Genomic DNA, 72,089 nt, shown 5'->3' with positions numbered 1-72,089 from the left:
AGGTCCAAGGCGACTGGACGCATTGTGACTTCTCGCCGCGGCAAACTAAAGAGGTAAGGAAGACCTTTCAAAACTTCCATATTGACTACATGTAAATTGAGGAAGTCACCATGCTGTCTGGTGCCGCCTGTGGTTAAATTTAGCAAACTGACCATATTAAAATAGCATTTTAGGGACAGAAGGGCCACAGGGTAACTGGTAAATTACAGGTGTAATATTATCACGGGGTTAAAGTCTCTTACAAAAAAATAAAAAATAAATAAATACAAAATTAAAAATAAATTTAAAAAAAGTTTCAAGCTTCAGGTTCAAGTCCTGATACTAAGACAGGTTCGAGTCCTGTGACCCACCGTGGACTGGTGTAGTGGGCAGACGTGTCCCTACGTAGCTGGGTGCGTACAGCGCTTCCCTGGGGAGTTTTGGGTCCCCCAAAAATAATAAGGGTACAGGGTTCGAGTCCCTGGTGAAGGGTTAGAGTCCCTCACGGAAAAAGGTTAACGGCCGAGCTTCAGGTTCAAGTCCTGATAGTAATACATGGTTCGAGTCCCTAGTGAAGGATTAAAGTCCCTCACGAAAAAATATAAAGAAAAAATAAATAAATAAATAAAAAGAAGGAAAAATAAATAAAATAAGCAAAAGAAACAGAACTATGGATGAAGAGTGTACAGGAGGGTGTGAAGAGTTTGGTGGATGTCCGCAACTAGAGGGCGGCAAGGACTTGCTGGATGGAGAATGGTTAGACATGTGGCAAAAAGTGGAGGAGCAAGTGCTGTCAGGCATAGAGAAAAGGAAAAGGCCAAAGGAAAAGAAAGGAATGAATAATGAATGGATTTGCGCACAGGTAACTATGCCCAAAGACATGAGGACAGATCCATGCTGGGAAAATATGTGTAAGTTGTGGGTAGGACGAGAGGAGGAAGCACAGTATGTGATGGGGCAGACCACAAAGGAGAGACGAAGGGCAAGTATATTTCAGAAAAAGGCACTGAGTAAAAAAGTGGAAGCATGCGAGGAGATACGACGTGTGGCACATAGCTGTGCTGTGGTGTGCTTAGCACTCAACAAGGCAAGTAAGCCCACACCTAGACCTAAACCTGACACATAGAAGCAAGTGACTAAAAAGCTGCACTGGAGAGAGGAGGACCAACTAAAACAGACAAATTCTGTGTATCCTGCAATTCCTCCTCCTCCTTTGAATCCAGACCAGACACAGGTAATGGCCCCGGTAATGAAATTTTCAGGTAATATAAAACTGAGTTACAGAGTGAGGAAGACTTGGTAACATTAGCAGAGTGTGGTAAACGAAGGAAAGAGAAAGAGTTACGCAGACATGGGTCACTATCAGACCTGACCTTGGGGGTAGGAGCAGCAGCGCTTCATGGCCCAACTATATCTGTAGCACAAAACACAGGGCAAGATAAACAGAAAGAGGAAGCTAAAATTAGAACAGAACAGTTGTTAAGAGAATTACAAGTGAGTCAAGACAGGGTGAGAGCATTGGGAATAAAAAAGGCAGAATTAGACATTGACAATGCAGAGTTACAGGCAACACTGGATTCGAAGAGAGCTAGCACAACAAAGGGGGCAGATAGTCTCATCCGATGTAGATAGTGTGAAGAGCCAAACCACAATAAAACCCTTTGAACTTTATGATTACAGAAATACTAAAAACAGTGACTCAGAGGACAGTGAGGAGGAACAACAGATAGACAAAGAAGTGACAGAAAGTGCAGCAATGACAAAATTATTACATAAAGCAGCTGAAAAAGGAAGGAAGAGAGGAGGAAAGAGCTGCATCCCCAAACGGTCTCCCATTGGGACACGGAGTACACTACAGAGTAAGACACAGTAAGCATCTAGGTAACTATACATTGAGAGTAACTGCACAAGGCCAACTGGGTGGCTATGAACCATTCCAATACAGAGATTTACAGGCGATGGGTGGCAGGCTCCCGCCACTGATTAAAGGAGGCTCCTTCTGGGTGAGTGAGTTTGTGAAACTAATGACAGGTCAACAGGCTGCCATGGGCGATGTAAGAGCTCTTCTCTCCGCAGCATGCTCACAACACGAATTGGCAACAATTGAACGCACTGCAGACACAGATGGGGTGGGAGATGAGGCTGCCTTGGGACCACACGCAAAAGAGTATTTTGACGCGATATGTGACGTATTTCCAGACCCACAGACTACGGCCCCGAGTGTTCCAAAATGGGCTTTTGACCAGGACCCTGCTGAGTGGTATAGAAAAGCCATGACTGGCTGGCTTGACAAGACCAACAGACACCCATTTAGAAGCGACAGCACTAGTGCCATCTTTAAAGGCGTTATACTGACTGACTTACCTGGACCTGTGAAAGAAGAGTTGAACAAAAACCCAGAATTGGCTATATGGGACGAAGACTGCTTTAAATTACATGTAGTGCATTTATTAAAATTACACAAAGACAAATTAGACAAAGACGGAGATGAACTGAAAGACATGTCTACTCAATTACTGAAATTGCAATTAAAACAGGCTCGAGACACTGATAATAACAAAAAAAGATAAAAAGAAAGCTGAAAAAACAGAGAAACAGATGGTTGTTTACCAAGGTGGCAGGGGACAGGGGAGTGGATTCAGAGGTGGCCGTAGGGGCTTTGGGAAACCTAAAGGTGGAAGGGGGCGCGGTTTTGGTGAGGACTCATGCTTCATTTATGGCCAGAATGGACATTGGCGCAGAGAGTGTCCACAACACCCTGGTAACCCCATCCAAGGTCATTTCCAGGCTCCAGGCCCAAGGGGAGGAGCTGGAGGCGGCCGCAGACAAGGACAAGGTTACGGGCCCCCACCAAACAGAGGCCCGGTACCATGGCAGCAAGGAGCAGGCCAGTATTATCAAAACGGTGATACTGGCGACCAATATGAGGAAGGCTACTATTAGAGGTGCCCAGGTGAGTCCCGGCCTGGGGCAGGGGCAGACCCCATGCTAAAACTCAAAGTGGCAGGTAGAGTTGTCAACATGCTTGTTGATACTGGAGCCACTATGTCATCAATAAATCAGCCTGTACCACATTCTCTTGTTTCACAGAGAACTGTGTCACTAGTGGGATTCGCTGGGACACCACAAAATCTGCCGCTCACTAAACCCCTAAAAACTGAACTTGCAAAACAAACCGCGTACCATTCTTTTGTTGTGGCACCACAAACACCTGTTTCATTGTTGGGAAGAGACTTATAAATGAAAATGAATGCAAAAATTTTGTGCACAAAGGATGGACAGTGACTTTTCCTGGTGGCTATGTTAAAAATTATTTTGTTTCAGGAGGCAATGGACAGTATCTAATGGGAGAAACTAGTCCACCTGAACCTGCTGCGGACATGTATTGGACTAGATTACATTGCCCTAATTCTCTCACTTATTTTTTATTTTTTTTTATTTAGAAAAGGGACAGTGCATATTAATGAACATAAGATACATATGTAAATATGCCAGATTTTAGCCACAGGCTAGTTTCCATCTGTTGTCCCTGGACAGGTTGATAGTCACATTTAACATAAAATACCACATACACAAAATACAGTCAAATACAGAAAAAGGACAGAAGCCAAGTCAAAAACATAAACTCAGGAGGGTTACTACAACTTTTAAAGTGCTGTGTGTATTGCACAAGTCCTAAAGTGCTGTGTGTATTGCACGAGTTCTAAAGTGCTAAGTGTATTGCACGAGTTCTAAAGTGCTAAGTGTATTGCACGAGTTCTAAAGTGCTAAGTGTACTGCACGAGTTCTAAAGTGCTAAGTGTATTGCACGAGTTCTAAAGTGCTAAGTGTATTGCACAAGTTCTAAAGTGCTAAGTGTATTGCACGAGTTCTAAAGTGCTAAGTGTACTGCACGAGTTCTAAAGTGCTAAGTGTACTGCACGAGTTCTAAAGTGCTAAGTGTATTGCACAAGTTCTAAAGTGCAAAGTGTATTGCACATAACCTAAAGTGCAAGGTGTATTGTACAAGTCCTATAAGTCGAGTATTTTATGTAAAGCTAAAACTAAGTAACTATGAATTGGGTTCACACGTTTGTGTTGATCTAAGCCACTCCTTTAAATACCTTTTAAATGTAGTAAAAGTGGGTGCCTCCCTTACAAAAGTGGGAAGACTGTTCCACTGTACACAACCTTTAAATGACAGAACATTTTGACCAAAAGTAGTTCTTCTCACAGGAACCTCACAGTCACCCCTGCTTGTGGCTCTGGTTGTTCGTGATGCAGTTTTGTATTTAATGTGTTCTTTTAGAGGCGGTGGTGCCAGCCCATGTAAGCACTTGTATATTAGACAGGCATTTTTAAATTTAATAAAATTTTCAAAATTCAACAAGTTATACTTTGAAAGGATATTACAATGATGGTAGGTGAAAGGTTTTTTGTCTAGAATTTTCAAAGTTTTTTTATATAAAGCTTCTATTGGTTTTAGGATTGTCACACCTGTAAGAGACCAGCTTGTTATGCAATAGCTTACATGGGAAAAGATCATACAGTGCAGAAACATCATAGCAGCTTCATCAGTCAGAGCTCTTCTTATTTGATTAAAATTAGAGATGTTAAAATTAAGTCTTTGAGATATCATTTTAACATGTTTTTTAAAGGACAGTGTGGAATCCAACAGCACACCCAGATATTTAAATTCTGTTACTAGTTTAAGTTCATGATCTCCAAAAAAAACATTAGAACGACTGATGTTCATAACTTTTTTGGAAAAGATCATGCAGACTGTTTTCTGCGTATTTAGGAGAAGGCAGGATCTGGTAAGCCAACTCTGAATATGTCTTAGTGCTGATGAGAGAGTTTGAGCTGCTTCTTCTGGCGATTTTGCACTTGTATAGATCACTGCATCATCAGCATATAACTGTATGTCCACATCCTCACAAACATCTGGCAAATCATTAATGAAAAGAGAAAATAAAATGGGCCCCAGAATCGATCCCTGGGGGACCCCTAGTGGACAGTCTACAAAAGACGATTTCACTCCATTGACCACAGTACACTGTTTCCTATTAGACAAGTATGAAGCCATCCATTTTATGGCAGAGTCAGAAAAATTAAAATAGTACAACTTTGACAGAAGTACAGTATGATTCACAACATCAAATGCTTTTCTCAGGTCTAAAAATACTGCTCCTACGTAATTAATTTTATCCAATTTACTTTTGACTTTTTCTTGAAACGTTATTATTGCAGACTCAGTAGAATGATGTTGACGAAAGCCAAATTGCATGGGATGCAAAGGAGTTGAGCCACTGTTGAGATGTTCAATTAACTGCTTTGCAACCCATTTTTCAAGTACTTTGGAAAACACTGGCAATATACTGATTGGCCTATAGTTATTTATATTATTTTTATCACCAGCTTTAAAAATCGGTGTTACAATAGTCATCTTCCAGGTCTGTGGTACAATGGAATGTTTCACAGATAAATTAATTAGATGTGCGATTGGACGTGCTAGAGCCATTTTGTGTGATTTCAAGAATCCAGCATCAAAAGCCAGGTGATCCTTGGCTTTGGAGTTTTTCATAGCGCTAATAATATTTATAACTTCAGTCTCTGATATTTGCTTTAATTGAAATATTTCTTGGTTTGTTGTAGAGACACATAATAAATCAGGTGTAGAAAAACATGCTGCTACTTCTTCCACAGACCGTATAAAGAAAGAGTTAAGCTCTTCTGCTAATAGAGCAGGATCTTTAACAAGCTCACCCCTGATCTTTAATTCTAAATCACAATTTTTCCCTTTCTGCTTCACTAGAAGTTTATTAATATTCTGCCAGATTAGTGTTCCATTACCATTAGCGTTTTCCATAATTGCAATAAAAAATTTGCTTTTAATAATAATAATAATAATAATACATTTTATTTGTTAGGCGCCTTTCAAGGCTCTCAAGGTCGCCGTACACATATACACACATACACAATACAAATAGAACAATGTAAAATGATTAAAAATACATTTAAAAATAAATATAGATTAAAAGACAGAGCAGTTATGGTCAGAGTGGTCAGGATGAGAAGGCCATTCTAAACAGATGAGTTTTGAGTTTAGATTTGAAGTGTGGGAGTGAGTGTGTGTTGCGGAGGTCATGGGGGAGGGAGTTCCAGAGCTGGGGAGCAGAGCAGCTGAAGGCTCTGCTCCCCATAGTGACAAGACGGGCAGGAGGGACAGTGAGGTGCAGGGAAGAGGAGGAGCGGAGGGAGCGGGTGGGTGTGGAGATGTGAATGAGGTCAGACAAGTATGGAGGGGCCAGGTTGTGGAGAGCTTTGTATGTGAGGAGTATGATTTTGTAGTGTATGTTTTGCCCTTCTCATTTCTATTATTACCCTATTTATCATTGTTGTATAGATTAATCTGTCTGTGGTCAATTTAGATTGGATAAACTTTTTTAACAATTGGTCTCTGCTCTTCACAAGCTTAAGGCAATTTGAATTTAACCAAGGGACAGGTTGAGATTTTTTCCCTCTATGCTTTAATATTTTTGAAAAAAACATGTATATATCCTGTATTTCTTTAAGAAAAAACCCAGAACATATTTCAGTATCATTACATGATATTAGGTTTTCCCAGTTTAAGTCATTTAGAGCATTTTCAACATTTTGTTGTTGGTTTTTTGGGATTCCCCTTTCTGTCGGCCGTTTGCCCCTTTGATTAGAGGAGGCATTATTAAATCGTTGCTTGGTTAATTTTCTTGCACAAAAAATGACATTGTGGTCTGAGAGACCCGTCAGTAGATTATAAGATTTTGTTATTCTTTCAGGCTTATTAGAGAAAAGCAAGTCAATTGTGGACGCAGAATGATTTGTAATTCTGATCGGCTTGTCAATTAACTGAGTAAAATTATACTGATCAGTTAATAGTTTTAGATTTTTCCTGTCCTTTTTGTCATTCCAATTTATGTTAAAATCTCCAAATAATAATATTTCTTTTTTGTGATTGCACGTTTTAAGGAGATTTTTAAGTTGGTCATAAAAATCACATTTGGCTGAAGGTTTACGATAAAGACAAATTACGGTTAGTGACATTTCCAAAGAAAGAGAGATGTTTACACCAACACATTCTAATGTGTTACTGGGCCATATTATAGGATTACATTTATATTTATCTCTGACATATAACAATACACCCCCTCCTTTTCCTTGGGCTCTGTCCTTTCTAAAAACATTAAAACCTGGTAGAGGTATTGCCGATTCAGGGGAGGCACTGGTTAACCACGTCTCAGACAACCCAAAAAAATCTATATTTGAATTACAGATCAAGTGTTCCAATTGTTCTCGTTTTGATAACATACTACGAATGTTCAGGTGCCCGCCAAGTAACCCTTTCTTCTTGTAAATTGGGTCCCATATTAATCTAGCATGGTTAAGCGTGTTGAATATTCTCAGACGCCTATGTTTTTGGATTACTGGATTTCTGCACTTTATTGCTTTTATAACTGGATGGGCATCTGTGCCTGTGCTGTGAGAGAGTTCATTCACTCGCCCGCTATCCGGACCCATTGAGTGCGCCCCCGCCAAGCCCGAATTAGACCCCGGTAGAGGCTCCGCCGGGCACACCGCCGCCGCGCCACCGCTGGAAGAGGAGGACGCCACGCAGACACCGCCACTTCCTGGTGGCAAACCTGGAAGCCCTGGGTGGAACAACTAGCTCCTTACCACCCGCCCACTGATCCACTCCACTGTACTTTATTCTATGACAGAGAAGGTGATTTGGTGTATAGAGAAGAATTTGATGCTCAGATTTATCAAACAGATTGGACTTTTGTCATCACAAAATTATTCATAGCTCAAGAAGGTGTGGCCGCATCATGTGACCTCACCCCCAGCCAGTTGCTGTGGTACAGGTTGCCTGACGTGGTCCCACATGTGTCTCTTGCACTGTCTCCCAGGCACCAAGCCAAAGATTTAGGTCCCATGGTCAAGCGACTATTGACTGTTGATGATTGGAAACCCACTGAGAACGCAAACGTTTTTTTTCTCAGTCTCAGAATGCTTTTCAAATAACACCTGACTCTCTTCTCACTGTTACAGGACTGTGTGAAAGATGTGCACTATCTCGTGATCATGGACGTGAGATGGAAGACCATGAAATGACTGACATTGAACTAAAAAGGTCCCTGACTCTGTTTGGTCACAAGGCCCTCATGACGTAGGACATTGCTCCACAACACCAGAGGTGACATTTAAGTATGATCACAACACACATGTTTATATTCCACAATATAGACACAAATCTCAAGCAGCTGCAGAAGGAATTGATGACACTCTCACAGGCTTGTGGGAGGCAGGAGTATTGGAGGTGTCTGATTCTTCCTATAACACCCCTCTACTTCCTGTGCCAAAGAAAGAACCTGGCAAATTCAGAGCAGCTCATGATCTTAGAGCTATCAATGACATTGTAGTGGACCCATGTCCTCCTGTACCTGACCCATACAGAATGCTTCAAAACCTAACACCGCGTCACCAGTGGTTTACAGTGATTGATTTGGCTAATGCTTTCTTTTGCCTACCTCTGCATCCAGAGGTGAGACACCTGTTTGTGTTTACACACAAAGGATGTAAACTGCAGTACACAAGACTGCCACAAGGCTTCAAATTAAGTCCAGGAATTTTTAATCAATGTCTAAAAGTTGTGTTGTCACAGGTCACTCTCCCAGATGGTGTAGTTGTTATGCAATATATTGATGATATTCTCATTGCTGCCTCAACTCCAGAGCTGTGCCTAAAAGCCACTGTGCTGATACTACAGTGTATAGAACAAAATGGGCTCAAGGCCTCCAGAAAGAAACTTCAATGTTGCAGGAAAAGAGTTGAGTTTTTGGGTAGGGTTATCACAGGGAAAGGTAGTCAGATGTCCCCTAAACATCAACAAGACATTCTACAACACCCAAAGCCAGTGACAGTGAAACATATGCTCACATTTTTAGGCCTCTGTGGCTACAGCAGATCTTTTGTACCGGACTACGCTCTGACCACACAATCACTCAGAGCTATGATAAGACAACAAGGCATGCACAATCTGACTGCTACATTAGAATGGACTGAGGAGACAAACAAAGACTTTATTAGACTGAAACAGGAGCTGGCCAAGGCAGCCGCTTTGGCTACTCCAGACTTTTCTCAACCCTTTTGGCTTGATTGTTCTGTTTCCAGAGGCACGGCAAGTGGTGTGTTGTATCAGAAGTCCAGCGCTGGCAGATGTGTGTTGTTGTATGTTAACACATTGCTTGAATCAATTGAAACTAAACAACCTTTTTGTGTTCAGATGGCGGCAGGAGTCGCGTCTCTGATCCAGAAGACAGATCATATTGTCATGTCTCATCCTTTGCACGTGGTTACAAATCACACAGTTGTATCATTGGTTCAATCTTCTTCTTCTACTATGTCTTCACTTAGACAGACGCGCCTACTTAAGGTTCTGGAACAACCCCATCTTGTTTGGGAAACTTCTCTACATAATATTGCTGACTCATGGGGCACTGAAGGCACCCCCCATGACTGTTCTGCCGCTGTCCTGACCCATGGCTTGGCCAGACCCGATTTAAAGGTCAAGCCTCTCAACACTGGACGTGTTCTTTTCTCTGATAGCTGTTACTTCAGAAAAACTCTCTGCTGCTGCTGCAGTAGTCGAGTACTTTCCCGAGTCAAGGGAGTACAAAACTTTGGTAACTGAACTCTTGACAGAACAGCCCTCTGCTCAACGTCCTGAGCTCCTAGCCATGTGTTTGGCCTTGGAGACTGCTGCTGGACAACAGGTAACTATATATTGCGATTCAGCTTATGCAGTCAGTTTTCTGTGTTGCGATTTAGCCTCATGTACACGAAATGGTTTCAAAACTACTAAAGGCTCACCTGTTAAGCATTTAGATGTTGTACAAAGATTGGCTCGAGCTGTGATTTTGCCCTGTAAATTGGCTATTCTCAAATGTCCTGGCCATTCTAAATCTGACTCTGTTATAGCTCAAGGAAATAATGCCGCTGATTTGGCTGCCAAACAAGCCGCGGGATATGTTTCTCAATACATGCTATCTTCCCAGCCACTGCCACAAACCCAATTGGAACTTACTCCACATTTTATTATTTCTGTTCAAAACACAGCTTATCCAGAAGAAAAACAAACATGGATTGAAAAACAGTGCTTTGTGGACGAGACAGGACTGTGGCGAGGCCCTAATGGTAACCCAGTCCTGCCTATGTCACTCAAAGTAATGTGTTTGGAAGAGGCCCATGGTCCTCAACATGCCTATAAAACCTATTCTGGCTAAAATTATGTCTACCACAGGTCTCAATTGGCTCCAGGCCCTGCCTATTGCTCTTCTTCACACTAGACAATCTGTTCACAGAACCACGGGTTATTCACCATGAACTTTTGACTGGCAGGGTGATGCCTGGCCCTGGCAGCACGGCGTCACCTTATTTACCTGTGTCTAACTCACGTTCTGTTCCCTATAAAGCATATTGGGATCAGCTGCATGCTCTTGCCTCCAGTCTTTCTGTTCAGGTCACCTCTCAGGCTGCTCCTGTTGAAGATACTGATCTTGCTGCTCCTTCACGTGTGTATCTGAAAGTACTGCGCAGAAAATGGTCTGCTCCACGTTGGGAAGGCCCGTATGACGTGACTGCTCGCACCTCTCAGCGTGTTTGAGTGGCAGGGAAACGAGATCAGTGGTTTCACCTGTCCTGCTCCACAGGACCCCTCATCTTCCTCTTAATTAATTTTTACCTTAATTATTTTTAGTTTAATTATTTTCGCTTATGCTGAACAATTTTTCTGTGCCTTCCAGGTTGAACACAATTGTGCTCTGGTCGGTCGGTACGGGTGGCTACCCTGCATCCCTGTCAAAAGGCTTGTACACGCACATTTACACACGCAATGGTTTTTAGTGGACCGGGTCCTACCCCGCACAAAAGGGGGATTTCATTATTAACAGTGTTATGCTTTAGTGTAACATTATGGGCATGTGCAGGTGGGGCCTCCAGTACCTCAGATAACTTAATTTCAGTAACAGGTCAGAAGTGTTCAAACAAAACCAGTCACGCGATATTACCTCAAATGTGTACTCCCACTGGAGAATCCAGAGTTTTTCGTATACCATTCCACTTATTTAAACATTGGGGGACTCAGTTAACTTCTTTGGTAAACCCTAGCTCTTATCACTGGTATGTTATGCCCGGACAAATTGATAATTCATGGGGAAACGTAGCTGCATACTCAGGTAATGACTGGACTCCATGGTCCTCCACAGAACTAGCTAGTAAATGGAAAAACATGTTAACTTTAACCAGGACCGCAACCCATTTAGTAGTAACAATAGATTTCTCACAACAAGCAAATGCTTCTGAATGCACAATATTTAGATTTTATGTATATGTGCCTGGACCATCCTGTGATTATTATGCCGATGCAATTATATGTCAGGATCCAATCAGAATTAACAAGACTAGTCCCTATACTTCTATTGGTAGATTAGACCAAAATACAAAATACATTCAAGTTCTGGACCCATCACGATTTACTTCAGCATAATTTGTTTATTCAGCTTCTGGCACTAAATTACAATCTAACATTTGGCTCCAATCCGCACAAAATGTTGCTTTAGGTATAGGAGAGGATTGTGTGGTCTGCCTTAATGCAAGGTCACAGCTGCAGTTGGTCCCGGGAATTATGAAAACACATCATGTGCATTGGAGCTCTCCTCAAGGAACAATTCAAATCTATCCCCACCATTTAAACTACTAGGCCCTATCTTCCCTATCCTAAAAGCTCATAGCCAACCTCCAATTTTTTACACTCCCAAAGTGGGTAATTTCACCTGTGTTTCCAGTACCTGTCCTGAAAATTGTACAGATTGTAAGGCATGTAGGCTCTATTGACCCTAACATGTGTTCTGAAAATCTAACCAAAAACAAATATTTTAGTCTCTTAAAGCAATGTGTTGATGTATGGTGGTGGGGCGGAAGTGACACTCTCAGAGGACACATGCCAGGTAATTGAACTGGTGTGTGTTCATTGGTTTCTCTTATCTATCCCGCTACCATTATTGTTAAATCAGGTTCACATACCACACACACCAGATATCAACGTGACACTATGTCTGATGTAAATCATGCTCTAGGCCCTAACCCAACATATGTAGATGATATAGGTGTACCACGTGGTGTTCCAGATGAATATAATCTAGTCGATCAACTTGCTGCAGGGTTTGAAAATCTCCCATTCATTAGTGCTATATTTCCTATCACTCCTAACAAAAATGTAGATCGTATAAATTATCTCCATTACAACTTGTTGCGTTTGACCAATCTGACCACATCCTTAGGCATAGCTATGGCTGAACAATTAGACACGGTATCCAGAACTACCTTTCAAAATAGAATGGCCCTAGATATGTTATTAGCTGAACGGGGTTCTTTGTTCCGGTAACAGTGTTGTACATTTATTCCTAATAATACTGCTCCGGATGGCTCCGTAACCAGAACTCTTAAAGGACTCCAAATGTTCTCGGACACGATGCATTTTCACTCAGGTGTTAACAATCCCCTAGATGAGTGGTTCTCCAAAATGTTTGGCTCTTGGAAACAAGTAGCAATGTCAATGGCTACCACAGTAGTAATGGTGATTCCTTTATTTATCTTTGGTGGTTGTTGTTGTATTCCATTAATTAGATCTTTAATTGAACGTGTCATTCAACGCGCTGTAGGTGGTCAGCTAAGAGGTCAATATACAATGCTTAAACAGGAGGAGGTAAAACCCACATTACCGGTATTGGCCCCACGGTATGAACTTTAAGAAAACATATAAATGGTGATCTATAAAAATAGATCAAAAGGGGGAATGAAGGACGTAAACGTCATTGCTCATAATATCAAAGATTAGACTAAAAGGAGGTTTAGGACTTTCACGCAACACTGCACAAAACACATTCCATTCTTGCCCTATCGCATAGAAAAGAACGTACTGTGACAATAGATAGATTGTGTAGCATGTCCTCCAAGGTCAAGCTGTTACAGGATAACGCTGCGCCAGTGGGGCGCCTGGAGGGTAGAGGAGTGCCAGAAGGAAGAAGAAGATGTCCACGTATCCGCGATCTCGTCCTTAGACTAGACTTTACTTTATTGTCCCCGAGGGGAGGTTCTTTTCCACATACACAGAGCTCGTTTGACATATACGCAGATAAACACCACACTACACAGTCACACAAACAAATTACAAAATAGACATCATGCCTCAGCGGGGCCTGTTGTTTAAGAAGGCAATGGCTGCTGGGATCAGGCTTCTATCAAACCGTGCCCTCCTGCACCTGATTGCCCTATACCTCCGTCCTGAAGGCAGAGGGATTAGGTGGTCCTGGAGGGGGTGAGTGGAGTCCTGTATTATGGAGAGTGCAAAGCATCCAATAGCCCGATTATTTAGATCTGTGAGATTGGGTGTGGGGAGTCCTATGATTGAGCATGTTATAGAAGCAGGTGGAATAGTACAGTAGGATGGGCTGAATGATAGATTTATACAGCAGTAATAACAGGTGTGGAGAAACATAGAGTCCTTTGAGTTTACTTATTACTGATAGTTTTTGTTGACTTCTTTTATGAGTGTCCGTGATGTGATGTTCAAATGTGAGTGAGTTGTCAATTGTAACCCCAAGGTACTTGGGGGAGGGTTGAAGATCAGTTCCTTTGTTTTACTGACATTGAGGTGCAGATGGTTATCAGCGCACCACTGGGTGAAGTGAGTGTGTCCATGTAATCTAAGACAGAGGTGTTGTCACTGAGCAGGGCCAGAACAGCAGTGTCATCAGAGTATTTGAGATATTTGATGTTTGTCCTTTCAGTCATTACCCAGAGCTCATTACCATAGGTGAGGGTAGGAGATTGACCGGTAAATTGAGAGCATTGCCTTTCGACTCAGCTCCTTCTTCACCACAACGGACTGATACAGCGAGTCCAACATGCACCAGGAACAGGTCTGACATACTGCAAGCAATGTGAACACAGCTCCTTTACCTTTTTTGTCTAAAGTTACAGAAAAAGTGGTCGCTGCCCGACTTCACAGTCCTCTCCTTGCTCACAATCTGTATGAGAAGTTTCAGTCCGGGTTCCGGTCAGCATACAGTACAGAGACAGCCCTGGTCCGAGTCATGAATGATCTACTTATGAGTATGGACCAGGGCTCACCATCTCTCCTCATTCTGCTTGACTTGTCAGTCGCCTTTACTGTGGACCACAATATTCTGCTCAATCGACTCCAGACTATAATTGGACTGTCAGATATCCCCCTTGGCTGGTTTCAGTCATATCTCTCTGGGAGAACAGAGTATGTGGCCTTGGGGCAGGCCAAATCACTCCCCCACACCATCACCTGTGGAGTTCCGCAAGGGTCGGTTCTTGGCCCAACACTCTTTACAATTTACATGCTCCCACTCGGTCAGATCATCAATAAATATAAAGTTTCATTTCACTGTTACGCAGACGATACTCAGCTTTACATGAAAATGGACACCACATCCCCCTCAGCCCTGCCATCACCTCTACACGCTTACCTGGAGGAGATAAAGGCATGGATGGTAGACAATTTTCTCCAGTTAAACAGCAGCAAAACTGAGGCCATACTCATCGGAACTCCCCACCAGATCCAGTCAACCTCCATTTCAAGTATTCTTGTCTTTGACCACAACATTCCCCTGTCCTCCTCTGTCACAAACTTAGGAGTCAAATATGACTCACACTTATCCTTTGAAAACCACATATGCCACCTTTCCAAAGTCTCCTTCCTTCACCTCAAAAACATCGCCAAACTCTGCCCCTCCCTCTCCCAGTCAGATGCTGAAAAGCTGATCCATGCCTTTGTCTCCTCTAGGCTTGACTATTGTAATGCCCTCCTCGTCGGGATCCCCGGCAGGAGCCTGCAGAAGCTCCAGCACATCCAGAATTGTGCTGCCAGGATGCTGACGAGGAGGCGCAAATATGACCACATAACCCCTGTTCTCCATTCACTTCATTGGCTGCCTATCCAGTCTAGGATACACTTCAAAATCTGCCTCCTCACCTACCAGTGCATCTGTGAAACTGCCCCTGCCTATCTCACAGAGCTCCTCACCCCACATATGACCTCACGCAATCTCCGCTCATCCACCACTCACTGCCTCCACCAGCCTAGGACCAGACTGTCCACTATGGGAGACAGGGCCTTTTAGGCTGCTGCCCCTCGATTGTGGAATGCCCTTCCAGAGTCTCTGAGGGCACCACAAAGTGTCGAGGCCTTTAAAAAAAGGCCTTAAGGCATTTTTAAAAAAAAGTCTTATCAAGTTTTATGACTTTTAACTGTTATTACTACTGCTATTAATTATTTAATGTTTGCAAATGTAAATTGTAATGTCTTTTTATATGCTTATTACCTTTTCTGATTTATAATGTTTTTATGTGTTTCTTCTGTGTCTGTAGCACTCTGAGATTTCTCTGAAATGTAAAGTGCAATACAAATAAAATTTATTATTATCTCCTGCTCCGGTCATACAGGGACTGGACAGCCCTTAGCAAAGGGCCCCGGACCCCATACTCCCGGAGTACCCCAAAAGGACACCACGAGGGATGCGGACGAATGCTTTCTCCAGATCCACAAAACACATGTGGACTGATTGGGCAATCTCCCATGAACCCTCGAGGATGCGATAAAGAGTATAGAGCTGGTCCAGTGTTCCACGACCGGGATGAAAACCACTGCTCCTCCTGGATCTGAGGTTCGACTGTCAGTCGGATTCTCCTCTCCAGTACCCTGGAATAGACCTTACCGGGAAGGCTGAGGAGTGTAATTCCCCTATAATTGGAATACACCCTCTGGTCCCCGTTCTTATACAGAGGGACTACAACCCCGGTCTGCCAGTCTAGCAGTACCGTCCCTGACTGTTGTAGAGACAACAAGACAAGACAGTCCTACAACATTCAAAGACTTGCGGTACTCGGGACAGCTCTCATCCATCCCCGGTTTATATTTTTACTAATTAAAAAGTGCAAATATTCAAAAATGAATTTAGAACACGGATCTTACAATGATCCATGTTCTAAACTTGGGTAAATACACCATATGAGTCAAGATATGGCCTTACTCTGAGGTTAGACTGCTCTAGTCCGGTGGCCGCGATTATTCTGAATAATTCAAAGTAGCAAGGGAAGCTCACACGCCACTCAGAGGTGGTGCGGGAGAAGGTGCTGCAGTGTTCCAGATTCTTTCCGTTAGAAGTTTTTTTATTTTTTTATTTTTCGCCTGACAAGTGGCCGACTTCAGTCTTTTCCCTTAATAAATCAACAGTTATCATGCACACATGGTCTTACACATGCAGCTTCAAAGACGGTGGCATTGGGAAAATGAAATATACAATTTGTGTGCAAAGGTTTGCAAATTTGGAAATATAAACTTATAATATAAACTAAATATTAGCTTACCAAACAGCATTCAAATGTTTTTAGAACTGTGATCACTCTTCACTATATACCCCATTTTCGCCTCTCTTTTTAATTGGTTAAGTACATCCAAAGTTAACAGATAGAGTGAGCCATCATCATGACAAACTGCCAGCAGCCTGTAGATGTATTGCTTTTTAAGTTTAAGAAATGTTGAAGTATTTAGTGCACCGTGGCTCTGAATATGCGCTATGAGTTTACAATGCATAAGCCGGTGGCCATTTGTTAGCGATTTGTCGCTGCTGTCCGATGGTGACTCTGCTGCTAATGAGGAGATTCTTCACACACTGGGAGGGGGAGGACTACTTTGTGGGAGTGTAGGAATATGCGTGTGTTTGGAAGGGAAAAGACAGAATCCCAAGAGCACTAAAAGTTACCCGGAATAAAAAAACCCAAAATATAATAGATACTTTAACTCCTTTTAATTAGCGGCTAATGAGATGACATTAAGGTTGACCATGGATGGACAGTGGTGCAGGAGAGATGTTAATGGGGTTATTCTCTCATGGGGACAAAATAAATGCCAAGTGTTTTGAAACTGGTCAGTGTAGCTGTTTCCATTGTTTGTCTGTAAAACTGATTGAAATATCACATAGATGGATGTATAGTAATAATATGTATAGAATGTATAGTATAATACAGGAATTTCCCCACTGTGGGACTAATAAAGGCATATCTTATAGATGGATAGATAGATAGATAGATAGATAGATAGATAGATAGATAGATAGATAGATAGATAGATAGATAGATAGATAGATAGATAGATAGATAGATACTTTACCATATTTAGTCGCATCACAGCAATAGTTTATATTTGAAAAGTGTTCAGTTTTATAGTATCCAAAACTGCTTTTTATATGGACAATTTCTTGCTATGACCATGAGCTGCGTGGAGGAGTCTCTCTCTCTCCTCGCTTCTTCACTAAAGAGTGCTCTGTGAAAGAGTGTCTCTCTCTCTGCCTCTCTCATCCCTTCTTCTCACTACTGTGTGGAGGAGTGTGTGCTGAGGTCTCACCCGCCCTGGTGTTTGGACCAGATTATCTTGGCACCCAATTCGGTTAGAGCCCCACTGACTTCTGCTGTGCTCACCCCTCAGGGGCCTTGAATGAGGACAGATGGATGCCATCAAATAGAGTGAAGAGAAGATGAGAAATGAAAATTTGAACTGAAGTTCAGCTTTGTTACACATGCGGGGCTAAAAAAACTGCCAGTATATTGTGAAATATAGGAAATTTGTGTTCTTGGTCTTCGCTATAAAGTTGTTGTCCTTTTACTTGTTGACAGCACCTATATAAATATATTATCACTTTTATTTTCAGCACCATGGACAATACAATTAAGAAATTTGTTACCCTGTGGCATTGAAGGATGGGTTAAAACCAGACTGTCATGATCCGCACTGTCCACTCCTGGTTTTACTCCTGTCCTGCTCTTTCCCTCCCTCACCTGCCAGATCTGGGCTGGGCTGGGCTCCTGGCTCCTCCTGCGCGCACCTGCAGCCCATCAGTGCAATCAACACACCTGCTGCGCATAAAAGGAGCTGGGAGAAGAGACTCAGCGCGGGATCATTGTCGTGTCACTTCTTTCCTGCCTGCGTTCCTGTCGTCCCTGTGTTTTTGTCGTGCTCCGGTCCTGGATGTCTCCTACCTGCTCTGCCGTACGCCTGTCTGGTCTGCCTGTCGTCCTGTGGTCCCTTCAGTTCCCCGGTCCCTGTGTTTCCTGTGTTCCTGCTCACCTGCTCACCTCCGGATCACCCGCTGTTTGTACTTGTCCTATCCTTACAATAAATCCTGTAAATATTCCCCGAGTCTGCATCCCTTGGTCCGCTACACTCACCCGTTACGACACAGACACATACAGGAACACCTGTATCCTGTGTCCTTGTCGTAACCAGAGTGACGTAGAGACCAAAGGTGCAGACTCGTAAAGTTTAACAATGTCTTTATTCACAGTGATCGTGAGCACAAAGGTAATAGTCTGTAGTATAGTTTGTGTTCATAGACAAAGCTAGAGTCCAAAATCATGGAAGCTGGGGAGCGTGGTTGCGAAGCCGTGGACGTGGAGGGACCGAGGTGTACGGGGAGCAGAGCGAGACAGGATCCTACCAGGGTCGAGGTGCACGAGCAGGGGAGGTCCGGAGCTGGTTCCCGGCGGATTCCTGGAGGAAAAGGGGACAAGGTTCCGGTAAGCCAGAGCAGACTGGATTCCAAATCGGTGTAAAGCCAAGAGCATAATCACGTGAGTACGCGGACGTTCCGGCGGCGAGTGACTCGTCCGGACCCCTCTTATCCGCGGCAGGTGGTGTTGATTGCGCTGATGGGGAGCAGGTGCGCGTGGGAGGAGTCCGGATTCCGCCTAGCTCCGGAGACAGACAGGTGAGGGAGGGGGAAGACGAGGACGCAGGGAGAGCAGAACAGGAACCGTGACAGTCCTACACCTTCACTAAAAGCATCACTAAACTATAATCCGTTGCTAACAAGATTGAGACTTTAAAATTTCATTTTACATTTTGCCAATTGTAAACCACAATTTTGATCTAAAACAACAGTTGATTTTTTTCAAAAAAGAGTAAATTCAAGATTACTTAAACATGCAAAAAAAAAAACAAAAAAAAAAAACAACAAAAAACAACACAAAATACAACCATTATATATGGTTAAGTCTGCATTTCCATGCATAGTTACTGGTGTCATTATGACCTCCATTCTACCATGTAAATATGTGGACATTAGTTATTCTGATGAAAAGAAAAAAAACTAAACAAAAGCAACTACATCGCTTCTTACTATAATGAGTGTCTAAGCACTCACATAGGAGTCTCATTTTGACTTTTACATTATATCTGTATCAAAACAAATTTGACCATATTATAAATACTTTAAATCCAAATGCCACGGATTATTACCTTGTTCTGCAAAATTTTACAATACTGACACACCACAGCTGTCACATAATCTTCTTATTTTGTTTATCAGCATCTACATGGCAACACAAATATTAAACTGTAACGGTTCAGGTTAGGACCAAAGTATGCGGACTCAGAGCGGGTTCACAGTGTTTATTTTACAAGTCTTAGTGAATCACAGTCTTAAACAGTTCAGATAACAAACACGAGGATCCAGGAAGCAGGAGGCAGACAAGACGGACGGAGAGCGGGTCGGGAACGGGAAGCCGGGACTGGAGTGAAGATGGAGGCGGGGACGAGACCAGGACAAACAGGGCCAGCGTAGTCCAAGGAGCGGGACCCAGGATAAGAGGCAGGCGGAACGCCAGAGACCAAGACAGGCAGAGCGGAGGGAGATGACTGTACCGGAGCGTAGAGGCAGGTGCAGGAGCGGGCGAAGGCAGGAGTCTGGAAAGGTGGCAAAATCCAAAATGAGAACAAGCAAGCGGGTAACAGGAAGGCAAAAAACAGAGCTGGAACATTCACGTTTTACACGCGGACGGTCTGGCGCCGAGTGTAGTCTGCCGAGCCCTCAAGTACTCAGCAGCAGGTGGCGGTGATTACTCTGATGCGCTCCAGGTGCGTGCGGGAGAAGTCTCGAACTCTGCCCAGCTCCGGGCAGACAGGTCGGGGAGGGGTAGAGAGCACGGGAGGACAGGAACAAACGGGCGTCATGACATAAACACATACAAGATGATGGACCCATGTGCGCAATGAAGCCATTTCCCTATCATCACACAATCTAACAAGCTATCAGCAGGGAGCTCTTAGCAGCTGCTGTGAACACATCGAGACTGGGGTTTAACCCTAGAATCTAACATGCTCTAAGATAACTGCTTTTTCTCGTTCTATAGTCACAGAGAGGAATTCTGTGTCTGGATATAAGTGGAAATTGGTTTAAAAAGGCTTAAGTAGTAATAAGCTAATTAGAGATTTGTTTAATCAAATTTACTCTTGGAATATAGACCATTTAGTGGATAAATAAGTCAGTGAAAATTATGTGTTTAAACTGTTAATAAGCAAAAACAGAGCAGAGCTGGTTTAAGTTTGACTGCATTAAAATGGATGATTTTGATGATTCTGGTCAAATAAGTAAGTTAGTTTTCTTTCTATTTCCAACCATAATCTTGAAATTGCCAGACTTTGATATGAATATATTTAAGCTTAGCAATATGTGTGGCAACAACAGGCAGAACACAAACCAGTTCAATCAAAAGGTGCCAAATTGGGCAATGACAGTGAGCACCAGGGATAGAGGGGTGTCATTTTTGTTTAGAAAATATTAATAAGATGTTAAAAGCTTTAGTTTTGTTTTTGATGCTCTGAGTCCTCCCTCCCCTTCCTCTCCACGCTAACTCACTCCCTCCTTCAGAGTGCTATCACCACACAATCAAGGTGCATCCCACTAATAAAACTACCGCACATCCACATCAGGCTCGTGAAATTGTATTTTATGGTTTGAATCCTGCTTTTGTTTATTTATTGTAACAAATTGCCATGTGGAAGGATGGGTGATGTATACGTAGTGGGCTAAGCATTGGACAGAACTGTACTACTAACTGTAATGAGAGTTTGAATAGGGCCTGAGATAGATCACAAGACTACACACACACACTCATGGAAGACATATAAAACCATGCGTTTCTTATTGTTTCATTATAGACCTCAGCTGTGAACCATAAGTAAAAGTGCATACATCTAAACTCATTGTCCCAAACACATTTATCAGACATTAGACTGATGACAGCGCATTTATCTTTGGACCTGGGTTTTTGTCCATGTGATTAATCGCCTTTGGGATAGGATGGATGAAAAACAAGAGATTTTTAACTGAGATCATTCATTCCTTTTCTAATCAAAAACTTTTTGACCTCACCACCTAGAGTTATACGCTGAAATCTATCTTTGTAACACACCCCAACAAACTTTTGAGTAAAGAATTTTTAATGGTCTTTAAAACTTAAACTGTGCACATTTTCTGATGTAAAGCATGTCATTTGCTTGCCTCCATGGAGCTGTAGTTGCTTTGCCTGAAACCTTCTGGAGTATGACATTTCTATGTATCTGTCTAACATTTGAAACATCCATTCTTTTTCATCATTTGAAACATCCATCTTTCTTTTTCATTGTAATCAGGCTTGCCTCTCCACAGATCTCACCTACAAATAACTTGGTGTAGTTGTGTTACCTGCATGGAGAAAAAATTACTTTAATACCATACTGAGAGTGTTTTATTTCATGTTGCTTTGTCTGTCATTGCTTTATCTGCTTTGTCTGCCTACCAAGTCAGGTCAGGGGCTACATTTATAAAAGAATTGAGAAATTGTATGGACAAAACTCACATTTTATGTAAAAAAAATATTCAGATTCATAAAACCCTCCATATGTACTCCCTCACACTTTTTCCTCTTCATAGATCAGACCTGTAACAGAAATCTGCACACATGATCCCACCTCAGGTCATGGCCCTTTAACGCCCCCATTTCACCATGAAAGGACAATGCAAAATGAGTTCTGAATGAGATTTACCTAAACATGAGCCGATAATGAGCAGGTTTGATTGACACACAGGGGCAAAGAGGGCACAGGTGCTGTTTAATTCTCATAGTGCTTTGTGGACCCTTGTGTATGCAGAGCTTCAAGTGCATATGTTTAACTTCAGTGTCTTGTGTTGCTCATGTCAGCCTGATCGGCCCCAGGCTGTGATGTCCCCTGACCTTGAGAGGAGCAGCACTGTCCCCCGGGGGCCACACAATAAGGGCCCCCCACACTCATACATATTATACACGCACATATTACACACACAACACACAGATACATACTACACACACACATACCCAAGCACACACACGTGCATACACACTCTCACACACATGAAACAATTGTGGACAGGGGAGCTGAGTGGACAGTGGCGGTGGATCTGCAGCATCTCCTGGACAAATGGAGCTGGGTCAGGAAACACCTCTTCAAAGAACAGCTCCAGGATGTCGTCAACATAATCTGCATTAATGGACAAATATCTGTTCCTTTTTCTGTTTATTGAAAGTTTAAATATTCTATTTAAAATTATAATTATTTATTTTTTGTATTTTCTTTGTTTTTATGTTTGGAGTTGAGATAATAGAGGTTAATTGTATTTATGGTATAGAGACTGTTTATTACTACTTTTTAAGTTATTTGTGATGTTTATTTGTTGTTTTGCAAATACAGCAGATATGGGAGATTAGTAGATATTTGTTTGTGATGTAAATTTTTTGCATGTAAAATATTTTCTTAACGGTGCGATTACTTACAAAAGGTAGCCTCAGTTTTGATGGGCTACATGTATGTATGTATGTATGTATGTGTATATATATATATATATATATATACATACAATGTCAGGGGGTGTCTCATTTCATTGTTTTATGTGTAGTGTTGCATGTTTTTCCAATTTGTAGTTGTTTTTTGCATGTTTTGGGCGTGCCCCCACCCTTGCCAGACATCGAAGGTGGGACATTGGTGCTGCGCACCTGTTCCATATTGATGGCAGGTGTGGCGCTAATGAGGGCTGATAAATGGTCCAGAGCCAGACAAAGGCAGACAGAGAGGGAAAGTTGATCTTGTTGCAGCATTTCACTTTCACATCCAGGAGTGGTACAATAGCTTTACCCAAATATTCACTGATGGAACAAAAAAAAACAGATACAGATGTGACAGGCTTTGGAGTAGCTGTCCCTTCCAAAAACATTGGGATTAACAGGTGGACCTCAGATGCCCTGGGAGTTTACACTGTGGAGATGGTGGCTGTGTTGGTGGCACTAAAGTGGGTAGAGATGGCGAAGGTGAAACAGGTGCTAGTGTGCTCTGACTCCTCTTCAGTTCTCTCTAGTATTCAGTCTCTTCAGTCAAATACTAGACCAGACAAATTGTCTGATATATTGACGTGTATAACCAGACTTAATCATCATGAATGTCTTGTTAAGTTTTTATGGGTGCCAGCTCACGTAGGTATTGGAGGAAATGAAAAAGTAGATAAACTGTCTAAAGGATCCCTAAGCAAAATGAGTATTGAGATGACTATCAAGAGCAGCAAATCGGAGGCAAAGAGTCTGATCTGGAGACAGATCACTAAAGAGTGGCAGAGGCATTGGGATACTGGAGTAAAGGGCAGACATCTGTATCTGTCGTAACGGTGTGGGTCAGGACCAAAGTATGCGGACTCAGAGCAGGTTGACAGTGTTTATTTACAAGTCTTGTGAATCAAAGTCTTAAACAGTTCAAATAACACACACGAGGACCCAGGAAGCAGGAGGCAGGCAGGACGGACGGAGAGCGGGTCGGGAACGGGAAGCCGGGGCTGGAGTGAAGACGGGAGCGGGGACGAGACCAGGACAGACAGTCCAAGGACAGACAGATAGTCCAAGGAGCGGGACCCAGGGTAAGAGGCAGGCGGGACGCCAGAGACCAAGACAGGCAGTGCAGAGTGAGATGACTGTACCGGAGCGTAGAGGCAGGAGTAGGAGCGGGCAAAGGCAGGAGTCTGGAAAGGTGGCAAAAATCCAAAATGAGAACCAGTAGGCGGGTAACAGGAAGGCAAAAACAGAGCTGGAACATTCACGTTTTACACGCGGACGGTCTGGCTCCGAGTGTAGTCTGCCAAGTCTTCTTATGCGCCACCACAGGTGAGGGTGATTGCGCTAATGCGCTCCAGGTGTGAGCAGAAGGAGTCAGAGACTCCGCCAAGCTCCAGACAGACAGGTGAGGGAGGGGGAGAGAGAGTATAGGCGGGCAGCAACAGACATCATGACAGTATCAAATTAAAAAAGAGGTGACAGGGCTCAGTGTGCAAGGGGGGTGCAGGAGGAATGAAATGGTGATCACAAGACTGAGGCTGGGACATTGTGCACTTAACAGGACATTACACATGATAGGTAAGCACAGGACTGGGCTGTGTGAGGTGTGTCAAGAAGAGGAAGAGACAGTGGAGCATGTATTTCTAAGGTGTAGGGGCTACAATGTAGAACGGGAATCACTGAAGGAGAGCCTGGAAAAACAGGGACATCAAGCATTTTCACTGAGGAGTGTTCTGAGCTGTGGTAGTAAGGGCCAACTAGGAGCAGTGGTAGCCTTTTTAAAGGAGACCGGTGTTTATTATAGGATCTTGAAATATTTCTTTTCTTTTCTTTTCGCATCAGATTGTGAGCCTATTCTGTCCCATACTCCGGAACAGTAGGTGGCGGTAATGCTCCTATACAATGGTTGCCAACCGCCGTAAAACAACAAAAAGAAGAAGAAGGCAGACAGAGAGAAGAGGGGGAAGAGACAAACGGGGGAGAAGAGAGGACAGAAGGGTGCAGGCAGGAGAGCCCAAGTAAGGAGTGAGTAGCATGGGGAGAACACAGGAGACACCGGACAAAGAAACAGGTGCAACAGGGGAAAGGAAAGATGTACGGGGGACGAGACGCAGCGCTGAAGCGCGGACGAGGACGGCCTGGGCACAGCGCGAGTCGTGGGATTGAAGCCGGGCCCTGTGGAGACAGCATCGGGGCAATCCGGAGGAGCCCGGAGCGCAGAACTGGAGTGACGCCGTGTGGCGGCCGGAGGAGGCGGGGGACCGGAGGACAGGCTGACCTACGGCGAATACTAGTACTGGACGGCTCTTAAAAGCCAGGTTCCGGCCTGGAGGAGCCAGAAGCGTAACCCAGGGCGACGCAGCGCGGCGGCTGGATGAGGCGCAGACCCAGAGGCGGATCGATACAACTATGGCGTGCACAACTAACACTGGACGGCTTGTTGCCATCCAGCGCGGGTCCACGTGGTGGTGTAGCCTGGAGGCCCAGGAGTAAGAGGGGGACCCCGCTGCTGTCGTGGGCGTCTGGGTCATAGCGGTTTGCCCCGTTCCCTTGTGAACATTTTTATAGAAACATTGTTGTGCTCTTCCAGAAATTCAACTTTTCCCTGTGGACATTTTATAGAAACATTTTATGGTTTGTAATCCTTGTCTGAATAAATGGTTATAAAATGATATTGTGGTTTTTAACTCATTGCTCACCCCTGTGACCTGCCGGAAATTTAGAACGGAGCCCTAGACTCCTTAACTCTAGGTGGCGTTGCTGAATAAAATTCATAATAGTATAATGGACTATTAATTCTTCACCCCACTCGCCTCGGCCGACATATATATATATATATATATATATATATATATATATATACACACACACACACATATTTACCTTTTTCCTTGCTACATAACTCCATATATCTTACTTCATATATTCATATATGTTTTCTGTGAGTATAGGCATTTTCTTTCAATAAAATCATATGTAACATGTAAATTCCAGATAGATAAATGTAATGCTATTCTATGGAACATTACAAATAAAGGAATATAAAAACAGGTGGGTGCACCCCTCACCAGAAAGTTACACCTTTAAACAAGCATTTCTTTATATATTCTGGTCCTCGTTCAGTTTTGGTTCAGTCCTGGCTCAGTGTCTGAGTTGGCTGTTGCAGCATAGTACAGGTTGTAAACTTGTGGAGTCACTGTTCCTATGGTGTTTCTGCTAGTCCTGGCTTAGTCCAAGTTTAGTCCTGACACAATATCCTCTGTAGTCTTGGTATATAAAGTCTGGTTCTGGTTCTGGTTCTGGTTCGGTCTGGTTTGGTCTGGTTTTGGTTTGGTCTGGGTCTGGTTTGGTGTGGTTCTGGTTTCTGGCTTAGTCCTTGTTTAGACATTCTGTTGCAGTCCTGGTTAACTGTGGTTCAGGCATGGTTTAGTCCTGGTTCATCGTAAATGTCAAATTTTTAAATAGAGCTTTTCCACCTTCAAGGCTCAGAGTGCTTTACATCAAGGAACCACTCACCCATTCACACACAGATTTATACACTGGTGTAAACAGACAAGGTGGGTGTCTTGCCCAAGGACACAACAACAGCATTCATCTGTGGGAGCTGGAATGGATCTGACCATGTTACCAATGATGAATTCTGCTATAGACATAGCAAAATTCAAACCTGTTGCAGTGCACGATCAGTGGGCAAGTACTTTAACAATTGAGCTACTGTCGCCCTGTCATAATACTGGGTAATTTGGACCAAAAAGTGCAGTACTCTGGGATGTTTTACAATGTTTATTTACAATAAGTGAAATATCATTCAAAAGTGGGGGTAGATCTGGCGGGGATCAGGAAGCTGGGTGCGGGCGGTGCGATGGGGCAGACAAGGTGGACAGAACCGGGACCGGGAGCAGAGCGTGAGCCGGAGTCCAGGAACGGGGAGTGCTGAGACGGAGACAGGGCGAACTGAGCCAAGACAGGGAGCAAGGTGCGGAGCGGGGTCCAGAGACGTGAGAGGCAGGGAACAAGATGAGACAAGACAATACCAGGACAGGAACGAAGCCGAGAGTGCATGAGCTGGGAGGAACCAGGGAATGGGACGTTTACACGCGGACAATCTGGCCCCGAGTGTCTGGTCCTGGCTCCTCTTATCCACGGCAGGTGGCGTTGATTGCGCTGATGAGCTGCAGGTGCGCGCGGGAGGAGCCAGAGCTCAGCCCAGCTCCGGCTCCGGCAGGTGGGGGAGGTAGGAAGCAAGACCAGGACCGGAAAAAGTGCGGATTGTGACACGCCCCATTCCCGGTTTAGTCCTGGTTTAGTTCTGGTTCATTCCTAGTTTACTCCCAGTTCTTTCCTGGTTTAGTTCTCGTTCAGTTTTTGTTTAATCATGGCTTAGTGCTGGTTTACTTTCGGTCTTGATGTGGTCTGGATCCTCGGACTATTCTTCGAACCATTCTCAGTCCAATCCTGATGACAGTTGCCATGATGACCAGAAGGAAGTTGGCAACGTCCAGACTGTAATACTGGATCCAGCTGAGCTCATAGGAGGCCAGCCGCAGGTGAGACACGCCATTCCTCAGGACAATTGCCACCCAGAACGTCGCCTCCTGCAGGGCAGAGAGGGGGGGCAGTTCCTGTGCACCACCGACGCCCTGAGTATGCATTCTTTGTAGCTGAGGATCATAAGAGATGGAGTCATTAGAGGAAGAAGATCAAACACATTCAAGGACAGCTTTAGACAGTGCTACTAAGTTGCTTTTTAGGTTCTATATTACGCAAAACTGACTCATGAGCTTTAATTCTTGTTTATGCTAATGCATAACAGACCTGCAGTTGTGTTTTGTTTCATTCACACATGTTTGAGTAACCCTTTATTATTAGTCTGTCTACATCTCCAAAGGTCAAAATGCTCTGTTCCACCTTGTTATGTCATGAAGTGGTAGTTTTCAAGTTAACAACTACCTTTTACTTTTAGCTTAGTAGAGACTGAAAATTGCAGGGCTGAAATCATTCAAATGATTCTAGTGAAGGTGTATGAACTTTAAAAAGACAATGGAGCACATCCTGTATCACCACATGACATCACAAGGTGGATTTGTGTTTGAGAGAAGAACTCATTCTAAATATGCAGGGTGTTAAACATGTGTGAGTGAAACAAAACACAACTCCAAGCATGTTTGTAATGAGGAAACATTGTTATTATTATTATCATTATTATTATTATTAACATAGATAAGACAATAGCATAATATGAGCCCTTAAAGAATATTATGTCCGCTCAATAAAAAATGTAATAATAATAATAATAATAATAATAATAATAATAATAATAATAATAAACTGCTGATATAAAAAAAAATTAAATGTTTTGCAATTGTTACACTTTTGCAAGTCTAATTTTTATTTTGCAGAGGGGTCTTGAGGCGGTTACTATGAGGGTCCCGGCCTTGTGAAAATCTGAATGAAAAGTAAACTAAGGATCTTATTGTGTGAGCAATAATAACAAGTGTCAATAAAGTAAAAGTAAAAGTATCACATGAAAAAAAATCTATATCCTGTGTTCCACCTCTGATAACGATTTGTAATAAAACTATTATATCATTCCCATGTATGTGTAAATTCAAATAATGAAAAACTAAAGACAGAAGATGCTAATATGGTGTTAACACTCAACTAACACATGGCTCACCTGGGATTGCTGATGACCTCATTGATGGCTGATGTCACTTCCTGTGATGTCATGGAGTTGAAGTTGAGCACAATGGCGCCCCCTCTGCGGCTCAGATGGGCCAGGTTATCTGACTGGTCACTGAATTAAAAACATTTGGTATAATTACAAAATAGACTGCATAAAGAAGTGGACAAAGTGAGTGTGACGTCATCCACAGCGTTCGGCTCCAAATGAAGCTCATCGAGGCTAGATCAATTATAAGGGCCAATTTGGAGCCAAGTTTCATATTTGGAATTCCAGCCAAAGATTAAATCCAAAGCAAGACTGTTAAAGGTATCACCCCTTCCCCAAACTCTATTTAACGTTTATGCATCGCTTGTAGTATCTATAAACTGTAGTATCTACAGTATAAACTATTTCATATCAAAATATAAAAATGTTCTTTTGTAATGTCTGCACTCTATGGGTCCTCTGTCTGCACTCTATGGGTCCTCTTTATTTGAGGAAGTTACTGCAGCCCTATACTCCAACCAGAGCCGTGAGGTCAGAGATCAGCTGATCAGCTCCTGCTGCTGTGCCCAAATCCAGGCTCCAGACCAGAGGTGACAGAGCCTTTTCTGTGGCAGTGCCCAGACTATGGAACAGTGCCCTCTGCCGGTCAGATCCTCTCAGTCTTTAATACATTTAAGACAAGACTTAAACCCACCTCTTCTCCCTGGTATTTAACAATAGACAGGATATACAAGTGTTTGATAGTTACTATGTGTTGTGTTATCTGTACATTTGTCTGTATAGTTTATATGAAGCTTTTTGTTTAGCTAAAGATGTTTTAAATGTGCTATAGAAATAGAATAGAGAGAGAGAGAAGAGAGAGAGAGGGAAAGAGAGAGAAACAGAGAGAGGGAGAGAGGTACCAAGGAGGTCACTCTGAGGAATCCAGGGGAGCAGTTTGGTGTTTGTTCCCAGAGAGCGAGGGGTAGGTCCACTGTACCTCCAGATTACCTAAACACATATGACCTGGTTTAGACGTGATGTAGTCCTGGTGTAGTTCTGGTGTAGTCTTTGTTTAGTCCTGGTTAAGTCCTGGTGTAGTCCTGGTGTAGTCCTGATGTAGTCCTTGTTTAGACCTTTTGTGGGATCTGGGCCAGTGCAGTAGCGATGACCTCAGCACGCTCCATTGTCAGGTTGGTTACCATGGAGCCAAACGTGACGACCACAATCCCAGAATTGACTGAGTTCACAAACTCCTCAAGATCCAAAACAGGGAAAAAGTCAAATCCACTTTTCTCACTCATCTAACAGTGTCAGGTCGTGTCTGTGTGACTGGCGGCTCACCTTTGGCAGCGGATTGGCCGGAGTGCAGTGGAAACCAGCTACATAGCGAAAGTTTGGGGGGGAGGGACCTGGGACTCTCGATGTCCCAGTAAGTCCTGATCAGCCACATGTCTGTTTGCCCCATAGTTTCACACACAGTGGTTGACTGCCCTGCACATAGTTTACACAACAAGGTTTGATCTATTTAAGGTTTATATTAAATATTAAGACCTCAGTTATATCCCACACTTCATCACTCCATCATGTGAGATTTAAAACATGATTTTAGAGGTGCTGTATATGTAAGATTCAGGTCCTTTTCACACAGCCACGAGTCAGGTCAATGTCACAGAACCCAACGGTCACATTCTGGACCATAGTAAAAGCCCAAGAGAACAGGCGGCCTCAAAGCCATGGACCCTTAGCTGACCCCAATCCCGGGTTTCAATGTATTCCTAGATTTTAGGAAAGTAACTTGTACAACCACTGTACAGATACTGGAGATGTGTATTCTTGATGTTCAACTCGGTGTTCAACTCACTATAAACTTTAATCTGGTGCAGAATGTTCCTTCAAATAAAGACTAAACTAAACTCAAACATTCTGGGTAATTACAGTATCTCCATAGATACAGGCAGGTGGTGAACCCATTTTACGTTTTATTATTTTATTATTTACATTATTCCTCTTTGGCTGTGGGCTGACAGAATGTTTTGTATTGTATCATTTTGGGTTTTTTTTCTTTACCCAGAATGTCTGACTAGAATCTGTCCAGGGAGAGTTTCCAGAAGAGGACGGACACTGTGGAGCTCAGCAGGTTGGTCAGCAGACTGGTCACTCTCTCACTAAAGGTCATGATGTCACTGTACGGCAGAGGGGAGGAGGGGACGTAGCTCGGAGGTAAGAGGGCGTCCTGGTTTAATTCAGATGTAGTTGTGGTTTAGTCCTGACCTCAAATACTATAAACGTAAAGCTGTTGTGCATCTGTGTGTTGTTGTATGGAACGGAGGGGCTGCTGATGGAGTGTTTTTTTCAGCTCTTGGATCAAACTCTTCATATTCAACCAATGACTGAATTTTCCTGGAAACTCAAGGATGCTGCTCCCCCAGGCTGGACCAACCAGGAACCCGATCAAAACTAGGACCAATACCTGGACCGAGACCGAAGACAGGAGCAGGGACCCCATCGTAACACACAGGGTTAGCACATAGAGATCAGATCAGATATAAGTTAGGACATTGCAAAAATCTTACTTACAAATAGCTTATTATTGTCAATACTACTACTACTACTATTACTACAGCAGATACATCAGTCAAGTTATTACAAAGCACAAACCAGAGTTGGAATCTGTTTCAAGCGCTGTCCAAGTGTTTTATTGCTTGTTTTTTGGTCCTCGGCTCCATTAGTTCTTCCTCTGCGGTCCTCACCTTAAGTTTCCCGGAAGAGAGAGCCAGACTCCAGCCAACCAGTGCATGTGCGTAATGACTTCCACAAATACGATGAACTTTTGAGAAATGAGTCAACCAATGTTGAGCCATTTCAATTGACTTTTGGGAAATGATTCATCCAATGTCAGACAGTGACACTGCCACAATGTTGTGTCAGACTTACAACTCTTTACTGCCCATTTTTATTATTATTGAAATAAGCACGCATGAAAAGAAGGAATGAGAAAAAATCATCTTGTTGACAACACCCATGCAACTCCAAGACGAAAGTACGTTAAAACAAGCCTATACGTGTCATCATATGTAAACACAAGCCAACAATGTGTCGCTGTTTGCCAAAGAACAGCGAATGAAGGAGTGAACCAAGTCTAAACAAAGCATCATCATGGCATCGGCTTGTGCCCATGGAGAAGTTACTTGTTGCTTTGCCTGGAATGTCCCACAGTATGGCATTAAACTTATCATCCTCTATTGGAACAAGCAGGTGATTCCACATCTTACAGCCAGCTCTGTGGAGAGGCGATCCCACTCTCAGAATAAATTTGACAAGGTCTTTTTAAGCTATTAATGCCTGTAATAGAATAAACGCAAGATAGATAGAATGTTTAACGTCATACTGTTTAACTGCTGTGGTGTAATTTCCCATGGAGACAAGTGAGTGCCAGAAAAGTTACAGTACATCGTGCACTTTTAAAGGTCCTATATTACACAAAACTGACTCTTCTGAGCTTTAAGCCATGTTATAATGCTGTTACCTCCTCAAAAACATACCTGGAGTTGTGTTTAGTTTCATTCACACGTTTGAGTAACCTTGTATTATTAGTCTGTCTACATCAAAATGCTCAAATGCTCAAAATGCTCTGTTCCACCTTGTGATGTCATCAAGTTAACAGTTAATTTTAGCCTCAATTGAACAGCTTTACTCACTAGGAAATCTTATGTTTTTGCCTTAAAAAACAAACAAAACAAAAAAAAAACTACAACTACAACTTTACTAAAGTAAAGTTGTATTATTACTTGATGACATCACAAGGTGGAAGAGAGCCTAAATATGCAGGGGTTGTGTGTTAAATATGTGTGAATCAATATTGGCACCACACAGTCCCTTTAAAGGCATGGAGTAGCATTGATGGGACAAACAGTCTTACCAGTTTATTCCGAGCGCTGGACAATGACTGGACAGAAACAACATCCAGGGAGGAAGCTAATCATGTGTCCAAAACAGAGGTCACTCTGATACAGAGGTGACCAAACTTTTTGGGCCACATCTCAAAATATATTCGAAGCTGAGGACCACAGACTGGTGATCAATGCAGTGCGGTGCTTTATACACGGCTTTGACAAAGCTGCTGTATATTAATAAGGCTTAAAACACATTCATTTCAGGTCTGTATCACAATGAAATGTGATGTTTGATGTTATAGTGGTATAAATAGTTTAATTTGCTGTTAAAGTACTGCCTATGATCAATTGGGTCGGTTCAGCAGGAGGCCTGAGGGCCAATAAAAACTGGTCTGAGGGCCGCATTTGGCCCCCTGTCCATTGTTTGGACACCCCTGCTCTAATACATCCAACCTTCTAAAAAACACTGTGATCTTCCAACCAACCAGAGCCCTTATCTGCGCTGAACAATCATCTATCAGATCTTATTTCCTGGACTTTCCTGGAAGAGTAGGTAAGAAATGGGTGACTAAAGGTTGTGTTCATTTTATGAATATAATGTCATGTATTTTATAGTATATGTTATAGTATGTCATGATTTCAGGTGGAGCATAGCAATGGTGGAAAGTAAAAGTAGTAAAATTATGTATGGAAGTAAAGTGCAGATACATACATACATACATACATACATACATACATTATATATATATATAATATATCTTCCCCCGCTTCCTCTGTGGCGGCGCCCCGCCCTCGCACATCCACTAGAAGGGTCTCGCCAAGAGTGGTTGTGACTGGACCACTGCCCGTGCCACGACCACAACCACCCCCTTCTGAGTTTATTAAGGTTGTGCGAGGCAGAAAGGTGAGAGATTGTTATTTTTTTAGTTTCAAGCCCAAGTGGTTTATTCTGTTTCTTAATGTATATTTTCGTTACAGAACCAGCCTAGGGACTCAGCCTCCCCTGTGGGTCCCAAGGGGCGCCTGGTTCAGCGGGAGGTTAGTAAATGTCTTTAAATATTGACGTTGACATTATTGTTGTATTGTGATTTATATATTTTTTTAAATTTCTGTTGTAAGGTGGAGACCGTCTTCTCCATCCCCCTGTCGCCCGTCCTCTTCAGCCCTGCTATGCTGGTCGAGATGGATGCGAGGTTTCCATTTGGCCTGACCAGCTCTGTGGAGGACGTGGCCACCTTTCCTTCGGGAAAGAAGGTAAGCGTCTTGTGTTATTTTCTCATTGCTAAAAGTTAACAATTGCCTGGTGTGAGATTGAGTAACTTATGTATCCTTTTTTGTTTTAGACGTCTCGGGCGAGGCGTCGCAAGGCTGCTTCCTCAAAGAAACGCCGGCCCAAGCGGCAGGTGAGTGTTACACATTTTCAGACATGTTTTGTTGAATTTGTGCTTTTTTAAAAATATATTAATATTATTACATTTTATGAAGGCGGGGGCAGCGCCTGAGGTTGTGGAGGTGAGACCCGGCTCACCATCCAGCTTCGTGCCTGCAGTGGAGGAGGGCCAGGTTTGTGTCATTTTGAATATGTTGATTGTTTTTGACACATTGTTGCCTGTACTTGTTTTTAATTATATATGGTTTTGTAGGCGGAGGCAGTTGTGGTAGAGGTGACACCAGGAACGTCCCCTACCAGCGTGGCCATCCTGGATTCGTTCCTGGAGGACCAGGTTTGTGTCATTTTGAATATGTTGATTGTCTTCTACACATTGTTGCCTGTACTTGTTTTTAATTATATATGGTTTTGTAGGCGGAGGCAGTTGTGGTAGAGGTGACACCAGGAACGTCCCCTACCAGCGTCGTCATCCTGGATACTTTCCTGGAGGACGAGGTTTGTTTTGTTTCTTGTGTTTTGTTTTTATTCTCCAATATGTTTATCATTTAAACAGAATATGTGCTAATGTAGACATGTTTTTGCAGTCCGGAGATGTGGAAGTGACTCCAGGAACGTCACTTGCCAGTTCCAGGGACCAAATGCAGATGTTGATGGACGAGGTGAGTTTATTTTTAAGGTTATTATTATTGTAGTAGTATTAGTATTATATTGCAGAAAAATTAAGTGTACAGCAACAGCCTGATTAGATTAGTTTAATAATATATTTTCTTTGCATCTTTAAGGCCATGGACATCAGCCCTCCTGTGACCCCGCCGCTGCCGCCTCTGACCTGTCCTCTTCTGACCTGTCAGCCTTCTTCTTCTGTGACCAGTCAGCCTTCTCTTCTCAGCCCTCCACCAGCTGTCCAAGAGGAGAGAGCTTCTGACAAAGATAAGTCTTGTTGTGCACATGTTGTACACGTCGGTGTTCCTTCTGTCGTGAGGGGTAGTTTTCATCAGGGTGATTTTAGGTTCGAGTATGCAGGTGTACAGTGTATGGCGATAGCTTTGGTAGCTTTAGCTAAGCACTCGGTGTGTAATGTGTTTTCATGGGATCAGAGGCAGTTAGATTTGGTTTTGAATCTTGGGGATGCACTGTACACAGACCGTCGGAATCGGGGCTTGACTCATGGGCGTGACTTGTTAATTGCTTCAGACCTGCCACGTGAGTCGGTTATAGATGGGCAGCAGTTCAGCTTTTCTTTCAGTCAGCCAGTTAATGGGGCTGCAAATGTTGTCGAACATGAGTTTATTGAAGCGGGCTCGTGGGTAACCTTAGATGGTGGTTTAGAACAGATGTTGGCACAGTACGACCATGTCTTATGACACTCTGTGGTGCTGCTTGTGCCGTTATTAAAGACAATGGGCGGTATGCTGTAGTCGATTCTCACTCGCGTAGTGCTGAAGGGTTGGTAGATCCTGATGGTAAAAGTGTGGTTATGTATTTTAGTCATATTGATGAGCTGTATAGTTTTTTTTGCACATTGGCTGCATGCTATGGTGATGATTCAGATGAGTCTTTCAAAGAGTTTGAATTGACTGGTGTTGATGTTGTTGTTGCAGCTGATAGTGTGAGGGGCTTAAAGTGCCAAGAGGCCGCAGAAGTTTCTTCTTCTGTACTCCCTGACAAAAACCCAAAACAGGACATTGAAGTTGTTTCTGATAGTGTGAGGGGCTTAAAGCGCCAAGAGGCCACAGAAGTTTCTTCTTCTGTACCCCTAAACAAAACGACAGAAGACACTGTGGTTGATGTAGATGTGCTGTGCACCAGTGTTCAAGACAGTGCCCTGTCCTTCAATCCCCTCAGTGAATGTGTTTGTAAGGATTTATGTAAACACATTAAGGCCGAGTTTCAGAAGCCCAGTGTAGCAGATCCTAAAACTGTAGGGCCATTGGGTGTGCCATGTCAAAATGAAAAAATAGTTGCGGATGGTAATTGTTTCTTTCGGGCAGTTTCACAGGCCATTAGTGGCACTCAAAAATACCATAGAAAAATTAGACTTGCGATTGTGAAACAGCTTGAAAAAAATCCTTCTAAATACAACCCCCTTTTGCGCGATGGCCACTCTTCTGTGGACCAATATATCAGCAAGTCAAACATGCGTAAAGTTGGTACATGGGCCACAGAGGTAGAAATCCATGCGGCCGCAGATTTTTTAGGCGTCGACATACTTACATTTTTTAATGGACATTGGCTGAAATACGGTTGTACTACCGAGCCTCTGTCAAACAATGGCATTTACATAGAGAATATTAACAGCCATTATGAAAATGTAATTTGTGTGAAATTACCAAATGCTAATGCTTGTTATGAATGCTGCAGGGTCTATACATTTTCAATGGGGAGCTACAATATTAGGTCTAAAACAGTAGCTCTCAAATCTCAGGTTAATGTAGATGATGATATTCATATAAAACCTATAGTATCGAAGTATATTCAAAAGAAAAAACTGAAGCATTTGAAAAGCAGCTACAACGCACATCGTGACATAGTAATGAAAAAACGGAGGACACATTATATCACACACCACACACATGTTCAAGATGCCTCCAAAAAAAGAGGTAAACAAAAATATAGAGATGATTCAGAGTATAGAGAGAGAAAAAAGGCAGCAATTAATGTAGCAAATAAACAGAAATACAGAACCAGCATGGAGTTTAGAGAGCATCTTAAATCAACATATAAAAGTAAATACAGTGTTGATTTAGAATATCAGAATAGACTAAATGCCGCAAGCATCCGCAAGTACAAAGTTGATTTAAATCATCAAAATAAACTTAAAGCAGCTGGTATCAGCAAATATAAACTTAATGTAAATTATCAAAATAAACTGAAAGCTGCTGGTATTAACAAATATAAAGTTAATTTGAATTATCAAAATAAACTGAAAGCTGCTGGTATCAACAAATATAAAGTTAATTTGAATTATCAAAGTAAACTGAAAGCTGCTGGTATCAACAAATATAAAGTTAATTTGAATTATCAAAATAAACTTAAAGCTGCCAGCATCCAAAAGTATAAAGTTAATCTACAACATAAACAAAATGTTAAGGCATCCAGTAAACTTAAGTACAAAGCAAATCCCCAACATCAACAAAAAGTGAAGGCATTTGGCAAACAAAAATATCACAATAATGAACACTTTAAAAACAAAACTCGGGCAGCATTCAGGAACAATCAAAAGCAATTGAAACAAAAACGGGAAAATTTTACTTTTGTTTTGGATCAGTTTTTAAAGGAAGATCAAGATGGTCCAGAATATATTTGCTGCGTGTGTTTAAAGCTGTTATTTAGAAACCAGGTCTTACCTTGTAGAAAGGATGACTTTATGGTTAAACCAAAATGTGCGGATGTAGCTAATGCCTGTATCTCTGAGGCCTATTTACATACATGCGATAATGATTGTCCATCTCCGTGCCCGCTCTCCGATTGTAGAGGTAGTTTATGGATTTGCTACACTTGCAACACAAAACTTTGTAAAGGTCAAATGCCATCAGAATGTTCAATAAATAATTTACAATTGGATGACATTCCCCCTGAGCTAGCCTGCTTGAACACTGTTGAACAGCACATAGTTGCTCTTAACATTAATTTTATGCAAGTTTTAGCATTGCCAAAGGGGGGTCAGAGAGGGATCCATGGTCCGGTGACATGTGTACCATCAAGGGTTAGTGAGTCAGTTAAGCTATTGCCGCGTAGTAACATGGATGGTTGTTTATTGCCTGTAAAACTTAAGCGTAAACTTACATATAAAGGACATTATGAGTATCAGTATGTAGATACAGAGCGCGTACGGAGGGCCATTGCATTTCTTAAACAGAACAACCAGTACTATCTAGACATTGATTTTAATGAAGAGTGGGTAAATGAGTTTGTGAGGCAGGAAGAGGAAGCTATGGATACGGGTGTTGACGTTAATGTAGAAGAAGTTATTGATACGGGTGCGGATGCTAATGTTAAAGAAACTGTTAAGGACACAAGCGTGGATGTTGGTGTCGTCAGTGAAAATCAGGAGCAGGCAGAAGATTTAGATGATGAGCTTCTCCATGATAGACAGCGTCATTGTATGTATCAGGATACATTTTTTATGCCGGTCGATATTGCGCAGGAAGCTCTTGATCACTATTTTGAGGGTATTTTAAATTTGGCTCCAGCTGAGGGGAACAGTCCGGTTAGTTTGTTGTCAGATAGAGAGAATGAGGCTAAATGTTTTCCAAAGGAGTTCCCATTAGGTCGTAATACATTCCATAGTCCTCGGCCTGTTCCTTTGACCATGTGCAGATATTTTATTAACAGACTGCTGCATGTGGATGGTAGATTTGCTCAAAATTTTAAGTTTCTGTTTTTGGCTTTGTATATGTTGGAAGTTCAGCAGGTCGTATCTAAAGTGTCAATTGCTTTGCAAAAGGGACATTCCGGTCAGGCTAATGCTGCTGCAGGCGAAGGAACTTTAGAAAATTTGTTACAATATGATAATGGTTATCGTTTTATGCAGCCTATTAGAGGTACCCCGCCCTTCTGGCAGTCCGCACAAAAAGATTTATTTGCATGCATTCGTCAGCTTGGTATTCCAACATGGTTTTGTTCATTTAGTTCCGCAGATCTCCGCTGGCCAAGCCTCCTTAAAACGCTCTTAAAGCAGGAAGGTAGTACCCGGAGGGTTGAAGATTTAGATTGGGCAGAGAGGTGTGACCTTTTACGTCGTCACCCTGTAACTGCGGCTCGCATGTTTGATTCCCGCTGGCGCCGTTTCTTACGTAAAGTTATTCTTTCCCCTGCTCAGCCAATCGGTAAAGTCATAGATTATTTTATCGCGTAGAATTCCAACAGCGCGGGTCTCCCCACGTCCATTGTTTATTTTGGATTGAAAATGCTCCAAAGCTTGGAGTAAATACGGATGAGGAGGTAGTTCAGTTTGTTGATAAATATGTTACGTGTGAACTACCCTCTGACCCGGATTTACTGGAAAAAGTTACTTCGGTGCAGCAGCATTCTAAGCGTCACTCAAAAACATGCAAAAAAAACAACAAAGTCTGTCGTTTTAATTTTCCACGTCCGGTATCAGCACGCACGTTTATCAAACAAAAGGATCCTGAATCAGAGCCTCTTGTTACAAAAGAGGAAGCGGAGTTTATTATGAGTGTGCTGAAGAATGCTATCGTTGATGAAAATAACCTGTGTCTTAGTGCAGAGGAGTTGTTTGCATCGTTGGGTTTATCGCAGTTCACATTTGAACAAGTGTACAGTGTTTTAGATGGACACACACACATAGTTTTAAAGAGGGACGTGGGCGAAGCGTGGATTAATAACTACAACGAGAAGTTATTAACCTGCTGGAACGCCAATATGGACATCCAGTACGTTGTAGATGCGTGGGCTTGTGTTGTTTATATTATTTCATATATTTCTAAAGCAGAAAGGGATATGGGTTTATTGTTAAGTAATGCACAGAAAGAAGCTTTCAAAGGTAATGTTAGTGCAAAAGAGGCATTTAAAAAGCTGGGCAGCGTTTATCTTCATAATCGTGATGTCTCTGCGCAGGAAGCTGTCTATCGCGTCACAAACATGCATTTAAAAGAATTTTCACGAAAGGTTACATTTGTCCCGACTGGTGATAATATAGTACGTATGAGCAAACCAATTGGCGAAATAGATGATGAAATGGGGGAAGATATTTGGATGACAAACACTATTGACCGCTATTTAAATAGACCAAATGACAGCACATTTAATGACATGTGCATCGCGACATTCGTATCCGAATATCGCTTGCTCGGGCCGTCGGACAAATGTAAAAATCCAATTCTTTTACAGAACGGATTAGGTGCTATTACTAAAAGAACACGGACCAAGCCCGCAGTTGTTAGATATGCGCGTTTTTCTGAGACTAAAAACACAGAGTTATTTCATCAAAGTATTCTTCAGTTATTCATGCCGTATCGCGTCGATACTGATCTTAAGCCGCCTCCATTTGAAACATTCGAACATTTCTATAAAACTGGGGATGTGTGTTTGAGTGACGGGTCTGTGCAATTGGTAAAGTCTATAGTTGATTCAAATAGGCGTCGATTCGAACTTGCAGCTGAGGACTTGGATGAGGTTCATGAGCAGATGGATTCTGGAGAGATTCATGAGGATGCATGGGGCTTGCTCTGCCCAGAACAGGAAGTGGAGAGGTTGGAGTCAAGGGAGGAGTTTAGGGAGATGTTGCAGGCTGTTGGTTCTGAGCAGGAGCAAGAGGCTATTCCAGACTTGGCTGTAAGAAACGAACAAGTTTGTAACATAGAGAAAAGAAATGTAATGAGTCGTCAAGAGGGTCTTTTACTTGTGAAAACTCTAAATGAGCAACAGCTGTCCATTTTTTACAAAATACGGCAATGGTGTTTAGACAAAGTAGCTGGTAACAACCCAGAGCCATTGCATGTTTTTATCACAGGTGGAGCAGGCACAGGGAAAAGTCACCTGATCAGAGCAATTCAGTACGAGGCGTCGCGTCTATTTGCTCCTATTTGCCATAGTCCGGATAATGTTAGTGTTTTATTAACGGCTCCAACAGGGATAGCAGCATATAATTTACAGGCGGCTACTATCCACACAACATTTAGTATCGGTACTAATGTTTCCCTCCCCTACACACCGCTGGGGGAGGAAAAGATTAATACACTGCGCGTTAAATACATGGATTTACAAATTGTAATTATCGATGAGATATCCATGGTTGATAAAAAATTATTTACTTATATTCACGGGCGATTGCGTCAAATTAAACAGTCAGGTGACTTTTCTCCATTTGGAAATGTGTCTGTTATCGCTGTTGGGGATTTCTACCAATTATCACCGGTCATGGGGCAAGCTCTGTACAAAGAAAACGTAGGCGTTAATTTATTCACAGATTTATTCAAAATTGCGGAGTTAACAATTGTAGTCAGACAAAAAGATAATACTTTTGCAGAGCTATTAAACCGGCTTCGAGTGCGCTCAAGGTTGACACCACTGCTTGATGGAGACATAGATATATTAAAACGTTGTGAAACAGGCGAAGATCCCGACGTGTTACACATTTTCACCAAAAACAGCTTTGTATCAAATTATAATTTAAAGATTTTGAATAGAGTTTGTCCAGAAAAAGTAACAATTAGTGCGCGTGATTTTGGCTATGACAAAAAGACCGGGAAGTTAATCGAGATACAAGGCCATCTCCATAAATCCAAACAGGCCAGTTTGGAGGAGTCTTTAATCTTGGGTGTAAATGCGCGTGTAATGCTCTGTAAAAATGTAGATTTAGCTGATGGTTTAGTAAATGGGGTATGTGGCATTGTTACATATATAGTTGAAAATCCTCAGAATAAACAGCCTCCTCTTGCAATCTATGTTAAATTTGACGACGATCGGGTAGGCGCACAAAGGAGGAGGCAAACGCGTACCCCTGCTCACCTGACTGGTTCTACTCGCATAGAACCAGAGGAGGAGCAGGCAAATAAACGAGGGGAAAAGCGTCGTCAGTTTCCACTTAAACTTGCGTGGGCGTGCACAGTACATAAAGTACAGGGAGTTACCGTAGATCAAGCAGTGGTGTCCCTTAAACAAGTATTCACGGCGGGTCAGGCGTATGTGGCCCTTAGTCGCGTTAGAAGTTTAGAGGGTCTTGTCATTCAGGACTTTGATGAAGATGCCATTTATTGTAACGATGGCATTAGAGCGGCGCTTCAGAACATGCCTCCCTTCATAGTCGAGAGTATGCCCTGGCACCTACAAGAGGCACATGTCCTGACATTCTTTTATATGAATGTTCATGGTTTAGAGCGGCATGTGTCAGATTTGGCTTTATGCACACAGCACTGGCAGCCTAACTGTATCGCTGTGGTAGAGACATGGTTAACTGTAAATTCAACATTTCAAACTAGTCACATTGAAGGTTTTAACTTCCATAGTCGTCCCCGTAGTTTGTCTTATCAGCAGAGTAACCATCCAGCACTGACTAGTTTACTACACCAACAGCTTGGTGGCGTTGGTATTTACTGTGAAGAAAACCTTAACTATGAAATCACAGTACGAGATTTTAGTTTAGAATGTTTAGTGAACTATTTTGCAGAGTATAAAATTATAGTTTCTGTTATTTACCGCCCACCGTCTTACCCCATGTCTCTATTTAAGTATAATTTGGACAGATTATTGAATTGGCTTGAATCACATTGTGCCACTGTGGCAGTGACGGGAGATTTTAATGATGACATATTGAAATCTTCAAATCTCTGCAATTTTATGATAGAAAAAGGTTATGTTCAATATGTCACATCTCCCACAACAGAGAGGGGGACATTAATTGATCATTTATATGTGAAATCTACAGAGTATGACATAGATTCTGTAGTGGTGCCAACGTACTTCAGCGACCATGAGGGGATAGCATTTTCTTTCAAATGTACATCTACATAGGCCTTATATTTAGTCTGAATTGGTTCATTTAAAATGGACAGTTGTTGTTTATTGACATCTCATCACATTGTTGCGCGTCACTTCGTCTTTAATCATGTATTTACATTGTTGCGCGTTGCGTCGTCTTTAATCATGTATTTACATTTTTGACATGAAGTTGTTTTAATTATGGATCATGGAGTTAGTTTGTAATGGGTTTTAAATGGTTGTTGACTTGTCAGTGTGGTGTTATAGTATTTATCATGCGCGTTGTTAATCATGAATTTTAAAGTGTTGTAATCAGGTGATGTGTTTTTATTGTATATTTAACTCTTATATATGTTTGTATTTAATGTTGCCATACAGTGATGAGTGCACACATACTGTATGGTTTGTCCTTTGTCAAAGTTCCACTGACTGGTCCACCTGTACTTTTCTGTCCCCCTGTCTATCTCTCCCACTCATTATATCTTTCTGTCCAACTCTCTCCATTTCCCTGCCATCTGTATGCAGCCATATCTCTTTATGTCTCATCTGTCTCTGTAACTCAATGTTTCTCATCACCATCTTACTCTTCCTAGCTGTCTCAAGTCCCAAGTTTCTCTTAAAGTGAAATCCAACTCTCTCTAACTCACTATCTCTTTACCCCCTCCCCTAACTCTGCCCCTTCCCCCTCTTTCTACCCCTCTCGACCCCCCTCCTCCTCTCTAACACACACACACACTCTCTCTCTCTCTAACTCTCTACCTCTCTCTCTGTCTCTTGTTAACTTTCTCTCTTTCTGACCTTTCTGTCCTTTGTTTCCCCCTCTCTCTCTCCCTCTATCCTGTGTTTCCTTTCCTTTCCTCCTCTCCTTGAACCACCACCTTATCGCGGTGGAGAGGTTTGCGTGCCCAGATGATCCTAGGAGCCGTGTTGTGAGGGGCTTTATGTTCCTGGTAGGGTCTCCCAGGACAAACAGGTTCTTGGTGATGGGTCAGACTAAGAGTGGTTCCCCAAATTAATGAGGAAAATAAAAATGTTTATTTTTAGTAATGCTCAGACGATAATCATGTTTATGTGAATTCTCACATAAACATTCACTATTCAGTTCACCTAGAGTTTGTTCATTGCTATTCACATGTTGTTCCTTGTCCCACTCCCCTCTGGGGAGTGCAACTGTTTCAGATGCCCTCCCACTGACCGCCCGGTGATGACTGGACCCTAGATGCCCTCCTGTGCCCTGACTGTTCCATGGACATGGACCCTCCCTTCCCTCGCCTGGCTGGATGACCCGGTGCCTGGCTGGGGTGACTCCTGTCCTGCCATGGGTGAGCCTCCCTCTGGCTCTTAGTTGAGTGGACTCTGGCTCTGTAGACTTGAACTCTATGTACATATGGATGCGCATTAGTCCTGGACACATTTGCAGCTGTCAGTCCATGGGAGTGGATCTCTCCTTCACTGTGGTTCTCCTCGAAGTTTCTAAGCACAGGAATGTTCTGGGACAGTTCTCTATTTACTTGTCTATTTCTGTTTCATTGTTGATTTTCTAACTTTCTGTTTGTTAAATCAATTCTCATGTTCACCCTAAGAGGCGACTGCTGCTGTGATTTTGGGCTTTACAAAAACGAATTGAATTGAATATAGCTGATTTTATATATGTAGTTATGTGGCTAAATTCTGCTCATGTACTGATCATTGTTTTTGCATATTTGCATTGTAGTTATTTTGTGATAGATAATGGCAGTATTTTCATTTGCAATAGCAACATGCAATGTTTTTTTTTTTTTTGTATTGCTCATTGATGTTTATGTATGTACTGGTAAGCATGTTTATGTGCATAATTATAGTTTTATATATATATATATGCACTTAATGATGACTTTTTGGGTTACAGTGACATGCTAGATTTTGCTCACTTGTTTATTTATAATCATTGTTTATACCTAATATTTATTCTATATAGTTATTTGTTGATAGATAATGTTTTCATTTGTAATAACATGCTATGTTATGTATAAAGACTGACCTGTAAGAGAAATGTTTTTCAGTGTCAATTGTAATAAGATATTTTATCTTATCTCTTAATTGAATACAAACCAATACAGTTTTATGGGTGAACATTCCAAATGGTCTTTGTCAATTTCATTTAGAACTGGTAAGACAAAATCTTTTAAATGAAACTCGGCATACCACACACACATTTTATACTGTCCATCACCTCCCATAATGTAGCCGCACATATGGTAGTTTTAAAACCTGAAACTAAACATTGTTCGGCTGTGCGTCATTGGGGCTTAATAGAAGAATCTGCTAATGGTGACATAGTTGGACATTCTTTTTTTAATCAGTAAAATATTTTTTCTGAGATAACAGGGAATGGAATAAAGTGCTTGTATTCTGCCTCATTAGGTCATGTAAATACTTGGTGTACTCAGTCAAAAAAAAGTTAGTGCCTCAGGGATAAAGCATCAATGGATCAAAGTGACAAAATGAGGTGGTCATCAAGTTTACTCTGGTTCAGATTCACATTTTAACAGTCATCTGGTCTGCACAATATCAACATGGAAATATGGCCACACCATAACATTATTGCACAGTTCCAACCTTCTACTGATAAAGTGACATGAATACTGTGCACCTGCCCAATAAGAATAATGCTTTGTCTGGTCAGAGACTCAAGGTATCCAAAATGTAAATTGTGGAAAATTATGTTAAAATTACATCCAACATGATTAGAAATGAATGTGGGCAATATGGTGAAGCATTTATATCATGATTTTCTGGGAGTCAAATCACAATGTAGATTTTATCTCTAATCATGTACATGTTGTCCTTCTATTGTCTTTAAGAGGTATATCAAAAAATCTGGTTCTTCTGAAAGTTCACACTACACTGTAATGGATTAAATCCTGCTGTCACTCACTCAGAGCCATACAGGGGTTAACCAATAGGAATGGATGGGAAAAAAGTGTGAGTATGATCTGACAGTTGAATTAAATAATCACTATATGAAATTAGATCGGGATCAGGAAATTAGATCGGGATCAGGATTTTATTGTTACGATCATATACATATATATATACATATATATATATAATCCATCTGTATAATGTGTGTTAAAATTTAAATTTTTACGTCATAATACAATATATGTTACCACAGCAGCAACACTACTGACTTTAGTAAAAGCCACACATAAAATCTGTCACTGGAACTTTTTGTCCAGTTGACATTTTTTACTTTTGGCTTTTACTGTGGCTCAGACCTGGACGACTGAGGGATTACACAGACAACACTACTGATTGCAAACCAGTAAATTAAGTTTACTTGTTTAGCAGATGAGTTTCGCCATTCATGTGTGTGATCACATACTGGTGCACGATAAAGTACAAAAATATAGATTTGGGTATTATAGATTTATAATTGTCAGTTTAATTAGTGTAATATTTAAATTACCATGTATTTAATATTGTTTAAAACAATGAAATGGCTGTAAAACACTTTATAAACACTTTCAGAAATTTGAGCATTTTAATTGAATTATGTTATACTTCTTTTAATTTCATATTAAGGCCGTAATGATTTGCACTTAACAATTCTGAAGTTATAATATAGTTATTTATGCTTGTAGATAATAACAGTAGCAGCCAAGATGAACACAACAGTCACAGGAGCAAACCTGTTTCATCCTGTCACTACTTTACAGAACACATGCACACCTCAATGACTTCTTCAAGCAAATGATGCTAACAAAGTTATTTAAAGGGCCCATTTTGTGGTATTTTCTCATCTCTGTTGGATTCCAGGTATGTTTTGATGTGGTAACAACATTATAGTATGGCTTAAAGCTCACAAGAGCCAGGTTTTCCATAATATAGGACTTTTAAAGTAGAGTTGGCTAAAGTGCTTTGAGTGACTTGAGGGTGAAAAACACACTATATAAAATGTTAACATTTACCATGAGTAAGCATTAATATGCATTTTATTATCATCTACAAAGTCCAGTATAACTTACTCCTGAGCTACGACAGCTTCTACATCTGTCCTAGTCATGTCATCATCAGCTCTGTCACCGGTGTCTGTGAGAGGAGCATTGAGAGAAGTCGACCTGACTATAGCACAGCACAAAACCTGGACCGGATCACTTTAAGTGACAAACTGGACTAGGCAGACAAAGAAGATACAGGCTGGATTTCTATGTAAACATTGGACAACACATGGAGCAGCAGAATGGATTTGGTAAACAATGGTTTTGACCATAGGTGATTAGCACTTCATGAGCTTTGCCCTCGGCCACCCCCTAAGGGCGGCACTGACGTGCCGCTTGCCTCTGTTTTATTGGGGCTTTTGGCTCATTAAACAAAGTCAAAGAACATTGGAAGCGCTGATGCAAATAATGCAAAAACATGGGTTTTTCCAGTCATTGCCATGGCAAAACAATGCAAAATAGAAACTTGGCCCCCCCAGACGTTTTTGATGTGGATGACCTGAAGAATAACTATGCCAATTTTCACGTTCTTCATTGAAGGTAATAACTTGTTAGAAGATTTTGAAATTTATGAAAATTAGGAAATTTTCCCATTAGGATAACATGTTTTCTGCATCGCCATGGCAACCCAATGAAAAATATGACATGGTTCCAATTGACTTTTTTGATCGGGATGACAAAAGAATCCTTGTGCCAATTTTCACAATATTCCATGATACTAATATTTTTCTGATGAATGGGAAAATGTGGGAGCATTCCCATTAGGATAATATTGGCAGTTTGGCGTATCACCATGGCAACACGGTGCATAAAACGACATAGATCTGGTTGACTTTCTTGATTGGGATGACCAAATGGAATTTTGTGTCAAATTTGGTAACATTTGGGAAAAGTTTTACAAATGATTTGAATTTGAGCAAATATTCACATGTGAAAATTCCAAAAATTCCGATGGAATTTTGCGGCTTCGCCGCACACAAACCATGAAGGGCATCATTATAAACTGGATAACTTTAGATGCCCCACTTGTCTAAATGATGTACAGTGATTTTCAGCCCTGCTGATGATGCCCCCTCAGAGGAGTTGATTAAAATGCGACGTCAGCGAAAACGCTGAGTCTGCATTTTGGAATTTTCAATCCAAGATGGCCGACTTCCAGTGTGTCAAGGGGCGTGGCCATAATAATATTTTTTTGTTTGGCATCACTTGATGAATGCATGTACCGAATTTTGTGGCTCTACGGCAAAGTTGACGTCAGGACACCTCCCATTGACGCAATGTATTTTGACTTTTGCAGGGGGCGCTGTCGCGCCATTTTTTTTATGCCCAATGATGCACCACATAAAAAAATAAATTTTTCGCCAGACCTGAATTTTGGGCAAAATTTGGTGAATTTTTGAATATGTTCAGGGGGTCAAATTACTGCTCAAAGCGCAGAAGAAAGAAGAAAATAAAAATTTAAGCTGCAAGCGGCATCGAACGGCCCTCACGGGCTGTATTTCGAACTCGGCCGACCCAGCACTCCCTACAGGAGGCGCTAACGCACCAGTTTTGTCCATGTTATTACAGCTTTGGCCTGTACTTGTCACTAAACAAAGTCTACACACAGTGGAAGGACTGATGCACAAAATGCAAAAACATGGGTTTTCCAGGCATCACCATGGCAACACCGTGCAAAATACAAACTTGGGCCCCTGGACATTTTTGACGGGGACAAACTGAAGAATCACTGTGCCAAATTTTATGTTCGTGGTTGAAAGTAATAAGTCGTTATAAGACTTTGAAATATACAAAAATGTGGAAATTTTTCCATTAGGATAACATGGGCGCTTTCGCGCATCGCCATGGCAACACAGGGAAAAATATGACATAGGTCCCATTGACTTTTTTGATCAGGAAGACATGAAGAGGCATGGTGCCAAATTTCACATTATTCCATGAAAGTAATATTTTTCCCATGAATGGGAAAAATTGGGAGGTTTCCCATTAGGATAACATTGGCAGTTTGGCACATTGCCATGGCAACACGGTGCATAAAACGACATAGGTCTGATTGACTTTATTGATTGGGATGACCCAATGGAATTTTGTGTCAAATTTGGTAACATTTGGGAAAACTAAATTTTCGGAACTCCATACAAATATATTAGATGTTCTGTAGGGGGCGCTATCGCGCCAATTTAGTTTCTGTCATAATCAGTGGCTTTAGGACGGAAAGTTTTACAACTGATTTGAATTTGAGCAAAATCGGACTTTGCATGCGCAAACGGGAGCAAATTTTGACTTTTGAAAATTGCAAAAATTCTGATTGAATTTTGCGGCTTCGCCGCACAGAAACCGTAATAGGGATCATCATAAATTGGATAACTTTTGATGCCCCACTTGTCTAGATGATGTACAGTGAATTTCAGCCCTGCAGGTGAAGCGCCTTCAGAGGAGTTGACGAAAATGTGACGTCAGCGAAAACGCTGACTTTGCATTTTGGAATTTTCAATCCAAGATGGCCGACTTCCGCTGCGTCAGGGGGCGTGGCCATAATAATATTTTTTATTTGGCATCACTTGAAGAATGCGTGTACCAAATTTCGTGGCTCTACGCCAAAGTTGACGTCGGGACGTCTCCCATTGACGCAATGTATTTTGACTTTTGCAGGGGGCGCTGTCGCGCCATTTTTTTATGCCCAATGATGCAACAGATAAAAACATAAATTTTTCGGCAGACCTGAATTTTGGGCAAAATTTGGTGAGTTTTCGAATATGTTCAGGGGGTCAAATTCCTGCTCAAAGAGCAGAAGAAAGAAATAAAAATAAAATTAAAGCCGCAAGCGGCATCGAACGGCCCTCGCGGGCCGTGCTTCGCACTTGGCCGACCCGGCACTCCCTGTGGGTGGCGCTAACGCGCCACTTGTCCCTTTTTTATTGCGGCTTTGGGCTGCACTTGTCACCAAACAAGTCAATTTGTGCTGATGCACAAAATGCAACAACATGGGTTTTCCAGGCATCGCCATGGCAACACCGTGCAAAATACAAACTTGGCCCCCCGGACTTTTTTGACGGGGACGACCTGAAGAATCACTGTGCCAAATTTTATGTCCGTCGTTGACGGTAATAAGTCGTTATAAGACTTTGAAATGTACGAAAATTTGGAAATTTCCCCATTAGGATAACATGGGCGCTTTCGCGCATCGCCATGGCAACCCAGTGAAAAATATGACATGGGTCTGATTGACTTTTTTGATCAGGATGACATGAAGAGTCATGGTGTCAAATTTCACATTATTCCATGAAACTAATATTTTTCCCATGAATGGGAAAAATTGTGAGGTTTCCCATTAGGATAACATTGGCAGTTTGGCGCATCGCCATGGCAACACGGTGCAAAAGACGACATAGGTCTGATTGACTTTATTGATTGGGATGACCCAATGGAATTTTGTGTCAAATTTGGTAACATTTGGGAAAACTAAATTTTCGGTCCTCCATACAAATTTATTAGGTGTTCTGTAGGGGGCGCTATCGCGCCAATTTAGTTTCTACCATAATGAGTAGCTTTAAGCCCGAAAGTTTTACAACTGATTCGAATTTGAGCCAAATCGGACTTTGCATGCGCAAACGGGAGCAAATTTAGACTTTTGAAATTTGCAAAAATTCTGATGGAATTTTGCGGCTTCGCCGCACGGAAACCGTAGTAGGGATCATCATGAATTGGATAACTTTTGATGCCCCACTTGTCTAGATGATGTACAGTGAATTTCAGCCTTGCAGATGAAGCGCCTTCAGAGGAGTTGACGAAAATGCGAGGTCAGCGAAAACGCTGACTCGGCATTTTGTAATTTTCAATCCAAGATGGCCGACTTCCGGTGCATCCGAGGGCGTGGCTATAATAATCTTTTTTTTTTGGCATCACTTGAAGAATGCGTGTACCGAATTTCGTGGCTCTACGCCAAAGTTGACGTCGGGACGTCTCCCATTGACGCAATGTATTTTGACTTTTGCAGGGGGCGCTGTCGCGCCATTTTTTTATGCCCAATGATGCACCATATAAAAAAATAAATTTTTCGGCAGACCTGAATTTTGGGCAAAATTTGGTGAGTTTTTGAATATGTTCAGGGGGTCAAATTCCTGCTCAAAGTGCAGAAGAAAGAAGAAAAAAAAAAATAATAATAATAATTAAAGCCGCAAGCGGCATCGAACGGCCCTCGCGGGCCGTGCTTCGCACTAGGCCGGCCCCGCACTCCTTGTGGGTGGCGCTGACGCGCCACTTGTCCCTTTTTTATTGCGGCTTTGGGCTGCACTTGTCACCAAACAAGTCAAAACACACTGGAAGTGCTGATGCACAAAATGGCTAAACATTGGGTTTTTCCAGGCATCGCCATGGCAACACCGTGCAAAATACAAACTTGGCCCCCTGGACTTTTTTGTCGGGGACGACCTGAAGAATCACTGTGCCAAATTTTATGTCCGTCGTTGACGGTAATAAGTCGTTATAAGACTTTGAAATGTACGAAAATTTGGAAATTTTCCCATTAGGATAACATGGGCGCTTCTCGCGCATCGCCATGGCAACCCAGTGAAAAATATGACATGGGTCTGATTGACTTTTTTAATCAGGATGACATGAAGAGTCATGGTGCCAAATTTCACATTATTCCATGAAACTAATATTTTTCCCATGAATGGGAAAAATTGGGAGGTTTCCCATTAGGATAACATTGGCAGTTTGGCGCATCGCCATGGCAACACGGTGCAAAAGACGACATAGGTCTGATTGACTTTATTGATTGGGATGACCCAATGGAATTTTGTGTCAAATTTGGTAACATTTGGGAAAACTAAATTTTCAGGCCTTCCATACAAATGTATTAGATGTTCTGTAGGGGGCGCTATCGCGCCAATTTAGTTTCTATCATAATGAGTAGCTTTAGGCCCAAAAGTTTTACAACTGATTCGAATTTGAGCCAAATCAGACTTTGCATGCGCAAACGGGAGCAAATTTTGACTTTTGAAAATTGCAAAAATTCCGATGGAAATTTGCGGCTTCGCCGCACGGAAACCGTAGAAGGGATCATCATAAATTGGATAACTTTTGATGCCCCACTTGTCTAGATGATGTACAGTGAATTTCAGCCCTGTAGGTGAAGCGCCTTCAGAGGAGTTGTCGAAAATGCGACGTCAGCGAAAACGCTGACTTTGCATTTTGGAATTTTCAATCCAAGATGGCCGACTTCCGGTGCGTCAGGGGGCGTGGCCATAATAATCTTTTTTTTTTGGCATCACTTGAATAATGCGTGTACCGAATTTCGTGGCTCTACGGCAAACTTGACGTCGGGACGTCTCCCATTGACGCAATGTATTTTGACTTTTGCAGGGGGCGCTGTCGCGCCATTTTTTTATGCCCAATGATGCACCACATAAAAAAATAAATTTTTCAGCAGACCTGAATTTTGGGCAAAATTTGGTGAGTTTTCGGATATGTTCAGGGGGTCAAATTACTGCTCAAAGAGCAGAAGAAGAAGAATAAAAATAAAAATTAAAGCCGCAAGCGGCATCGAACGGCCCTCGCGGGCCGTGCTTCGCACTCGGCCGACCCGGCACTCCCTGTGGGTGGCGCTAACGCGCCACTTGTCCCTTTTTTATTGCGGCTTTGGGCTGCACTTGTCACCAAACAAGTCAAAACACATTCGAAGTGCTGATGCACAAAATGCAAAAACATGGGTTTTCCAGGCATCGCCATGGCAACACCGTGCAAAATACAAACTTGGCCCCTTGGACTTTTTTGACGGGGACGACCTGAAGAATCACTGTGCCAAATTTCACATTCCTCAATGAAGTGAATAAGTCGTTATAAGACTTTGAAATGTATGAAACTTTGGAAATTTTCCCATTAGGATTAACATGGGCGCTTTCGCGCATCGCCATGGCAACCCAGTGAAAAATATGACTTGGGTCTGATTGACTTTTTTGATCAGGATGACATGAAGAGTCATGGTGCCAAATTTCACATTATTCCATGAAACTAATATTTTTCCCATGAATGGGAAAAATTGGGAGGTTTCCCATTAGGATAACATTGGCAGTTTGGCGCATCGCCTATGGCAACACGGTGCAAAAGATGACATAGGTCTGATTGACTTTATTGATTGGGATGACCCAATGGAATTTTGTGTCAAATTTGGTAACATTTGGGAAAACTACATTTTCGGCCTTCCATACAAATTTATTAGATGTTCTGTAGGGGGCGCTATCGCGCCAATTTAGTTTCTGTCATAATGAGTAGCTTTAGGCCCAAAAGTTTTACAACTGATTCGAATTTGAGCCAAATCGGACTTTGCATTGCGCAAACGGGAGCAAATTTTGAAATTTGAAAATTGCAAAAATTCCGATGGAATTTTGCGGCTTCGCCGCACGGAAACCGTGAATAGGGATCATCATAAATTGGATAACTTTTGATGCCCCACTTGTCTAGATGATGTACAGTGAATTTCAGCCCTGCAGGTGAAGCGCCTTCAGAGGAGTTGACGAAAATGCGACGTCAGCGAAAACGCTGACTCAGCATTTTGGAATTTTCAATCCAAGATGGCCGACTTCCGGTGTGTCAGAGGGCGTGGCCATAATAATATTTTTTGTTTGGCATCACTTGAAGAATGCGTGTACCGAATTTCGTGGCTGTATGAAAAAGTTGACGTCGACGTCTCCCATTGACGTCAAAAATTTGACTTTTGCAGGGGGCGCTGTCGCGCCATTTTTTTATGCCCAATGATGCACCACATAAAAAAATAAATTTTTCGCCAGACCTGAATGATGGGCAAAATTTGGTGAGTTTTTGAATATATTTAGGGGGTCAAATTAGTGCTCAAAGAGCAGAAGGAAGAAGAAATAAAAAAAAAAAAAAATAATAATATTTTTAGCAAAAACAATATATCCGATAACATTACAATGACATATTATACGTTTTTTGAAAGCTCTCGACTTTCCCCACGTCACCGTGGGGTCAATGGCGAATGACGAGCGCTAACGCGCTCGTCATTCGCCATGACGTCGGGGTCCGCCATTGACCTCCCATTGACTTCCATTCATTTTAGCAGTAATAAAGATGGCCCATGCCTGCGGCATGGGGGCTTGGATAGGGCTCGATGCCAGGAGTGTGTTTGGAGACATGAGCGCTTCGCGCTGCGTCAGCGTCAACAATGAGTCAATGGGCGAAGCCTGACATGCTAGCAAGAACAAAAATGCATGTCCCATGCCTACGGCATGGGTTGCTAGGACACAGGAGTCTGTGCAAGGTCGCGGTGCTGCCACGAAGTTGCGCGCTTCGCGCGCAACTTCGTGAAGACAGTCTGCAACGATGAGTGCTTCGCACTCATCGTTGCGGAAGCAATAGGCCCTACGCCCTGTAGGGGCTCGGGCCTAATAATAATATTTTTAGCAAAAACAATATATCCGATAACATTATAAACACATATTATACGTTTTTTGAAAGCTCTCGACTTTCCCCACGTCACCGTGGGGTCAATGGCGAATGACGAGCGCTAACGCGCTCGTCATTCGCCATGGCGTCGGGGTCCACCATTGACCTCCCATTGACTTCCATTCATTTTAGCAGTAACAAGTATGGCCCATGCCGCAGGCATGGGGGCTTGGATAGGGCTCGATGCCAGGAGTGTGTTTGGGGACATGAGCGCTTCGCGCTGCGTCAGCGTCAACATTGAGTCAATGGGCTTCGCCCATTGACTCAATGTTGACGCTGACATGCTAGCAAGAACAAATATGTATGTCCCATGCCTACGGCATGGGTTGCTAGGACACAGGAGTCTGTGCAAGGTCGCGGTGCTGCCACGAAGTTGCGCGCTTCGCGCGCAACTTCGTGAAGACAGTCTGCAACGATGAGTGCTTCGCACTCATCGTTGCGGAAGCAATAGGCCCTACGCCCTGTAGGGGCTCGGGCCTAATAATAAAAATAATTAAAGCCGCAAGCGGCATCGAACGGCCCTCGCGGGCCGTGCTTCGCACTAGGCCGGCCCCGCACTCCCTGTGGGTGGCGCTGACGCGCCACTTGTCCCTTTTATATTGCGGCTTTGGGCTGCACTTGTCACCAAACAAGTCAAAACACATTGGAAGTGCTGATGCACAAAATGCAAAAACATGGGATTTTCCAGGCATCGCCATGGAAACACCGTGCAAAATACAAACTTGGCCCCCGGACTTTTTTGACGGGGACAACCAGAAGAATCATTGTGCCAAATTTCACATTCCTCAATGAAGCGAATAAGTCGTTATAAGATTTTGAAATGTACGAAAATTTGGAAATTTTCCCATTAGGATAACATGGGCTCTTTTACGCATCGCCATTGCAACCCAGTGAAAAATATGACATGGGTCTGATTGACTTTTTTGATCAGGGTGACATGAAGAGTCATTGTGCCATATTTCCAAGACTCTGTCCAAACATCCACACTATTCCCTAATTAGGACACTATTTAGGGATCACGTCATTTTTCGTGTCCTAATGTCCAGTAGATGAAAAAGTAGGGCACTCAAAATTTCCCACAATACACTTTGAAAAGTACCGGGCATCAGTGGTCACTACACTGGTCAATATAGACCACAATGCACTGCGAGAGTTGGAAAAACAACAGAGCTACAATACAACTGAATGAAGCAGAAGGAAGTGCTGTTGTATAACACTGTTGATCCTGATTATGATTAAAACAGTCTTAAATAAACCATTTTGGTTTAAAATAGCAACAATTTCCACATCTCAGATTTAAAAAAATGAATAATCCAATCCATTTGCGTGAGGTCCAGTTTGTATGATATTAATCCATAACTATTTGTGTGCCAGTCAAATCTGATCATTATTTATGACAGAGATCAAGTTTTAGCAGAGTTTCGCCTTTATACTTTTTTCACCCAAACAGTCACATGACCTGACTGTAATGAGCTGTGTGTCCGAATCACTCTGTGAAGGAGTGCACTATATAATCTGTTTAAAGAGTGTGGGGTTATGTAGTGAGCATTTAAATCCCTCAATGATATGTGTAACTAATCAGTTCATTTCATTCAATTTTATTTTGAAGAGAATAAATACAATTCTACATAGATAGATATTATGATATGTTTATTAGATGCTATTTTGCCATAATATGGATTGGTGAAACAAAAGACTGGAGAAGTTTTGAAAAAAACTAAACAAAACATTCAGCCATTTTGCAAGGTTTGGTCAAACAAAAGGCTGGAGAATTTTTGAAAAAAAACATTCAGCCATTTTGTAAGAGTTGGTCAGACTGAAGACTTTTGAATCAAAATATTCAGTCCTGATTGGCTGAGAGACACATCAGAGAAAAGAAGTCTCACTTTCCCTGGCTTCTGATTGGCTGAGAGTTCGCACCACTGATGACGCTGCAGAAGTGTTAAATACAGGTGCAGAGTCGCCCTGCCCCTTTGTGCCTCTCATTCTTCCAAAGTTTGAGCTGCACTTGACTGCCCTTTCGCTGTGTTTTTGCTGACTTTACGTCGATTTTGCGATCATCGGATCACCGGATTACTGTTTTTCGTCGTGTGTCTTTTGTCCGTGATTTTGTCCTGTGAATCCGTGTTTTTGCCAAACCTTTTGACTGAGGACATCAAACCATCTTTGTTCTCAATCCCGGACCGCAGAACTTAGGATAAAGGTAAGAAATCTGACTTTTATTTACTTTATACTGCTGGTTACTTCAAATGTGTGTTAAATAAAGCTGCTTTGTTAGTTGAATGTAGCTGTAGTGAAAATTCACCGTGTTGTGTAAAAGCTAAGCTAACTTTTTTTCTTGGGCGTGTCCCCATGTGTTGTGTGGCTAATGTTTTATATGGGCTGTGTATGTGTGCGTGCTAATGTGCTAATATTCACCGTCTATTGTGTAAAAGCTAAGCTAACGTTTTATTTAGGGCGTTTCCCCATGTGCTGTGTGGCTAATAGTTTATATGGGCTGTGTATGTGTGCGTGCTAATGTGCTAATATTCTTGTTTAGTCACGGTCTTGTAACGTGCAGTTGTATGTGTTTCTACGGACTATACTTTTAGTGCTGAAGTGCTAGTGAGGCCTAGTACCAAGGGAGGCCTAGGCCCGCTAATCCCAGCTGCATGGTGCTGTTGTCCTATCAAATACTGGCCTATATATAGGTTTTTGTGTGCTTAAAAGTAGTAATATTATTCTTTAGTCTTGATCTTGTAACTTGTGGCTGATTTGTACTTATGCAGATATAACTTTATTGCGTTAAAGTGTTTGTTGGGCCTAGTAGGTAGCTCATCGTAGCTGGATCCCGTAGCACGTGTCAGGGGCACTTGTCAGGGCCTCAGGAGAGTTCCTTATGCACGGACGTGACTGTAAACTTGCAGTTTAGGACAAAACTGCGCTGTTTGTTAGGAACCACTTTCAGTTCTGCTATGATTTGGTTTAGTCCTGGTTTTGATCAGGCCCGGTATTATGTGTGCAGGTCCAGTGTCTCAGGTTAAAGTCTGGTTTAGTCTGTTTTGAGATGGCTTTGGACCTGAGTCCTGGTCTACTCACTATTTTGTCACTGTTATATTCTAGACTAGCTTTTGTTTTATTTTAGTCAACTCTTGTTGTAACAATTTGTGTATTGCATATTGGATTTTGGGGACTTGTATGTAATGTAAATGTAATGAACTCGTTTGCACAGATGATCTGTGATTTTAAAATGATGCTTTTCACAATTGATGTTGAGTCATTATGATGTTTGTTGGTTTAAGTTTTAGTCTTGGTCTAGTCCTGGTTTAGTCCTAGTTGAGTGAGCTTTAAATGGGTCTGATCCTGGTCTGGTCCTGATGTGGTCCTGATGTGGTCTTACTGCAATGGTAAGTGTGTCTTGTCCTCATGAATACTTTGCTTTAAATGGTTTTGGCTTTTGCAATGCAATTGTGAGTGTGTATTATATAGTTTATGCTCAATTATCATGGTGAATACTTGGCTTTGAACTGTTTTGGTCTTATCGTGGTGTTGTCCTGATCTAGTCCAGGTTTTGATATGTGTTAACCAATCAGAAAGCAGTGCAGTGTCTGTTTTGTGAATGTGTGTGGTTTGAAGTGTCTCATACCAGTTAGAATTGTTCACTTGTGTTCTGGTTTAGTCCTGGTCTAATGTTTTATATGGGCTGTGTATGTGTGCGTGCTAATGTGCTAATATTCACCGTCTATTTTGTAAAAGCTAAACTAACGTTTTATTTAGGGCGTTTCCCCATGTGCTGTGTGGCTAATGTTTTATATGGGCTGTGTATGTGTGCGTTAAACTGCTAATATTCTTGTTTAGTCACAGTCTTGTAACGTGAGGCTGTATGTGTTTCTACGGACTATAGTTTTAGTGCTAAAGTTTAGTCCTTGGTCTGTTCTTTGTGTGTGTGCGTGCGCGCGCGTTAACCAATCAGAAAGCAGTGAGTCTAGAAACAGCCAATTATATCACTCATTTCAAGAGCGGGAATCTTGGTTGCTATGCCGTTGCTATGTAGTTGCAGTGACTGTCTGTTTTGTGAATGTGTGTGGTTTGAAGTGTCTCATACCAGATAGAATTGTTCACTTGTGTTCTGGTTTAGTCCTGGTCTGGGTCTGGTCTAGGCCCGGCCCAGTCCTGGTTGTACTGTGATTGTTAAATGTGTGTTATACGACTTATGCTCATACATAATGGTCATAACTTTGCTTTAAATGTGTCTTAGTCTTGTCCTGGATTAGAACAGGTTTAGACCTAGTCTGGTCCAGTCCTAGTCTTGGTATGGTCCGATCCTGGTCCAGTCCTGGATTAGAATGGGTTTAGACCTAGACTGGTCCAATCCAAGTTTTATCTAGTCCTGGTCCGGTCCTAATCCGGTCCTGGTTCTTCTGTGAGTGCAAGTGTGTTATGAAATTTATCTTCATGCATTATGGCCGTAAGTGTGCTTTAAATGGATACACTGTTTTGGTCTTATTGTGGTGTTGTCCTGATCTAGTCCAGGTTTTGATATGTGTTAACCAATCAGAAAGCAGTGAGCCTAGAAACAGCCAATGAAATCACTCATTCCAAGAGCGGGAATCTTGGTTGCTATGTCATTGCTATGTAGTTGCAGTGACTGTTTTGTGAATGTGTGTGGTTTGAAGTGTCTCATACCAGATAGAATTGTTCACTTGTGTTCTGGTTTAGGCCTGGTCTGGGTCTGGTCTAGGCCCGGTCTAGGCCTGGCCCAGTCCTGGTTGTACTGTGATTGTTAACTGTGTGTAATGCGACTTATGCTCATTCATAATGGTCATAACTTTGCTTTAAATGTGTCTGGGTGTGGTCCTGGTGTGGTCCTAGTCTTGTCCTGGTCTAGTCTTGGATTAAAACGGGTTTAGACCTAGCCTGGTCCAGTCCTAGTTTGGTCTAGTCCTGGTCCAGAGCTGGTTTAGAGCTAGTTTAGTCCTGGCCCAGTCCTGGTCTAGTCTTGGTCTAGTCTTGGTCCGGTCCTCTACTAGAAAGGGTTTGGACCTAGTCTGGTTTAGTCTGTTTTGAGATGGTTTTGGACCTGAATCCTGGTTCACTCACTGTTTTGTCACTGTTATATTGTAGACTAGGTTTTGTTTTATTTTACTAAACTCTTGTAGTAACCATATGTGTATGTATTGGATTTTGGTCCAGTCCTGGTTGTACTGTTATTGTTCAGTGTGTGTTATACGACTTATGCTCACTCATATTGGTTATAACTTTGCTTTCAATGTGTCTGGTCCTGGTTTAGTGCTGGTCCAGTCCAGGCCTAGTCAAGGTCCGGTCCGGTTCTGATTTAGAATGGGTTTAGACCTAGTCCTGGTCTAGTCCTGGTTTAAGCCTGGTCTAGTTCTGGTCCGGTCCTGGTTTTAGACCTAGCCCGGTCCAATCATGGTTTAGTCCTAGTCTAATACTACTGTCCTCATTTAGACCTGCTGTGATTGTAACAGTGTTGAGTCATGATGTTGAGTCATTATGGTTATAACTTTACTTTAATTAGGTCTGGTTCTGGTCTGGTCCTGGTCTGATTATAAGTGTTTCTTATATAAACCATACCGAGTCATTATGGTATTTATTTAGCTTTAAATGGTTCTGGTCTTGTCATCGTGTAGTACTGATTTAGTTAAGACCAGTTTTAGACTTATTTTGATCATAAAAGTGTTTATTTAATCTATTCTTGCTCCATTCTGGTGTTAATTTTAGTCCTGGTCTTGGTCTTGTCCATAACTGTACCTGTAAATATCATTAAGCTTCATGCATATACGATTTGGTTTTGTAGCTCATTTGTGTTGTGGTTTGGTAACTGCTGGTCAGGGTGTGATCCTACTTGCTAAGGTTAATCTTAAAGCTGCTCGAGGCAGGCGATTTTCCAGTAAATACTATAACAAGGTATAGCTTTTGTGTAACCATTTGTGTATTGCGTATTGGATTTTGGGGACTTGTATGTAATGTAAATGTAATGAACTCGTTTGCACAGATAATCTGTGATTTTAAAATGATGCTTTTCACAATTGATGTTGAGTCATTATGATGTTTGTTGGTTTAAGTTTTGTGGTCTTACTGCAGTCTTACTGCAATTGTATGTGTCTTGTCCTCATGAATACTTTGCTTTAAACGGTTTTGTTCTTGTGGTGTAGTCCTGATCTAGTCCAAGTTTTGATCATGTTCAGGCCAGTTTTAGACCTATTGTCGTTGTAAAAGTTGTATTAAGTCTGTTCTTGCTCTGTTTTGTTGTTACTGATCCTTACTGATTTGAAGTGTCTCATACCAGTTAGAATTGTTCACTTGTGTTCTGGTTTAGTCCTGGTCTAATGTTTTATATGGGCTGTGTATGTGTGCGTGCTAATGTGCTAATATTCACTGTCTATTTTGTAAAAGCTAAGGTAACGTTTTATTTAGGGCGTTTCCCCATGTGCTGTGTGCCTAATGGTTTATATGGGCTGTGTATGTGTGCGTTAAACTGCTAATATTCTTGTTTAGTCACAGTCTTGTAACGTGAGGCTGTATGTGTTTCTACGGACTATACTTTTAGTGCTAAAGTGCTAAAGTTTAGTCCTTGGTCTGGTCTTTGTGTGTGTGTGTGGGGGGAGGGGGGGGGGTGTGTGCGTGCGTTAACCAATCAGAAAGCAGTGAGTCTAGAAACAGCCAATGATATCACTCATTCCAACAGCGGGAATCTTGGTTCCTATGCAGTTGCAGTCTGTGTTGTGAATATGTGTGGTTTGAAGTGTCTCAGAACAGATAGAATTTTTCACTTGTGTTCTTGTCTAGTTCTGGTCTGGTCTGACCTGGGTTAGATCTAGCCTAGTCCTGGTTTAGACCTGGTCTAGTCCTGGTCCTGGTCTAGTGTGCTCTGTGTTGACCAATCAGAAAGCAGTGAACCTACAAACAGCCAGTGATATCACTCATTCCAAGAGCGGGAGTCTTGGTTCCTATGCTGTTGCAGTGTCTGTTTTGTGAATGCGTGCTCTTTGAAGTGTCTCAGAAGAGACAATTTTTCACTTATGTTCTGGTCTAGTCCAGGTCCGGTCAGGTCCAGTATTATGTGTACAGGTCCAGTGTCCCGGGTTAAAGTCTGGTTTAGTCTGTTTTGAGATGGTTCTGGACCTGAATTCTGGTCTACTCACCGTTTTGTCATTGTTATATTCTAGACTAGCTTTTATTTTAATTTAGCTAACTGTTGTTGTAACCATTTGTGTATGCATGGGATTTTGGGGAAAAATTTAATAAACTCATTTGCATAGACCTGTGATTTTAAAATAATGCTTTTCACATATAATGTTGAGTCACTATGACGTTTGTTGGTTTAAGTTTTGGTCTTTGTCTATTCCTGGTTTATACCCAGTCTAGTCCTGGTTCTGGTCCTGTGTGTGCGCGTGTGTGTTTGTTTGTTTGTTTTAACCAATCAGAAAGCAGTGAGCCTAGAAACAGCCAATAATATCACTCATTTCAAGAGCGGGAATCTTGGTTTCTATGCGATTGCTAAGCTGTTGTAGTGATAGTCTGCTTTGTGAATGGGTGCGGTTTGATGTGTCTCAGAAGAGATAGAACTTTTCACTTGTGTTCTGGTCTAGTCTTACACAGTTTATGCTCATTGATTATGGTGAATACTTGGCTTTAAACTGTTTTGGTCTTGTCGTGGTGTTGTCCTGATCTAGTCCAGAGTTTGATATGTGTTAACCAATCAGAAAGCAGTGAACCTACAAACAGCCAGTGATATCACTCATTCCAAGAGCGGGAATCTTGGTTCCTATGTTTTGTGAATGTGTTCAGTTTGAAGTGTCTCAGAAGAGATAGAATTTTTCACTTGTGTTCTGGTCTAGTCCCGGTCCAGTCAGGTCCAGTATAGCCTAGTCCGGGTCTAGTCCTGATATGGCCCTGTGTAAGAACGGTTTAGGCCCGGTCCTGGTCTGGTCCTGGTTGTTATGTGATTGTAAGTGTGTTATAAAACTTATCCTCATTCATAAGCTGTAAGTTTGCTTTAAATGAGTCTGATCCTGGTTTAGTCCTGTTTCAGTCCTGGTCCAGTTTTGGTTGTACTGTGATTGTGAAAGTGTGTGTAATGCGACTTATGCTCATTCATAATGGTCATAACTTTGCTTTAAATGTGTCTGGGTGTGGTCCTGGTGTGGTGCTAGTCTTATCCTGGTCTAGTCTTGGATTAAAACGGGTTTAGACCTAGCCTGGTCCAGTCCTAGTTTGGTCTAGTCCTGGTCCAGAGCTGGTTTAGAGCTAGTTTAGTCCTGGTTTAGTCCCGGTCTGGTCCTAGTCTGGTCTTAATGCAATTGTGAGTGTGTCTTATACAGTTTATGCTCATTTATCATGGTGAATACTTGGCTTTAAACTGTTTTGGTCTTGTCGTGGTGTTGTCCTGATCTAGTCCAGAGTTTGATATGTGTTAACCAATCAGAAAGCAGTGAACCTACAAACAGCCAGTGATATCACTCATTCCAAGAGCGGGAATCTTGGTTGCTATGCCGTTGCTATGTAGTTGCAGTGACTGTCTGTTTTGTGAATATGTGTGGTTTGAAGTGTCTCATACCAGATAGAATTGTTCACTTGTGTTCTGGTTTAGGCCTGGTCTGGGTCTGGCCCAGTCCTGGTTGTACTGTGATTGTGAAGTGTGTGTAATGCGACTTATGCTCATTCATAATGGTCATAACTTTGCTTTAAATGTGTCTGGGTGTGGTCCTGGTGTGGTCCTAGTCTTGTCCTGGTCTAGTCTTGGATTAAAACGGGTTTAGACCTAGCCTGGTCCAGTCCTAGTTTGGTCTAGTCCTGGCCCAGTCCTGGTCTGGTCCTAGTCTGGTCTTAATGCAATTGTGAGTGTGTCTTATACAGTTTATGCTCATTTATCATGGTGAATACTTGGCTTTGAACTGTTTTGGTCTTGTCGTGGTGTTGTCCTGATCTAGTCCAGGTTTTGATATGTGTTAACCAATCAGAAAGCAGTGAACCTTATTTTTAGTCCTGGTCTTGGTCTTGTCCATAACTGTACCTGTAAATATCATTAAGCTTCATGCATATACGATTTGGTTTTGTAGCTCATTTGTGTTGTGGTTTGGTAACTGCTGGTCAGGGTGTGATCCTACTTGCTAAGGTTAATCTTAAAGCTGCTCGAGGCAGGCGATTTTCCAGTAAATACTATAACAAGGTCAGTAGATTATGCAGCACAAGTGCAAAATCGGGGCCCTGACATCATTTCAGTTAGATGCATATATTAGAAATATTTAGTTTATACCTTTTACTTTCCAATGTATTGGTTTAGGGCTAGGTTTGAGTCTTAAAATATTACATTTACTTATTTTAATTGTAACAATTATAACTTTGTTATTTACAGATGCCTAAGGACAAGGGATGGAAGCGCTCCCTTGCTGCGAAGAGGAGGAGGGAGGAGCAGCTTGAGGGAAAGCCTGCTTTCCCGATAGCGGTTCACCTTCCGCCTTTTTCCACCGGTGCCGAGACCTTTACCCGTAAGTGTATTTCAGTATGTTTTTACAACCTTCATGTCTGTCTAGTTTTGTAAATGCTGAGGTTTTTTTTAAACTTGGTTCTTTTTTAGGCCTTGGTACTGGTTCTCGCCATTCGGTGAAGCCGTGGCCAACTTCCACCGTCACCGGGAAGTGCCACAAGTTGGACTTGCCGCCGGACTTGTCCTCCGACAAGAAGGCAAGTCTATGAGTTTCAGTATGAAACAAATTCTTAAGTAATAGTTGAGGATTGTTAAATATTTTCTTCTTTTTTCTAGTTCGTTCTGATTGTCGGGAACTCGCATCTTCGTGCTGTCGTTGATGCCATCGTGCCGATGCCAGAGGGCTGCCTGTCCTTTGCCATCAGTGCGACTCCCGGAGGTTCTGCCCGTGACCTTCGGATGCAGCTGGCGGCTATGACGGCTAAGCACCTACCCAAAGGTGAGTTTAGTAATGACCATTAGATCATCTTTGGTAAATATTAAATAGTTGAACCATGAACAATGTCATTGAGAAAGTTGAACGAATGATTCTTTTTTTCAGAGCCCGCTTTGGTGTGTGTCATGGCGCCGTGCAACAACCTCACGGCCAGCAGGACGGTTGACGAGGCTGCAGAGGAGTTTGGCCAACTCCTCAGGTATGTCTGCGGCCGCTGGCCAAAGGTATGTAAAATAGCTGCAATTCTTTGATAATGATTGTATTGTGTAGTTGGTAAATGGTGATTTATTTCTTAAGGTGTGTGTCGTGGATTTCCCACCTCGCCTTGCTGGCAGCGTGGAAATTCAGACCCTCCTTCGCCAGGAGTACCACCGTGTGTCAGCCCGCTTTCAGGTCAACTTTGTCCAGATAGCCGACCACTTTCCCCGACACCGACGAGAGCTGTGGTGCAGGGATGGCGTAAGTACAATCTATGCTCTCATTTTACCAAATTCCTTTTTGCATGTGAGTGGTTTTATGTAACATGTCGTTATAATTTTGTTTCAGATCCACCTGAGTGATAGCCATGGAATGGGAATCCTTGTTCAGCTGCTGTGGCAGGCTTGCTACACGCAGCTAGAGGTCTCTTCCCCCGCTTCCTCTGTGGCGGCGCCCCGCCCTCGCACATCCACTAGAAGGGTCTCGCCAAGAGTGGTTGTGACTGGACCACTGCCCGTGCCACGACCACAACCACCCCCTTCTGAGTTTATTAAGGTTGTGCGAGGCAGAAAGGTGAGAGATTGTTACTTTTTTAGTTTCAAGCCCAAGTGGTTTATTCTGTTTCTTAATGTATATTTTCGTTACAGAACCAGCCTAGGGACTCAGCCTCCCCTGTGGGTCCCAAGGGGCGCCTGGTTCAACGGGAGGTTAGTAAATGTCATTCCTGTCTTTAAATATTGACGTTGACATTATTGTTGTATTGTGATTTATATATTTTTATAAATTTATTTTGTAAGGTGGAGACCGTCTTCTCCATCCCCCTGTCGCCCGTCCTCTTCAGCCCTGCTATGCTGGTCGAGATGGATGCGAGGTTTCCATTTGGCCTGACCAGCTCTGTGGAGGACGTGGCCACCTTTCCTTCGGGAAAGAAGGTAAGCGTCTTATGTTATTTTCTCATTGCTAAAAGTTAACAATTGCCTGGTGTGAGATTGAGTAACTTATGTATCCTTTTTTGTTTTAGACGTCTCGGGCGAGGCGTCGCAAGGCTGCTTCCTCAAAGAAACGCCAGCCCAAGCGGCAGGTGAGTGTTACACATTTTCAGACATGTTTTGTTGAATTTGTGCTTTTTTTTTTTTATATTAATATTACATTTTATGAAGGCGGGGGCAGCGCCTGTGATTGTGGAGGTGAGACCCGGCTCACCATCCAGCTTCGTGCCTGCAGTGGAAGAGGACCAGGTTTGTGTCATTTTGAATATGTTGATTGTTTTTGACACATTGTTGCCTGTACTTGTTTTTAATTATATATGGTTTTGTAGGCGGAGGGTGTTGTGGTAGAGGTGACACCAGGATCGTCCCCTACCAGCGTGGCCATCCTGGATTCTTTCCTGGAGGACCAGGTTTGTGTCATTTTGAATATGTTGATTGTCTTCTACACATTGTTGCCTGTAATGTTTTTAATTATATATTGTTTTGTAGGCGGAGGCAGTTGTGGTGGAGGTGACACCAGGAACGTCCCCTACCAGCGTCATCATCCTGGATACTTTCCTGGAGGACGAGGTTTGTTTTGCTTCTTGTGTTTTGTTTTTATTATTTATCATTTAAACAGAATATGTGCTAATGTAGACATGTTTTTGCAGTCCGGAGATGTGGAAGTGACTCCAGGAACGTCACTTGCCAGTTCCAGGGACCAGATGTTGATGGACGAGGTGAGTTTATTTTTAACATTATTATTATAGTAGTAGTATTAGTATTATATTGCAGAAAAATTAAGTGTACAGCAACAGCCTGATTAGATTAGTTTAATAATATATTTTCTTTGCATCTTTAAGGCCATGGACATCAGCCCTCCTGTGACCCCGCCGCTGCCGCCTCTGACCTGTCCTCTTCTGACCTGTCACCCTTCTTCTTCTGTGACCAGTCAGCCTTCTCTTCTCAGCCCTCCACCAGCTGTCCATGAGGAGAGAGCTTCTGACAAAGATAAGTCTTGTTGTGCACATGTTGTACCCGTCGGTGTTCCTTCTGTCGTGAGGGGTAGTTTTCATCAGGGTGATTTTAGGTTCGAGTATGCAGGTGTGCAGTGTATGGCGATAGCTTTGGTAGCTTTAGCTAAGCACTCGGTGTGTAATGTGTTTTCATGGGATCAGAGGCAGTTAGATTTGGTTTTGAATCTTGGGGATGCACTGTACACAGACCGTCGGAATCGGGGCTTGACTCATGGGCGTGACTTGTTAATTGCTTCAGACCTGCCACGTGAGTCGGTTATAGATGGGCAGCAGTTTAGCTTTTCTTTCAGTCAGCCAGTTAATGGGGCTGCAAATGTTGTCGAACATGAGTTTATTGAAGCGGGCGCGTGGGTAACCTTAGATGGTGGTTTAGAACAGATGTTGGCACAGTACGACACATGTCTTATGACACTCTGTGGTGCTGCTTGTGCCGTTATTAAAGACAATGGGCGGTATGCTGTGGTGGACTCTCACTCGCGGAGTGCTGAAGGGTTGGTAGATCCTGATGGTAAAAGTGTGGTTATGTATTTTAGTCATATTGATGAGCTGTATAGTTTTTTTTGCACATTGGCTGCGTGTTATGGTGATGAGGAGTCTTTCAAAGAGTTTGAATTGACTGGTGTTAATGTCGTTGTTGCAGCTGATAGTGTGAGGGGCTTAAAGTGCCAAGAGGCCGCAGAAGTTTCTTCTGTACTCCCTGACAAATACCCAAAGCAGGACATTGAAGTTGTTTCTGATAGTGTGAGGGGCTTAAAGTGCCAAGAGGCCGCAGAAGTTTCTTCTTCTGTACTCCCTGACAAAAACACAAACCAGGACATGGAAGTTGATTTAGATGTGCTCTTTACCAGTGTTCAAGACAGTGCCCTGTCCTTTAATCCACTAAATGAAAGTGTTTGTAAGGATTTGTGCAAACACATTAAAGCTGAGTTTCAAAAGCTTGGTGTGGCAGATCCAAAAACTGTAGGGCCATTAGGTGTGCCATGTGAAAAAGACAAAATAGTTGCGGACGGTAATTGTTTCTTTCGGGCGGTTTCACAGGCCATTAGTGGCACACAAAAATACCATAGAAAAATTAGACTTGCTACTGTGAAACAGCTAGAAAAAAATCCCTCAAAATACAACACCCTGTTGCGCGATGGCCACTTTTCTGTGGAGCAATATATCAGTGTTTCGAACATGCGTAAAGTTGGCACATGGGCCACAGAAGTAGAAATCCACGCAGCCGCAGATTATTTAGGTGTCGACATATTTACATTTTATAACGGACATTGGCTGAAATACGGTTGTACTACCGAGCCTGTGTCAAACGGTGGCATCTATTTAGAGAATATTAACAGTTGTCATTACGAAAATGTAATTTGTGTCAAAATGCCTGATGCTAATGCTTGTTATGAATGCTGCCGAGTCTATCAATTTTCAATGGAGGGCTACAATATTAGGCCTAAAAAGGTAGCTCTCAAACCACCAATTGATCTAGATAATCAAATTGATATTAAACCTAAATTATCAAAGTATGTACAAAAGAAAAAACTAAAGCAATTAAAAAACAGCTACAACACACATCGTGACACAATGAAGGAAAAACATAGGGCACATTATATCACACATCACACACATCTTAAAGATGCCTCCAAAAAAAGAGGTAAACAAAAATATAGAGGTGATTTGGAGTATAGAAAGGGGAAAAAGGCTGCAAGTAAACTTTCATATAGAACGAATGAATTCTATAGACAGAAAAAAAAGGCAGCAATTAATGTAGCAAATAAGAAGAAATACAGAACCAGCATGGAGTTTAGAGAAAATCTTAAATCAGCATATAAAAGTAAATATAATGTTGATTTAGAATATCAGAATAAACTTAAAGCTGCTAGCATTCACAAATATAGAGTTAATTTAAATCACCAAAATAAACTTAAAGCTGCTAGCATTCACAAATATAGAGTTAATTTAAATCACCAAAATAAACTTAAAGCTGCTGGTATCACTAAATATAAAGTTAATATAAATTATCGGTATAAACTAAAAGCTGCCAGCATCCACAAATATAAAGTTAATGTAAAACATAAAGAAAATGTAAAGGCAGCCAGTAAACATAAGTACAAAGCAAATCCCCAACATCAACAAAAAGTAAAAGCATTTGGCAAACAAAAATATTGCAATAATGAAAAATTTAAAAAGAAAACTCGGGCAGCATTCAGGAACAACCAAAAGCAATTGAAACAAAAACGGGAAAATTTCACTTATATTTTGGAACAATTTTTAAACGAAGATCAAGATGGTCCAGAGTACATTTGCTGTGTGTGTTTAAAACTGTTATTTAGAAACCAGGTCTTACCTTGTAGAAAGGATGACTTTATGGTTAAACCGAAATGCGCCAATATTGCTAATACCTGTATCTCTGAGGCCTATTTACATACATGCGATAATGATTGTCCAGCTCCGTGCCCACTCTCCGATTGTAGAGGTAGTTTATGGATCTGCTACACATGCAACTCTAAACTGTGTAAAGGTCAAATGCCGTCTGAATGCTCAGAGAATAATTTGCAATTGGACGATATTCCACCTGAGCTCGCTTGCTTGAACACTATTGAACAGCACATAGTTGCTCTTAACATTAATTTCATGCAAGTTTTAGCTTTGCCAAAGGGGGGTCAGCGAGGGATCCATGGTCCGGTCACATGTGTGCCTTCTAGAGTTACCGAGTCAGTGAAGCTATTGCCGCGTAGTAACATGGATGGTTGTCTATTGCCAGTAAAACTTAAACGTAAACTTACTTATAAAGGACATTATGAGTATCAGTATGTAGATACAGAGCGCGTAAGGAGGGCCATTGCGTTTCTCAAACAAAACAATCAGTATTATTTAGACATTGATTTTAATGAAGAGTGGGTAAATGAGTTTGTTAGGGAAGAAGCAGCTATGGATACGGGTGCAGATGTTAATGTGGACACAGAGAAACGGGCAGAACAGGAGCAGGTGGAAGATTTGGATGATGAGCTTCTGCATGATGGGCAACGTCATTGTATGTATCAAGATACATTTTTCATGCCGGTTGATATTGCTCAGGAAGCTCTTGATCACTATTTTGAGGGTATTTTAAATTTGGCTCCAGCTGAGGGGAACAGTCCGGTTAGTTTGTTGTCCGATAAAGACAATGAGGCTAAATGCTTTCCAAAGGAGTTTCCATTAGGTCGTAATACGTTTCATAGTCCTCGGCCTGTTCCTTTGACCATGTGCAGATATTTCATTAACAGACTGCTGCATGTGGATGGTAGATTTGCACAAAATTTTAAGTTTCTTTTCTTGGCATTGTACATGTTAGAAGTCCAGCAGGTCGTATCAAAAGTGTCGATTGCGTTGCGAAAGGGACATTCTGGTCAGACTAATGCTGCTGCAGGTGAAGGAACTTTAGAAAATTTGTTACAGTATGACAATGGTTATCGTTTTATGCAGCCTATTAGAGGTACGCCGCCCTTCTGGCAGACTGCACAAAAAGATTTATTTGCGTGTATTCGTCAGCTTGGTATTCCAACGTGGTTTTGTTCGTTCAGTTCCGCAGATCTCCGCTGGCCAAGCCTCCTTAAAACGCTCTTAAAGCAGGAAGGTAGTACCCGGAGAGTTGAAGATTTAGATTGGGCAGAGAGGTGTGACCTTTTGCGTCGTCACCCTGTAACCGCAGCTCGCATGTTTGACTCCCGTTGGCACCGATTTTTACGTAAAGTTATTCTGTCCCCCGCTCAGCCAATCGGTAAAGTAGTAGATTATTTTTATCGGGTAGAATTCCAACAGCGCGGGTCTCCCCACGTCCATTGTTTATTTTGGATTGAAAATGCTCCAAAGCTTGGAGAAAATACGGATGAGGAGGTAGTTGAGTTTGTTGATAAATATGTTACGTGTGAACTACCCTCTGATCCAGATTTACTGGAAAAAGTTACTTCGGTGCAGCAGCATTCTAAGCGTCACTCAAAAACATGCAAAAAAAAACAACAAAGTCTGTCGTTTTAATTTTCCACGTCCGGTATCATCGCGTACGTTTATCAAACAAAAAGATCCTGACGCAGAGCCTCTTGTTACGAAGGAGGAAGCTGAATTTATTATGAGCGTGCTGAAGAATGCTATTCTTGATGAAACTAACCTGTGTCTTAGTGCAGATGAGTTGTTTGCGTCTTTGGGTTTATCGCAGTTCACATTTGAACAAGTGTACAGTGTTTTAGATGGGCACACACACATAGTTTTAAAGAGGGACGTGGGTGAGGCCTGGATTAATAACTACAACGAGAAATTATTAACCTGCTGGAACGCCAATATGGACATCCAGTACGTTGTAGATGCGTGGGCTTGTGTCGTTTATATTATTTCATATATTTCTAAAGCAGAGAGAGACATGGGTTTATTGTTAAGTAATGCACAAAAAGAGGCTTCCAAAGGTAATGTTAGTGCAAAAGAGGCATTTAAAAAATTAGGCAGTGTTTATCTTCATAATCGTGATGTCTCGGCACAGGAAGCTGTCTACCGCGTGACAAATATGCACTTAAAAGAATTTTCAAGAAAAGTTACATTTGTGCCGACCGGTAATAATATAGTGCGTATGAGCAAACCAATTGGCGAAATAGATGATGAAATGGGGGAAGATATTTGGATGACAAACACCATTGATCGTTATTTAAGTAGGCCAAATGACAACACATTTAATGACATGTGCATCGCGACATTCGTATCCGAATATCGCTTGCTCGGGCCGTCGGACAAATGTAAAAATCCAATTCTTTTACAGAACGGATTGGGTGCGATTACTAAAAGAACACGGACCAAGCCTGCAGTTGTTAGATATGCACGTTTTTCTGAGACTAAAAACACAGAGTTATTTCATCAAAGTATTCTTCAGTTATTCATGCCGTATCGCGTTGATGTCGACCTTAAGCCGCCTCCATTTGAATCATTTGAACTTTTCTATAAAACTGGAGATGTGTGTTTGAGTGACGGGTCTGTGCAATTGGTTAAATCGATAGTTGATTCAAATAGGCGTCGATTCGAACTTGCAGCTGAGGACTTGGATGAGGTTCATGAGCAGATGGAATCTGGAGAGATTCATGAGGATGCATGGGGCTTGCTCTGCCCAGAACAGGAAGTGGAGAGGTTGGAGTCGAGGGAGGAGTTTAGAGAGATGTTGCAGGCTGTTGGTTCTGAGCAGGAGCAAGAGGCTATTCCAGACTTGGCTGTAAGAAACGAACAAGTTTGTCACATAGAGAAAAGAAATGTGATGAGTCGTCAAGAGGGTCTTTTACTTGTGAAAACTCTGAATGAACAACAGCTGTCCATTTTTTACAAAATACGGCAATGGTGTTTAGAAAAAGTAGCTGGTAACAACCCAGAGCCATTGCATGTTTTTATCACAGGTGGAGCAGGCACAGGGAAAAGTCACCTGATCAGAGCCATTCAATACGAGGCGTCGCGTCTATTTGCTCCTATTTGTCATAGTCCGGAAAATGTTAGTGTTTTATTAACGGCTCCAACAGGGATAGCAGCATATAATTTACAGGCGGCTACTATCCACACAACATTTAGCATCGGTACTAATGTTTCCCTCCCCTACACACCGCTGGGGGAGGAAAAGATTAATACACTGCGCGTTAAATACATGGATTTACAAATTGTAATTATTGATGAAATATCCATGGTAGATAAAAAGTTATTTACTTATATTCACGGGCGATTGCGTCAAATCAAACAATCAGGTGACTTTTCTCCATTTGGAAATGTGTCTGTAATCACTGTTGGGGATTTCTATCAATTATCACCGGTCATGGGTCAAGCTCTGTACAAAGAAAACATAGGTGTTAATTTATTTACAGATTTATTCAAAATTGCAGAGTTAACAATTGTAGTCAGACAAAAAGATAACACTTTTGCAGAGCTATTAAACCGGCTTAGAGTGCGTTCTAGAGGGACACCACTGCTTGATGGAGACATAGATATATTAAAACGTTGTGAAACAGGTGAAGATCCCGACGTGTTACACATTTTCACCAAAAACAGCTTTGTATCAAATTACAATTTAAAGATATTGAATAGGGTATGTCCAGAAAAGGTAACAATCAGTGCGCGTGATTTTGGCTATGACAAAAAGACCGGGAAGTTAATCGAGATACAAGGCCATCTCCATAAATCCAAACAGGCCAGTTTGGAGGAGTCTTTAATCTTGGGTGTAAATGCGCGTGTTATGCTCTGTAAAAATGTAGATTTAGCCGACGGTTTAGTAAACGGGGTATGTGGCATTATTACACATATAGTTGAAAATCCACAGACAAAACAGCCTCCTCTAGCAATCTATGTTAAATTTGACGACGATCGTGTAGGCGCACAGAGGAGGAGGCAAACAC

The 72,089-nt window shown here is 42.1% G+C and overlaps 2 protein-coding genes and 1 pseudogene across 2 annotated transcripts in view; 2 read left to right on the top strand and 1 right to left on the bottom strand.

Annotated features, from left to right (window-relative positions):
* Positions 1 to 25,059: 25,059 nt before the first annotated feature.
* On the bottom strand, positions 25,060 to 30,911 carry LOC117386061 (UDP-glucuronosyltransferase 2A1-like; annotated as a pseudogene).
* Positions 30,912 to 32,985: 2,074 nt separating this feature from the next.
* LOC129457073 (uncharacterized) lies at positions 32,986 to 42,163 on the top strand. The gene is given in 13 exon segments (XM_055228888.1): positions 32,986 to 32,991; positions 33,277 to 33,336; positions 33,418 to 33,552; positions 33,642 to 33,701; positions 33,784 to 33,861; positions 33,942 to 34,022; positions 34,103 to 34,183; positions 34,273 to 34,347; positions 34,471 to 35,038; positions 35,041 to 36,033; positions 36,565 to 37,646; positions 37,740 to 38,532; positions 38,535 to 42,163. Coding segments are annotated over 13 exon segments (7,641 nt in total).
* A 19,857-nt stretch (positions 42,164 to 62,020) lies between these two features.
* Positions 62,021 to 72,089, top strand: part of LOC117386060 (uncharacterized) — a gene marked incomplete at its 5' end in the record, with an annotated part of 11,085 nt that continues 1,016 nt past the window's right edge. The window contains 4 exon segments of the mRNA XM_055228887.1: positions 62,021 to 62,070; positions 65,730 to 66,718; positions 67,736 to 69,693; positions 69,695 to 72,089. The exon segment at positions 69,695 to 72,089 is cut by the window's right edge and continues 1,016 nt beyond it. Coding sequence (XP_055084862.1) covers positions 62,021 to 62,070; positions 65,730 to 66,718; positions 67,736 to 69,693; positions 69,695 to 72,089 — 5,392 coding nt within the window.

Source organism: Periophthalmus magnuspinnatus, chromosome 18 (assembly GCF_009829125.3).
Source record: "Periophthalmus magnuspinnatus isolate fPerMag1 chromosome 18, fPerMag1.2.pri, whole genome shotgun sequence".
Lineage (NCBI taxonomy): Eukaryota > Metazoa > Chordata > Actinopteri > Gobiiformes > Gobiidae > Periophthalmus > Periophthalmus magnuspinnatus.
The sequence above is the reverse complement of the archived record's forward strand: the minus strand, read 5'-3'. Positions and strand labels throughout refer to the sequence as shown.